Source organism: Pan paniscus, chromosome 14, assembly GCF_029289425.2.
Source record: "Pan paniscus chromosome 14, NHGRI_mPanPan1-v2.0_pri, whole genome shotgun sequence".
Lineage (NCBI taxonomy): Eukaryota > Metazoa > Chordata > Mammalia > Primates > Hominidae > Pan > Pan paniscus.
In genome coordinates, this window is record NC_073263.2 from 20,882,993 (window position 1) to 20,939,639 (window position 56,647).

At 43.6% G+C, this 56,647-nt stretch overlaps 1 long non-coding RNA gene and 1 pseudogene across 1 annotated transcript; one reads left to right on the top strand and one right to left on the bottom strand.

The window, feature by feature from the left end:
- Nucleotides 1-1,287: 1,287 nt before the first annotated feature.
- On the bottom strand, nucleotides 1,288-17,421 carry LOC103784072 (putative coiled-coil domain-containing protein 144B). The gene is made up of 6 exons (XR_010109661.1): nucleotides 17,338-17,421; nucleotides 16,854-16,894; nucleotides 12,825-12,977; nucleotides 11,981-12,112; nucleotides 7,038-7,229; nucleotides 1,288-6,925 (listed from the first exon to the last, which is right to left on the bottom strand). It is a non-coding gene; the product is annotated as a putative coiled-coil domain-containing protein 144B (long non-coding RNA).
- A 17,486-nt stretch (nucleotides 17,422-34,907) lies between these two features.
- LOC100978688 (G protein-coupled receptor kinase 6-like) lies at nucleotides 34,908-41,346 on the top strand (annotated as a pseudogene).
- The last annotated feature ends 15,301 nt before the right edge of the window (nucleotides 41,347-56,647 follow it).

Sequence of the window (56,647 nt, forward strand, 5' to 3'; positions counted from 1 at the left end):
TGAGGGGTGCCTCTGCCCGGCCGCCCCTACTGGGAAGTGAGGAGCCCCTCTGCCCAGCCAGCCACCCCATCCAGGAGGGAGGTGGGGGGGTCAGCCCCCACGCCCGGCCAGCCGCCCCGTCCGGGAGGGAGGTGGGGGGGTCAGCCCCCCGCCCGGCCAGCCGCCCCATCCGGGAGGTGAGGGGCGCCTCTGCCCGGCCGCCCCTACTGGGAAGTGAGGAGCCCCTCTGCCCGGCCAGCCGCCCCGTCCGGGAGGGAGGTGGGGGGGTCAGCCCCCCGCCCAGCCAGCCGCCCCGTCCGGGAGGGAGGTGGGGGTGTCAGCCCCCCGCCCGGCCAGCCGCCCCGTCCGGGAGGGAGGTGGGGGGGGTCAGCCCCCCGCCCGGCCAGCCGCCCCGTCCGGGAGGGAGGTGGGGGGGTCAGCCCCCCGCCCGGCCAGTCGCCCCGTCCGGGAGGGAGGTGGGGGGGGTCAGCCCCCCCGCCCGGCCAGCCGCCCCGTCCGGGAGGTGAGGGGCGCCTCTGCCCGGCCGCCCCTACTGGGAAGTGAGGAGCCCCTCTGCCCAGCCAGCCGCCCCGTCCGGGAGGGAGGTGAGGGGGTCAGCCCCCCGCCCGGCCAGCTGCCCCGTCCGGGAGGGAGGTGGGGGGGTCAGCCCCCTGCCCGGCCAGCCGCCCCGTCCGGGAGGTGAGGGGCGCCTCTGCCCGGCTGCCCCTACTGGGAAGTGAGGAGCCCCTCTGCCCGGCCACCACCCCGTCTGGGAGGTGTACCCAACAGCTCACTGAGAACGGGCCAGGATGACAATGGCGGCTTTGTGGAATAGAAAGGCGGGAAAGGTGGGGAAAAGATTGAGAAATTGGATGGTTGCCGTGTCTGTGTAGAAAGAAGTAGACATGGGAGACTTTTCATTTTGTTCTGTACTAAGAAAAATTCTTCTGCCTTGGGATCCTGTTGATCTGTGACCTTACCCCCAACCCTGTGCTCTCTGAAACATGTGCTGTGTCCACTCAGGGTTAAATGGATTAAGGGCGGTGCAAGATGTGCTTTGTTAAACAGATGCTTGAAGGCAGCATGCTCGTTAAGAGTCATCACCACTCCCTAATCTCAAGTACCCAGGGACACAAACACTGCGGAAGGCCGCAGGGTCCTCTGCCTGGGAAAACCAGAGACCTTTGTTCACTTGTTTATCTGCTGACCTTCCCTCCACTATTGTCCCATGACCCTGCCAAATCCCCCTCTGTGAGAAACACCCAAGAATTATCAATAAAAAAATAAATTAAAAAAAAAAAGAAATTGAAATTGATTCAATGTTAATATATAATCGACAGATCTTATTAAGATTTTGCCAATTTTCCCCATAATATCCTTTATAGCCAAAGAAAATCCAAGATGGGAGATTTTTACAATTCATGATGTGTTGAGTCCAATTGTCCTCTTTCTTTATTCTCCTTTAATCTGGGACAGTTTTGTACCCTTTCTTTGATTTTCATAACATCCATGTTTTTGAAGAGTATGGGTCACTTATTTTACTGATTTTTCTCTCAGTTTGGGTTCATATGATGTTTCCTCATGATTAGATTCAGATTATGTCACTGAGGCAGGAATGTCACACAGGTAATGCTGACTTCTTCCGAATGCAGCATGTCTGTAGGCTGTCACTTGGTTTCATTGCTGGCCAGTGTTGACTTTGATTCTTTGGTTAAGGAGTATCGTCAGTCAGATTTGTCCATAGTAAAGTTACTGTTTACCTTTTGTATTTCACCAATATCCTGTGTGGCAATACTTTGTGGCTGTATAAATCTCCAGTTACTCCTCAAAATTTCACCCACTAGATTTAGCATTGCATTGATTTTTTCCTTTTATTTATTTATTTATGTATGTATTTTTGGAGATCATGGTCTTGCTCTATTGCCTTGGCTGGAGTGCACTTGCACAATCTTGTCTCACTGCAGCCTCAATCTTCCAGGCTCAAGCAATCCTCCCACCTCAGCCTCCCAAGTAGCTAGGACTATAGGCATGCACCATCATGCCTGGCTAATTTTTGTATTTTTTGTAGAGATGGGGTTTTGCCATGTAGCCCAGGCTTGTATCTCTAACTCCTGGGCTCAAGGGATCAGCTCCCTTCAGTCTCCCAAAGTGCCAGAATTATAGGCATGAGCCACTGGGCCTGGCTGCTTGATGACTCTTACTTGAATTAATTATGATGATGGTGGCCACATGATGATTTTCTTATTCTTTCATGCCTTCTACATGGATTAAAAAATGAAACAAAACAAAAGCAATAAACAGGGGAGAAGGGAAAATATTCTTTTGGTGCTCAAATACTCCCAGACTCAGCCAGTGGTCACCATTTCAAGCTGATTTCATGTCTTTTGGACATCAATTCATTGCCATCGTTTAAATATTTCTTTATTTTATGGCACACGATGTTCCAAGCTTATCATCTATTTCTTGGCCCCAGATCTGAAATCAGCTATTTTCCTAGAAGACTAGATTTCTTCTGGGGGAGAATGGTATTTAGAAACCAAATTCTGGCCACTAGTTGAGGTAGGTGTGGATATTTGCATTGGGATTGTCATTGCTCACAGACCTACTCCATGAACAAAGCAAGAAATATATGGATATACATAAATACGCAGGCATACATGCTTACATTAATCCACATTTCAGTGTCAAAATATATTAAAAACCATGAGTTTTTGCTGATACTTTCTATTTCAATTCAATCCCACATGGTTCATTCTAATTTTTTTTAAGTACAGTTGACCCTTGGACAATCTGGGGAGTAGGGACATCATAGAAATTCACATATAACTTTTGACTCCCCAAAACTTAACTACTAATAGCTTACTGTGGATGAGAAGCCTTACCCATAATATAAACAGTCAATGAACACATATTTTGTATGTTTTATGTATTATATACCATATTTGTACAAAAGTAAGCTAGAGAAAAGGAAATGTTAAGAAAATTATAAGGAAGATAAAGTATATTTACAGTACTGTACTGAATTTATCAATACCATAAGTTTACTTCATGTGTTTCTGAGATGAATCATCTTTCTAAAAATGCAGACAAAGCTACAGACCTCAAACTGTGGTACATATCAAGCAAATCAGATTTTTCTTATATTGTTATGTTATTTCTCTGCTTCTTGGAAGCACTTTATGTATCACTAGTGGTACTTTCTTTGGGTTCTATGATTTACACTATTAAATTAAACATGATGAAAAAAACAAGAAGTCCTAGCTAGAGCATTGAGACAAGAGAAAGAAACAAAGGGGATCTATTTGGAAAGGAAAAAGTAAAATTACCCTTGTTTGAAGATGATATAATCTTATATTTGGGAAACCTAAAGACTCTCCCTAAGAACTGATAAACAAATTCAGTAAAGTTGCAGGATAAAAAATAAACATACAAAATCAGTAGCCCTTGTATATACCAACATTGAACAATCTGAAAAAGAAATCAGAAACTAATGTCATTTACAATAGCTCAAACAAAATAAGATATGTAGGAATACACTTCACCTAAGAAGTGAAAGACCTCTATAGTAAGAACTATAAAACATTGATTCAAGAAATGGAAGAGGAGACAAAATTGAAAAAAATATTCCATTTTCATGGATTGGAAGAATCCATATCGTTAAAATGTCCATCCTATGCAAAGCAATCTACAGAGTCAATGAAGTCCCTATCAACATACCAGTGATATTCTTCACAGAAATAGAAACAATAATCCTAAAACTTTCTGATAGAATCAGAAAACACCCAGAATAGCCAAAGCCATTCTGAGCAGAACAAAACTGAAGGAATTATATAACCTGACTTAAAATTATACTACAGAGCTATGGTAACCAAAGCAGCATGGTAACTGGCATAAAAAAAGACACATGGACCAGTGCAACAGAATAGAGAGGACAGAAATAAATGCATATCTCTATAGGGAACTCACTTCAACAAAAATACCAAGAACATGCATTGGTGAAAAGACAGTGTCTTCAATTAATGGTGCTGTGAAAATTGGATATCCATATTTAGAAGAATGAAACTAGACCCCTGTCTCTCATCACACACAAAAAATCGAATGCATTAAAGACCTAAATCTAAGATGTCAAACTATGAATCTACTGAAAGAGAACATTTGGGAAACTTCAGAACATTGGTCTGGGCAAAGATTTATTGAGTAATACCCCTGAAGCACAAACCAGAGCAAAAATAGACAAATAGAATCATGTCAAACTCCAAAGCTTCTACACAGCAAAGGAGACAATCAACAAAGTGAGGAGATAACCCACAGAATGGGAGAAAATATTTGCAAACTATCCATCTGACAAGAGATTAATAACCAGAATATATAAGGAGATCAAACCACTCAATAGGAAAAAAAAATCTAATAATCTGATTTTGAAATGGGCAAAATATCTCAATAGACATTTCTCAAAAGAAGAAATGGCAAACAGGCACACAGTGGCACACAAATGGCAAATAGGTATATAGAAAGGTGCTCCACATCATTGATCATCAAGGAAATGCAAATCAAAACTACAATGAGATAACATCTCACCCCACTAGAAAGCGCTTTGATACAAAAGACAAGCAACAACAAATGCTGGCAAGGATATAGAGAAAAGGGAACCCTCATACACTGTTGTTGGGAATGTAAATAAGTACAACCACTATGGAGAACAGCATGGAGCTTCCTCAAAAAACTAAAAAAGAACTGCCGTATGATCCAGCAATCCCCCTTTAACAGTCTTTGCTCCTGTACCCCATCAGGAGAGGCAGATGCTATAGCCAAGTATCACGAAGAGGTGGGTGAGCAGTTTGAGAAAAGCAGCATATTTCTCTATATCCTGTCAGTTCCAGCTGCTATTATGCACAATTATATGATGGATCTAGTGTGGAAAGATGTTAAAGAGAGCGTTTGGGTATTTATCCAAAGGAATGGAAATCAGTATGTCCAAGAGAGATTGGTACTTCCAAGTTTACTGCAGCACTATTCACAATAACCAATATTTGGAAGCAAGCTATGTGACCATCAACAGGCAAACAGATAAAGAAGATGTGAGATATACACACACACATATATATACACACACACACCCCCACAATGGAGCACTATTCAACCATAGAAAAGAATGAGATACTGTCATTTGCAACAACATTGAAGGAACTAGAGGTCATTATGTCAAGGGAAATAAGCCAGGCACAGAAAGACTTCTCATTCATTTGTGGGAGCTAAAAATTAAAACAATGAAACTCATGAACATAGAGAATTGAATGAAGGTTACCAGAGGTTGGGAAGGGTAATGGGGGTTGGGGATAAGTGAGGATGGTTAATGGGTAAAAAATATATCGTTAGATAAAATGAATAAGATCTACTACTTGATAGCAGAACAGTGTGACTACAGTCAACAATATTTTATTGTACATTTAAAAATAAAACAGTGTAATCGGAATGTTTGTAACTCAAAGAAATGATAAATGTTTGAGGTGATGAATACCCATTTACCCTGATATAATTATTATGCATTGATTGTATGTCTCTGTCAAAATATCTCATGTATTTTATAAATATATACCTACTATGCCTCATACAAATAATTTTAAAAAGAAAACTACATGAGTACCACGAGAGGTCACTTTCACTATGAAACATGATTTGCTGGCAAGACGAACTGCATCTGTGGAGATGATGAGCATCATTTGGCATTTTAAGTGGATACTGCAACACTTGAGTTCACTGCAATAGCAACAGGAGGTGGCTATGAGATCATTACAATAGTGCAGTATGTACTAGATCTAATTGTATGCAGTTATGATTTATTTATTTTTTATTTTTAAAAGATATATACTTCATTTTTTAGAGCCTTTATAGATTCCGAGAACAGAAATCTCGAAGGCTGTGGTGTCCTTCTCCAGAAGAATGTGCATGGCAGCCTTTAACAGTCCTTGCTCCTATATCCTGTCAGGAGAGGCAGAAGCTACAGCCAAGTGTCATGAAAGGTGGCTCAGCAGTTTGAGAAAAGCAGGATATTTTCATATATTCTGTCAGTTCCAGCTGCTAATCACAATTATATGATGGATCCAGTGTGCAAAGACATTAAAGAGAGCATTGGGAATTTGGGGAGGATGGAGCCAGAAATGGAGCTGATTTCAATAACAACAGGAAAAACAGCTTGTGAAGATTTGACTACTGGCAAATATTGATACAGGAACATTTCAGAGCCAGTTGGTTTCATCCAGGCTCTCACAACCGCAGCCAAAGGAAGGGAAAATGTCATATTTGTTGAAATAGTCTCTAAGAGAGCCCTCCAGAGAAACATGAGAGAAGTCATAGGTAAAGAAACTTAATTTTCTCTTCTCTACAACCAAATAAAGAGTACGAGACTCTTTTTGACCTGGTACAAACTCTATTTGAATCTGGACACAACCTTAACTGGCCATGCTTTTATGAAGGTTTGAAAATAACTCCAACAGTTTACCTAAGGTATCAATTTGATCACAAGAGTCTTCTGCTGCAGAACAAAATAGCTTACTCCAGTCATCCTCTCACTAGTATTGCAAGTGACAACATAGATTTCAGTTGCTTCAGAACTCGGGATACAGCACCCCATGTTTTTGAGCACAAAACAATGGAACTACTTAGGTTCCTTGTTCCTGTTTTGTGGAGCCTGGTTTGGCTTGTGTGATGGACAGTTTAAAACCCAGATCACCTCTGAGTACATATCAGGTAAGAGTTGCTTTTTTAGCTCCCCGTGTGGTAAGCCAAAAATTTTTAGATATAAAGATGCAGTTGGAATCAGGAGAAAGAGGGAAATCAGGAGAAATAGGGAAATCACGGCTGCGTGTGGTTTTCGTTTTCGGGGCTCATGAAGCGGCCTGGGCCCTGTGACTCCTCCAGGGATTCCACATCCCAGGTGCTGCGGGACCTGCGGGGGTGAGAAAGCTGGGCCGGTGACAGGAGGGCGCAACCCACCCCATCCCCCAGGGAAAGGGCTTCTCCCAGTTCCCCACCCTCCCAGCCCCCGCCCGGCCCATTACCTCTTCTTCTTGTCTCTCTTGTCCAAGCCAGGGTCCCTGAGCATGAGGATGAGCTCCACTCTGGGGACTATGCCCCTCCAGGCAGCTCTGTGGAGATCGCCAAGATCTTCCAGGCAGATGTGGTACCCAGGCTCCAGGAAGGCGCTGTCATTGTGCTCGGCTCCACAGCCCACGCCGTCCTCGCTGCTCCTCCTTATTCAATTATTAAAACTAGTGAATAAATTCAGCAAAGTTACAGCACAAAATGTCAACACATGGTAATCTGTTGTATTTCTAGACACTAGCAACAAACATCAGAATGTAATGATGAAAACGATTCCAGGCTGGAGGTGGTGGCTCATGCCTGTAATCCCAGCACTTTGAGAGGCTGAGGTTGGAGACTTGCTTGAACCCAGGAGTTTGAGGCCAGTCTGGGCAACTCAAGGAAACCTGTCTCTACAAATAATTTAAAAATTAGCTGAGTGTGGTGGGTCATGTCTGTAGTCCTAGTTACTCGGGAGACAGAAGAGGGAGGATTGCTGGAACCTGGGAGGTTGAGGCTGCAGTAAGCCGTGTTCCACCACTGCACTCCAACCTGGGCAACAGAGTGAATCCCTGCGTCAAAAAAAAAAAAAAAAAAAAGACAGAAAAGAAAAAAAATCCATTTTTAAAAATCAACAGGCCAGACGTGGTGGCACACACCCATCATCTCAATGCTCTGGGAGGCCAAGAGGGGAGTATCACTTGAGGCCAGGAGTTCAAGCCAGCCTGGGCAAGATAGCAAGACTCCACCTCTACAAAAAAATTAAAAAATTAGGCAGGTGTCGTGGTGCATACCTGTAGTCCCAGCTACTTGGTAGGCTGAGGCAGGAGGATCACTTGAGCCCAGGAGATAGAGGCTGCAGTGAGCCATAATCGTGCCACTGTACTCCAGCCTGGGAGACAGAGTGAGTCTCCCTGCCAAAAAAAAAAAGATCATAGAAGTATGGGTTTATTTCTGGACTCAACATTCAGTTCCATTGATCTATACATGTGTCCTTATGCCAGCATCATGCTGTTTTTATTGCTGTTGCTTTGTAGTAAGATTTGAAATTTGGAAATGTGAGCCTCTGAGTTGGTCATTTTTTTGACATTATTTTGGCTATTCTGGATCCCTTGAAATTTCATGTAAATGTTAGGATCAGCTTGTGGATTTCTGCCAAAAGGACTTTGGGATTTTAACAGGAATTGCAATAAATTTGTAGATTACTTTGTGTAGTACTGCCATCTTAAAAATTAGTGTCTTCTAGTTTATGAACATGAAGTGTCTTTCCATTTATTTATGCTTTCTTGAATTTATTTCAGCAATGTTTTGACATTTTCCATGTTCAAGTCTGGTACCTTGGTTAAATTTATTCCTAAGAATATTAGTACTGCTGATTGGTTTTTGAGAGAGCCTCACACTGTTGCCCAGGCTGGAATGCAGTGGCACGATCCTAGCTCTGCAGCCTCAATCTCCTGGGCTCAAAAGATCCACCCACCTCAGCCTCCAGAGTAACTGGAACTACACATGCGTGCCACCACAACCAGCTAATTGTTAAAAATATTTTTGTAGGGACAGTGTCTGGCTATGTTGCCCAGCTTTCATTATACAATGTTTAAAAATTCTAAAATTTTTGCCATGAATTACTGTGATAGTTAAGTCTAGGTGTCAACATGACTGGATTAAGGGATACACAGAGAGCTGCTAAAGCACTGTGTCTAGGTATGTCTGTGAGGGTGTTTTCAGAAGAGGTGTCATACTGGTGTGACATATCATGACATATTGTAATACTGATATGACACCCGTAAGACTGATATGATGCCCACAATACTGACATGACAGCCATAGACTCATATAACACCTGCAATACACATGTGACACCCCAATACAAATGTGATACCGCAATACAGATGTGACACCAACAAGACTACTGTGACACCCATAAGACTGATGTGACACCCACAATACTGATGTGACGATGTGATGCCCACAATACAGATGACACCTGCAAGAGGGCTATGATGCCCATAAGACTCATGTGACGCCCGCAATACAGATATGACACCCATAAGACTCATATGACACCCACAAGATTCATATGACACTCCTAAGACTCATATGACACCCATAATACTGATATGATGCCCGTAAGACTGATGTGATGCCTGCAATACTGATGACACCTGTAAGACTGATATGACACCCCCAATACTGATATGACACCCGCAATACTGATATGACACCCGCAATACAGATATGACACCCCCAATACAGATATGACACCGACAATACAGATATGACACCCACAATACTGATGTGACACCCGCAATACAGATGTGACACCCGCAATACAGATGTGACACCCGCAATACAGATGTGACACCCGCAATACTGATATGACACCGCAATACACATGACACCCGCAATACAGATATGACACCCGCAATACAGATATGACACCCGCAATACTGATATGACACCCGCAATACAGATATGACACCCGCAATACAGATATGACACCCGCAATACTGCTATGACACCTGCAATACAGATATGACCCCCGCAATACAGATATGACACCCGCAATGCTGCTATGACACCCGCAATGCTGCTATGACACCCGCAATACTGATATGACACCCGCAATACAGATATGACACCCGCAATACAGATATGACACCCGCAATACTGATATGACACCCGCAATACTGATATGACACCCGCAATACAGATATGACATCTACAATACTGATATGACACCCGCAATACTGATATGACACCCGCAATACTGATATGACACCCGCAATACTGATATGACACCCGCAATACACATGACACCCGCGATACAGATATGACACCCGCAATACAGATATGACACCCGCAATACTGACATGACACCCGCAATACAGATATGACATCTACAATACTGATATGACACCCGCAATACTGATATGACACCCACAATACAGATATGACATGCACAATACTGATATGACACCCGCAATACAGATATGACACCCGCAATACAGATATGACACCCGCAATACTGATATGACACCCGCAATACTGCTATGACACTTGCAAGACTGCTGTGACACCCCTAAGACTCATATGACACCCGTAATACTGACACCCCCAAGACTGACATGACACTTGCAATACTAGTATGTCAGCCAATACAGCATCCAGACTCTCACCAGGGTGCTTGGTACACAGCTTCCAATGACCTTGATTTGGGTCGGGCTTGGCTTCTGTAATGAAATTTGATGTTGTCTCTGCTTTACGGACATGGTATTGATGTGGTTGTTTATAATTTACTTTCCAGTCATTTCAGTTTAGGGAGGGTCAGAATCCTGTAGCCTCCAGCTGCATGACTCCTAAAGCACAATTTCTAATCTTGTGGCTAATGTTAGTCCTAGAAAGGCAATCTAGTTCCCAGGCAAGAAAGAGGTCTGCTTTGGGAAAGGGCTGTTACCGTCTTTGTTTAAACTATAAGTTAAGTTTCTCCCAACATTAGTTCAGCCTACACCCAGGAATGAACAACGAGGTTACAAGCAAGGCGGAGTCAGGTTAGATCTCTTTCACTGTCTCAGTCATAATTTTGCAAAGGCAGTTTCAATCCCTCCCTTTGAGTTTTATAACACCTTAATCTTAAGGTGCAGGCTATGAAGATGGGAAAAGGCCGTCAATCACTCTGGCTTCTTCCTGCTGACAGTGGACATAGTGGGAATGGGAGTGAACCCCAAGGTGAGAGAGTGGAACCGCTTTGCAACTGTCTGAGCGTACTCATGCAGCCCTGGCTTTTCAGTAGGCCTACACAGAAAATGTGAATATCTAGCCCTGAAAGGTAAACACGAGCTTTATGCCAAAATCCTACATGCCGTGGTCTTTTCTTTCGCTGAATTCAACATATTTTGATATTGATCGCTTTTTAAAAACACATTTTGCACAAGCTCAGAATAAAGTATTTCAAACCTCAGTTAGTGCTTTCAGGAATATATGCACATAAAGCCCTAAATGCTAAAAGAAAGATATGGCACAAAAATAATTTATTATTTGCCGTGATCTTTCACTGAATTCAACACGTATTAACTAAGGGCAATTTTCAAAGACACATCCTGTCAAACCTCAGAAAACACAATTCTGAGCATAGTAGGCCTATACAGAAAATGTATCTAGTCTTAAAAAGTAAATGCAAGCTTTGTGCCAAAAACCCAGATGGTGTCCTGTTTTCTTTCACTGAATTCAAGATGTTGACATTGATCACTTTTCAAAAACGCATTTTGTACAGGCTCGGGGAAAATTTTTTCGAAGCCACGTTAGCGCTTCCAAGAAGATATGCATATGCAGCCCTAAAGGCTATAAGCAATACATGGCACACAAAGAATGTACGACATGCGGCTTTCTTCCACTGAATCACACATGTATTAACTAAGAGCAGTTTTTAAAGACACACCTTGTCAAATCTCCAAAGACACAATTCGGAGCACAGTAGGCCCACACAGAAAACACTGTGCTGGGAATTAAACGTAAGGCAGGGTTCTTGGTGCAATGATTTGTCTACTAAGTCAAAAGTTAATAATACTAGAAACTAGTACTGAGGTCAAATTAACAATGACCAACCAGTGCAAGGCTACCAATCTTGCTTTCTGAATGTAATGCTAGAAATTCATAAACAAAATTGGCGTTTGCTTTTTTTCCCTTATTTTCTAAGATGAGCGGCAGAGCTTAAAGATAGATATTAAATAAATTCCCCATACAAATAAGGGCTGGTCATTGCACATATTCAAACATTTGTTCACTTATTCAGCAAATACCTATTGAAGGTTTATTACATGCCAAACTCTATTTCTTCCAGTGATACGGAAGGAAAAATCAACATCCTTGCCCTTACGGTGCTCACATTCTAGTTGTAGGTATATCCCCATGGGATGTGACTGACCTGCTGATGTTATTCTTCCAGGTGAGACTGAAAACCCCTGCGTCCTTGAGCTCATGGACGATGTGCTCTATGAGGCGGTAGAGGAGCTCCGCCTGGTACTCGACACTCCACAAAGCAACTCTCCCTTTGGGGCTGCAGTTGGTGAACAAAAAGAAACTCTCAAGGATCCAAGATGATGCTGATAGTAAGAAGTCATTTTTTGTGCTTCAGCTGTAAGTTGGGAACTGAAACCCATCCAAATCCAGGTTTTAAGGGGTTCAGAAACCCGCCACCCCTCCCCTGCTTTCTGACTAGGGTTTTTAAGCAATTGAGAAATACGAAAAAGACAAAGCAAATGGGAAACAGAATAAACCATTAAAACTGATAAAGCTGATGTTGGAGAATATGGCTTATATCTGAACACTGAATCCCAAACATCCATACCTGCCCTCTCCTCTATACACACCCTTGGGTATAGGGGTACCAACAGTTTCCTCCCTCCCCACCCACCTTCAGTGGCCTGTTCACATGTACTTTATGGCACATAGGGACAGCTGGGAGCACATGCTCTCTGGGGGCTGGTTAAGTCCCAGGAAGGAGCTGGGCAACACATGACAGCTTTTCCTTCCACACACACCCTAATTTTGAGTGAGGAGACAGAAGCCAGGAGTGTAATAGTTATTAAGCCCCTCCCACATGGAAACAAACATAGAAAAGGAGGAAAAGCATTCCCCTTACTAGCAATTTCATTTGTCTGTGTTTTCCACAATTTTAGAGACTTATTAAATTTGGAGAAACCAAATTTAACGTCACTGAACCCAAAGAACCCGGAGAGTCAGTGGTTATAAGAATTCCAGTGATTCACCAAGGAGACACTTCCAAGGTTTCCATCGTGAGTCCACACCAAGGATAGTTCAGCCACCTGTGGAGAAGACTACCACCTGTGTCAGACGCTGTGGGGCTCCCAGGACGTGTCTCCCGATGGATCATGCCAACTCTGTGTGCTAGTGCCAGTGCCCTTGAGGAAAAGAAGAGAAACATCCAACTGAAAAAAAATAGGCACACTCTTTGTTGGGGGGTATAAGTTTAAGGGGTACAAGTGCAATTTTGTTACATGGTTATATTGTGTAGTGGTGAAGTCTAGTCTTTTAGTACATCCATCAATCGAATAATGTACATTGTACCCATTAAGAAATTTCTCAGTACCCACCCCCTGCCACTCTCCCAGCCTCCCAAGTCTTCAGTGTTTATCATTCCACACTCGAAGTTCATGTGTACACATTATTTAGCTATCACTTGTAAGTGAGAACAAGCAGGATTTGACTTTCTGTTTCTGAGAAGTTTCAATTAAAATACAGACATATTCTTTTAAATTTATTTTCTTTAGTAAAACAAAAACAATGCAATTTATTTCCAAGAATTTTTTTCTTTTTGACTTACAGGGTATATGTGTTAGGACTTAGAGAAATTGTGAGTAAATGTGCTAGATGACCTTCTGTTTCGAGTTGACTTTCTATTGGTTTTATCTTCATTGTAGTTGTCAGATTAAATAATTTCCTATATTTTTCTATGTCATTGCAATATGCATGATAACTGAGATAACAATCTATTTTAGTTTAGAGAACACCAGCAATCTAAATCTAAACCTAGGAAATGTGGTAACAAAGGACAGTAAAAGTATGGCAAAATATTAATCGCAGAGACCATGAATTCTCTGGGATTTGGGAGCCACTTATAGATGTCCTTCATCCCTCTCTTTTTGCAAATGTTGGGCCATTTCACCATTTCCTTTTTTCTTTTTTTTCTTTCTTTTCTTTTTTTTTTTTTGAGATATTCTTGCTCTGTTGGCCAGGCTAGAGTGCAGTGGTACAACCTCAGCTCACTGTAATCTCCGCGTCCTGGGTTCAAGCAATCTTCCCACCTCAGCCTCCCAAGAAGCTGGGACTACAGGCATGTGCCATCATGCCCAGCTAATTTTTTGTATTTTTGTTAGAGACAGGATTTCACCATGTTGGCCAGGCTGGTCTGAAACTCCTGGCCTCAAGTGATCTGCCTACCTTGGCCTCCCAAAGTGCTGGGATTACAGGCATGAACCACCAAACTTGGCCTACCATTTACTGTTATCAGAAATTAAAACAAGTCAATTCTTCTCTCTCACTTGCTGTCACTCTGAATTATTTGCTTACAGAATAAACATAACTTTGTGTCCAAAATTACATTTATGAATTATTTGGAGTCTAATTATTCACTCTGTTTCTACTTTCCTACCTCTCACTATCAAGAGTCATTAGTTCTTGATGATCTTAGCACTTCAGGCATTCACTTTTATCTAATTTACAAACAAAGCTGAGAAAACAAGTGATAGGTATCACTGAATCAGTAACAAAGTTAGTGAGGCAATATAAAAAATAGCATCTTCTACAAAGGAGCTTGTATTTTCTTCCATATAATGGTTATAATTTAATGAACTACTCTAGAGCTTCAAAGTTGTCCCCAGATTATTCTCTATGTAAAGCACAATATATATTTGAAATAAATCACATATAATCCAAGAGAAGAGAAAACAAAACTGATTAGCTACTTAATTGTAAAATATTAAATGTCTTTCTATAATGAGCAGATTTTACATGAAACAAGAATCTTCTAAATATTTTAACATGACTTTTAGCAAAAAAATGTTTTTCTTGGAAGTAAAATGATTCCTTTTGCTAAAACAAACAAAATTATAACTATGTAGTAAACTGAAAAATAAAGTCAGAAAAAACTTAAAATGTTAAATAAACCTGTTGGTCTCTTTTATCCCATAAATGTCAACATGCTTTTTATAATGTTTACACTAAAAAAATTAAAATTTTTTTCTAAAACATTTCCTAATTTCTCCTTTTAAGGTTCAAACTGAATTTAGTTCTTTGAAAAAAAAACAAAAAAATTAAATATATTAAAAAGTTGAATTTTTTTGCATGCTAAGAAAGTCTAAAATGACAGGAAAAGATAAATGTGAATGAGAAAACTTGACCACCATCCAGCAAGTATACTATGAGAAAACAGTAACTAAAATATTTAAGATAAATGTTGAATTTTTTAAATTCTAAGAAATTTGGTTTGTATAACTCAAGGCATTACAAAACCTTGAATATTTACAGGTCTAAGACAAGCAATGAAAACGAGTGAAGCAAGGACAATATGAAAGAAAATGGAGTGATTGTAATGTCATTAAGCCAGCAAGCCCATTCCTTGCTGAGGAAAGCCTGTATTATCATAGCCTAGTGCCACAGACTACTGCCATGCAGGAAGGTACAAAAGAACTAAAAAATCTGTATTTTTCTATGAAATTCCAAGACTTTTAAGTGTTAGTAACCAATTTTTCAATATCACATCATACAGGTCAAATCAAACAAATGATTAGCTATTTTCTTCTACTGGAACAAGAACCGTAAGTTCTCTCAGGGTCCGAGAAGTCTGGGACTGATGGGCTCAACTAACATGCGAAGGCTAACAGGAAAAACTGCTGCACCTGGAAACACAGAGAACAAATTTTGAAAAGAAAAAGAAAACATCTTTAAAGATAAAGAGAAAAAAAAATCCTCTTTGTACTTGATAATTTAAAAATTGAAGCAGAAAAAGGAAAATGCGCTGGCAATTCATTTTCTTCTGCCAGAGTCGAAAGGGTTTGTAATTTAGAATTATAATGATTGAACTGCCCTGCATCAGAAAGCAGCACCTGTTGACTCTTCTAATTGGGATTATGCTTATATTCTTTGTATTTTCTCTTTTGAAACAGTATCTCAAAAGGTATAGTAAAACTAGCAAAATAGTTTATCCAAGGTTTACCAAATGATCAGCTGCTTAATTATGAGTTCAATAAAATCTGATAATTTTAATGTTTTTAGTAATTTTGAAATGAGTGGTTAAAAAAGAATTCTGATTTTTTTTTTTAGGATTCTAGATTTAATTTTCATGACAATGAAGCAATCCTTTTTTAGTGAGAAGGGAGTGGGTGAAGAGAAAAAAATCATTAGGATTTTTCTAAAATAACTTGTCTAAGTTTCCAAGAAACACAAAAATAAGTATCTCTGAAATATAATTTGCTATTATATAAAAAACTAAACAATTATATATCCAGCTCTTCTACGTATATACATAATGTAAATTCCATTCACACTCTAACCTATGATCACATTCATTTGTCTTGAGTCCTATTGGTTTAGAAATTCTGGGGAATAAGAGGTTAATTTTTCTGATTATATCCCAACATTAGAACTACTGATTGTCCCTCCCGTAATTCAGCATCTTTTCAAACTGTGGGCCAACAAATCAATATCTTATTATTAAAATAATAAGACTTGAATCTCTACTTGTTTTCTAGGATCGCCCTAATAAAGTACACAAACTGGGAGGCTTTAAACAACAGAAATGGACTTTCTCACAGTTCTGTAGGCTGGAAGTTTGAGATCACCGCAGCAGCTGGGCCGTGCTCCCTCCAAAGGGGCTAAGGGAGGATCCGGCCTTGCTGCTTCCAGCTTCTGGCAGCTGGTGGCAGCATCACTCCAGTCCCCGCCTCCATCTTCAGGTGGCTGTCCTCCTCCTGTATCAGCCAAATTTTCTTCTTACAAGGACGGCTTCCCTAATCTAGTATGACCCATCTTAATCATATCTGCAAACTCCCTATTTTCAAATAAGGTCACATTTACAGGTACCAAGGGTTAGGATTTCATCACCTTTTTGGGGAGACACAGCTCAACCCGTAACAATCCGCCCTCTGGTTCCCAAAGTTGATTTCCTTCACCTGTGCAAAATACATTTTCGCCCCATGTCAACATTTCCAAAAGTCTTAACACTTTCCACATCAACTCTTCTCACCATCTACATCATTTAAGTTACAGAGGAGACCTACTGTGATTCATCCTGTGGCAAAATTTCTCTCCATCTGTGATCCTGTGAAACCAGACAAGTTAATTGGCTTTTAAAAGACAGTGGGGGCCAGGGGCAGGCATAGGACAGACAGTCCATTCCAAAAGAGAGAAAGGGGAAGGAAAAAAGGGATCATGGGTCCCAAGCAAGTCTGAAAGCCTGCAGGGAAAATCCCATTAGACTGCTTTCACTATTTTCCATCTAAAATTTTTAAATGAGCTATGCAAGAGTAAAAACAAGTTATCCGACAGAGAAACTAGAGTTAGAAGTGCAGGATGAATTTACCAAGAGAGTAGGTTAAAAGGGAAACTTCTCCTTCAGGCCTATGGTGGGCATTTCTTGTTTACTCAAGAACCTACCATCTCTCACAAAATAATGTCCACTGGAATTCGATTATGTCATGATTTTGCCTGCCCCCGCGCCCCCAGTCACAGCCGGAGGGAAGCGCAACCCTAGCCTTTCCTTACTCTAGAGACAGGAAGCGCTATGCTGCGACGGCGGCAGAGAAAGCGCGGGAGCGACGCCCTTGCTCTCTGGACGTCGACGTGCCCACGTCGAGGCCGCGCCCAGACCCGGAGGCGGGGCCGTCACGTGGGGCGGCGTGGGCCGCTGCCTTGGAAACGCAGAGCGCGCGCTCCAGGTAAAGGCTGCTGCGCCCAGGACAGGGTTCTCACGGTGGAGGAAAGGACTTCTGCGGGATACCACGCTGTGCGCCAAAAAGCCAGAGCAGCGGCTCTGCGGCGCAGGCGGCGGGTCGGGGTAGCCTTGAAGCCGGGATCCGGCCCGAAGGGTGAGCACCAGCTCGTCTCCGGTGGGCGCCGCCTTCAATGTCAAGTTCCAGGGCAGTCGCTTGGACCCGTTTGGCGAGCGCGGAGTGAGCGGCGCAGGAGGAGCTCCCCTAGGTCCCGGAAGTAAGCCGGCCCCTGCTCCGCGCGGCCAGCGACACTCAGAGCGAGATTGTTTGGGCCTGGGAGGAGGCAGGCAGCGAACCCAACTTGTACAGTGGGGTCTTGTGTGCGCTCTCAGTGACAGGCAAGGTTACCTCTGCTTTGAGGGGCCGGGTTTAGTGGTCTTCTCCCCAGAGTGTTGGATCTAGGAACTGCCTGCGTTAGCCCCTTGCTCCACATGAATCTGAATAGTTCGTCCTGGCAGTGGCGGTGAATTTGGCCTGCCAGGACCCGCCCTCTGCCTACACTCAGCGGCACCCCGGCTAAAGCCCTTTAGCTCCATCGCTACAGGCCTGTCTTAAGAGGCCTCTTTATACCTGTGCCTTCACAGGCGGCATCACATGGTCTTTTTCCAAGGACAAGGCTGCCTGCAGTCAAGTAATAGTAATTTAATTGATACCTGAAATTCCATCACCTATTAATTTATTTCAAAGCTTTGGGCTTTCTTGTTTTAAGACACAAAACTCTGTTGAGACGAGTCTGACTTCATATAGTGCCATGGAATTGGCCACTTTGATTTCTTACCCCAGGAAGTCACTAGATTGCATTGTTTGCTTCTTATTTATATGTACCATGCCTGGTGTCGTACCTGGCATTCAGTAGGCACTCAGTAATTGTTCAGTGAGCGAATGAAAGGTGAGAGGAAGGCAAAGTTGGAAAGTACTTACCTGATGCCTGTTCTACTTGGAGTTTATACATTTTGTCCATTTTAGTTAAGGATTACTTTTATTTTTGCCTTTTAAAATTTCATTATACTGTATTGCCTTATAAAGAGGAGTCTAGGGTATTGTTGCACTGAGCTAAAGGGTGTATAATTCTTGTTTTATCTCCGTTATCAGCTTTGTCGATTTTAAAATTATTTTGTGTGAAATTTGCTACACCACCTTCCTTAAGGGTATGTAGTGTTGGTATTAACATAGTTGGTGTGAGAACTACTTGTAGGCGCTGAGCAGAAAGACGTGAGGGGAAGCCTGATTTTGGGTAGATGAGATATAACTAATTTTAGCTTTATTTTTCTCTTTTGTATCATGATATTCGGCACTAATAGCAGATTTTCAAATTTTAGAGTTGGTTTTTGCCTTGAAAAAAAAAGGTTTATTCAGTTTTTTAGCATTACGGTCACTGGTAATCCGAGAGTTAGAATTCCAGAGAACAATATGGGCAGGTTGTACTGGGAAGTGGAAGTAGTCTGTGCTCGAATCAAATTAAATCTGTATAAAGATGATATTTGTGTTTGGTTCTGATTCTGCTTTGTCCCCCACTGACTTTATTTTTTTTTTAATTTGTAATATATTTTGAAGAGAGATTGCTAGCTTAACTTCATCCATCCCGTCTTGTAGAAACAGTAGGGCTTGTCAGGCCTGAAGGTTTACCTGTTGGTATTTCTGAAAATCTATGTGTTAAGCACCTACAAAGTTGATTAACAAAGCCTAGCATCTGCTCCGGTCACTTGTTTCTTTCATTGAGTTCCCCCATGTGTTAGACATTCTATTGGATAGCTGGTTAAAGAAATGAAGGGCAGGGCTCTTGGGTCTGGAAGCTCACCTTTTCAGGAGAGAAGACTTTCAAACAGATAAATTGTAATAGAGAAGTATGGAAAAGTGTGGGCTTTACAGATGTACAGAGCGGGTTCGAGTTCTGTCTTTCCCAATATTAATTTGTGACCTCAAACAAGTTTTTTCTAACCTCTTAAAGCATGTGTCCTGATCTGTGAAAGAATGATACTCTGTTCTGTAGGATTGTGTGATTTAAATGAGAACCTATGTAAAGTAGCAGGTACACTTCATGGTATGCGGTAGGTGCCTATTAAATGCTTTCTTTCCCTGCCTTCCTGAGTGTGCTAACAAGTGTGATTGAATAGGTAACAAGAGAATGGTCATTCCCATTAGATCAGTGATTTTTGTTTTTATCAAGATATTGAAATGTCTTTGGAACGTATAAAATTTGCTCCCAGTTTCAGCCTATGATTTTAATATGTTCATTAAATTTTTCTAAAATATTTATTGCTTGATAGTCAACTCATCCTCTCTGATAGTTGTAGAATAATTGGTACTATGTACTGAGATCTCACTTTGTCAGATGCTGCTGTTAGTACTTTACATATACTTAGTACCTGTATCCATGCTGTAAGGTATGTATCGTCATTCCCATTGTACATGATGAAAAAAATATGAGGCCTAGGAGGAGAAATAACATGACCAGGGTTATAAGCTAATAATAATTATGGCTAACATCTGTAAATGCTCTGTGCCAAACACTGCTGTATATATATATATATTATTTCATTTAATCCTTGTGGCCACTCTTAGGTTCTGTAGAAGTGACAGAGCTGGATTTTGAACCCATACCATTCAGTTTTTGTTTTTCGGAAAAATAATTAAAAATTGAAAAAAAATTGGCCGGGCGCAGTGGCTCAAGCCTGTAATCCCAGCACTTTGGGAGGCTGAGGCAGGCGGATCACCTGAGGTCAGGAGTTCGAGACCAGCCTGACCAACATGGTGAAACCCCATCTCTACTAAAAATACAAAAATTAGCCAGGCGTGGTGGTGTGCGCCTATAATCCCAGCTACTCAGGAGGCTGAGGCAGGAGAATCGCTTGAACTCGGGAGGCGGAGGTTGCAGTGAGCTGAGATCACGCCACTGCACTCCAGCCTGGGTGACAGCGTGAGACTCCGTCTCAAAAAAAAAAAATTAAAAATGATGTTCTGAAATCATTTTTGGTGTAATTTATGTGGGGTGATATGAGGAGTATGATAGTGGTGTTCGTGATCACAGGTATAACATGATACACCAGTGAAAGTCAAGATTTGCTTTGTGACAAAAGTAATTTTAGTAAATATTTAAAAAGCACAATTTTGAATTTTGGTTGTAAATTGGACGTATTCCTTGGTTCTAAGGGTCTTTTTGGAGTTCCTGAGCTCAGTGCCCCAGAAGGCACATACTTCATATGAAATATGAAGGATTTCATACTGCACAAGAAAAAGCCTTGAGAAAGACAGAATTGCTTGTGGACCGTGCGTGTTCCACCCCACCTGGGTCCCAGACTGTGCTGATCCTTGATGAGCTCTCGGATTCCTTGTGCAGAGTGGCCAACTTGGTAAGATGCTTTGCCTCAGACTTGAAGCTACCTCTCTTTCAACCTGTTAAAATTTAAGTGAAATTTATCCTTTGTTGTTTACTGTTAATATTAGATTATAAAGTTAAAAATGTCTGAAACTATTTGAGAGCCATTGGGTATAATTTTTTGTGATGAAATACATCATTAGGAATGGGGAAAATGTTATAGGAAAAGGTGACATTTAGAACTTGTACTTTAATATGTATATTTAATAAAATATACCTGTAATATATAATGAATGAATGATTACTAATATGGCAAATATTTGCTATATTTGGGTAATATATATTTACATATATATTCATTTGACAGAGATTCTTTATTTATGAAAGCTTCTCCCAAAATTCTAAGAACACTTTATGTGTGCATTTACAACAAAATTCCTTTTTCTTTCTTTTTTTTTTTTTTTTAATAGAGACAGGGTCTCCCTGTGTTACCTGGGCTGGTCTTGAACTCCTAGCCCCAAGTGAACCTCCTGCCTCGGCCTCCCAAAGTGCTGGGATTATAAGTGTGAGCCACTTCTTTTTCATAAGAGGTGTGAAAACCAGTTTTAATAAACCTTTTCAGGAATGCTTTTTTTTTTTAATTAAAAACCAAGTTTTCACATCAAAATGATTGTAAAGACTTTTTTTTTTAACATTTTAAATTTGAAATAGAAGTGTATACCTAGATCTCTTCACCAACTAGGAAATCCATTGCTGAGATAGCAAAATTTTCTTTTTCTTTTTTTATTTTTAATTTTTGTGGGTACATGTATATATTCATGAGGTACATGAGATGTTTTGATAGAGGCATACAATGTATAATAATTACATCAGGGAAAATGGGGTGTCCATCCCCTCAAGCATCCTTTGTGTTACAAACAATCCAATTATACTCTTTTAGTTATTTTAAAATCTACAATTAAATTATTATCGACTGTAGTCACCCTGTTGTGCTATCGAATAGTAGGCCTTACTCAATCTTCGTGTTTTTTTGTACCCATTAACCATCCCCACCTCCCCCATACCACCCTGCTACCCTACCCATTTTCTGGTAACCATCCTTCTACTCTTTATTGCCATGATTCAATTCTGTGTATTTTTAGGTCCCACAAATGAGTGAGAACATGCGATGTTTGTCTTTCTGTGCCTGACTTATTTCACTTAATGACCATCCATGTTGTTGCAAATGACACAATCTCATTCTTTTTTTTTTTTTTTTTTTTTTTTTTGAGATGGAGTTTTATTCTTGTTGCCCAGGCTAGAGTACAATGGTGCAGTCGCAGCTCAACTTCCACCTCCTGAGTTCCAAGCAGTTCCCCTGTCTCAGCCTCCCGAGTAGGTGGGACTACAGACATGCGCCACCATGCCCAACTAATTTTTTTTGCATTTTTAATAGAGACAGGGTTTCACCATGTTTTCCAGGATGGTCTCGATCTCCTGACCTCATGATCCACCCGCCTCTGCCTCCCAAAGTGCTGGGATTACAGGTGTGAGCCACCACGCCTGGCCATAATCTCATTCTTTTTTATAGCTGAATAGCACTCTATTGTAAGTACCACATTTTCTTTGTCCATTCATCTGTTCATGGACACTTGGGTTGCTTCCTAATCTTGGATGTTGTGAAGAGAGCTGCAACAACCATGGAAGTGCAGATATCTCTTCGATTTGCTCATTTCCAGGAAGCAGGATTTTCTATCAGCCTGAAGGAGCCGACTCTTGGTTACTCATGTCAAGGAAAACAGCACACACAATTTAAATAGTGATCATTTATGATCTTGTCTACATAGTATTGAACTACATAGGTTTTTCCCTCACATTCAGTCAATGTTGAGCACCTACTGTGTGCCAGACACTGTCTAGGCACCAGGGATACACGCAGGAATGAAACCGACACAATCTCTTACTTCATGGAGTTTATATTCTGGCATTAACTTGTTTTTGAAAATTTAGGCTGTAGGCCCTTTCTACAGCTTAGTTAGCTGAAGAAGCTTTCCCTGGATGAGCTGAGGTAACCTTCTCAGCATATCTCCCTTTTCACAAGAGGGAAGAAAGGCACTGGGTGATGAAGGGATGTGCCCGCTGTCAGCTGGCCAGCGTGTGGTGCAGCTGGGCTGCCAGCCCAGGCAGGGTATCTGTCGAGTTCCCCCTTCTTCCTGCTGTTCTAACCATTTCAGGGCTGGCTGGCTGCTCAGGTCTCATGGACCCTTACCTGGAAAGGTTGCAAAGTTTGTTAGCCTTTCCATCTTTAAAAAAAAATGTACTTGTTTTTAAAATTATTATTCTGTAAAATTGACTTCTTTTGGAGGATGGTACAGTTCTATGAATTTTAACTCGTATAAAATTTGTGCAACCCCCCACCACAATCAGGATACAAAGCTATTCCATCAACCCCCAAAAATCTCCTTTATAGTCACACCCAACACTCCCCGCTAACCTCTGGCGACCACTAATCTGTTCTCTCTCCCTATAGTTTTGCCTTTTCTAGAATGTCACATAGGTGGAATCCTGTATACCTTTGACTGACTTCTTTCACCCAGCATAACTCATCCCCATCTTTATTTTTTTTCCTTTTTTGGAAAATTTCCTTCCACCCATACACCTGACTTGAGCATTAACACCTTTCAGATGATTATATGTTCACCACAAGCTTCCCGCTCTTAAGGAAGCCAATAAAGTATCTTACTGTAAAGGGTTTTTCCCTGGAGTGAAGTTGCAGGCTCTGGGTAGTTCTGTTGTACTGGGTTTTTGTTCTGTGCCTCCCGTATGTGCATAGGAAATGTGTCTTTGAATGATGGGGGAGCTGTGGAAACGCACTGCCAAAACGAGGTTTCATACCCTGTTCACCTGATTGTGTCACAGAAATCAGAAAAGGAAAATCTGTGTCAGTGAATTTCACTATTCAAGTACAGTCAACCCTCCAGATTCGGGCATCTGTAGAGTCAACCAACCTTGGATCAAAAATATCTGGAAAAAAAAATTGCATCGGTACTGAACACGTACAGACTTTTTTCCTTGTCGCTGTTCCATGAAACAATACAGTGTAACAGCTATCTACATATTATTTACATTCATTAGGTATTACAAGTAATCTAGAGATGATTCAGTGTAAGGGTTGTGCTGTGTGTCAGTTATATGATTTGATGTATGGGGTGTGCTGTGCGTCGGTTATATGCAAGTACTACACCATTTTATATCAGAGACTTGAGCATCTGTGGATTTGGGTATCTGTAGGAAGATCTAACCATTGCCCACTGATACTGAGGGGTGACTGTTGGCATGGCTGTCACAAATCCCAGAATTCACTGTGTATTTGTTGTCTTAGTCTTCATCTTAATCAGTATTCTAGGATTTTTTTCTACATTTTTGCTTGTGGTCTTCACTAAAATATTTTAACTTTTCTGCCCTATATCTTATCTTATTTTGACATTTTTAATATTATGTATAATATCTCATTTTGAAAACTTAAAAAAAAAAAACTATGTGATTTATATATGTAGTTCTCCGGGTAAAAAAGAACCTTTCTCCTTTTTGAATTTTTGAGATGTTACCTACCAGTAATGTTAGTACTATTATAAGGCAATCGTTTTATAAACTTTTTCACTAAATAGTCATTTTGTTTTCTTTGTTTTCAACACAGTTTTTATGTAACGGAACTGTTTTCCTCATCACTATTAGAAATTAGTTGTTAATGTGCATGCTAGTGTTTTGAATTTTAATATTGATTATAAATTCACAACATGTAGATTAGTAATTTGTAAAAAAAAATGTAAATTTATGTAACTCATTTTTCAGATACTTTGGTACTAATGTTATTTTATCGTTACCAATTCTTACAACAAATATACCAAACTATGGATTTAAATGTTTTGGCATTAAAAACTATTTGATAATAAAATCAGGAAATTTTACCTTGTGATTTTATTTCATGTTATAGTCACACATCTTCTTGGCAAATAAAATATGTAGTGTTTTGTAGTTTCTCTGCTTTTTGTTACAATTGACATGAAAATGAAAATTTAGTTTTACATCATTTTATCTTTTTAAAAAAATTGTTGCTCATTTTAATTTCTAATGACTTAAGTAGCAGCAGCAGTAGTAGTTGTACACAGTATTACATGGAGACTGAACTCATATTTTATTAAAAGGACTAAAGAGACTGTGCCTTTGTTTTCTGCACAAAGACTAGAATGTAGTTAAAGACTAAAGTGTAGTTAAATGAGTTTTGAAACTATACTATGTGTCAGTTAAAGAAAACAAGCCTCTAAGAGTTGTTTTCTGGAGCTAGGTTAACCTGTGAGAACCATACTGCAAAGAATTTTAGCCAGAAAGTTGTAGAATATTTGAAACCAGTGTCTGCTCTTTTGATTTAATAAAGGGTTAGGAAGAATTTGCTTGGTGTTTATATTTGAAGGAGAAAAACTTTTCTGAAACAAAGTTAATAAAATTATTTTTTTTGGAAAGAAACAAACTTGGTTTCAAGGAATAACAGAATTAAATAAATGTTCAGAAAGCAGCTGCTTTGCTTTACTCGCTTAGGAAAAAGTCAGTAATGGAAATGCATAGGCCAAGCCAATGGCACATCTTAAAACCCAGTTTTCATTTTCACCCCCAGATCCTGGAAGAAAGCTTCCCATCAAATTCCCTTTTGGTTTTGTCTTTCCCCTTTATTAGGCTGATTTTGTGAAAATCGCTTACCCTGAGCCAGCATTCAGGGAAGCCGCAGAAGAAGCTTGTAGAAGTATTGGCACCATGGTAGAGAAGTATGTGCTGTTCCCCTCCCCACCTCCGCGCCAAGTCCTGGGTGATCCGGTTTCATGGACTTGTGCCGTAGGCAGTTTTGTCCATAGTGCTTGTCCCCCGCCCAGCAGGGTGGGCGGTGTGTGTGACCAGGGGTGGCCGGAGGGAGGGCTCAGGACAGGCCATTGGCTCACCTCGCAGGCAGGCACTGGGCCTCAGGGCTGGTTGTCTGTTCTCTCAGTCATTTACTTCTCTGTAAATGGGGTCGAAAAGTTAACCCTGCCTCAGGGTCCTTGTGAGGGTTAAATGAGATCAATGTAAAGGTGTCACTTGATAATCTGAAATGACAGACACCCAGGATTCTTGTCATCACCATTATCACTGACCTTAAATAAGGGCTTTTTAGTGTCCTAGTGGCAAGTTGGACTTAACTAGATTATCGCTTGATTAAATTGCTGTTGCATCAATGGCTGTGGGCCACAGGGCGAGAAGCCAAAATGCTCTATAAACAGTGTCTTTGTGGTCCCTGTTGAGTTGGAATTAGGGGAGTCTAGGGAGGCTGTGAAAGTCTGTGGGAGGGCTGGAGCATGCTCTGGCTGAGGCTGTGATGGAGTGAATTATTTTAAAGTGATTTTGGGGTAGATGTGAGTGTTTTTAAGCCACTTATAAGAGCTCCATAGTGCTTGTTAAAAGAACTGAATGGTGGACAGCGCTATGTTCCAACACACTTAGTTAGCTGCATGGCACCATGCCAGGCAGTGTATAGAGCTAGGGAGAGCCCTGGGCTCACCAGCGTGGATTTACAACAGGGAAAAGGGGGTAACACGATAAGACGATTTTCTATACCAGAAATTGCTGGAGGAGGAGAGTGATGGCTTCTCTGGTTAGACGAGGCTTCCTTCGAAGACCCAACACTTCAGGATGTGCAGCTGCTGCTTTTCCCCAGGTCGCCAACATTTGTTCACTTTGGCACAATCGTGTGTGACTTTCCCCATAGCCGCTGAAAACCAACTTGCGTAATGGGACAGAACGGGGCCCTGCAGAGTGCAGACACTGGGCATGCTGACAGGGCTGAAAGTGGGGACTCCCTGGGAGAAAGCTTTGCCTCTCGGGGAAAGGCCCCTGGAAAGGAGTCAGCAGTGGACTGCCTGCTCGAGGCTCTCTGCACGCTGTGTCCTGCCGAATTAGACGTGGGCTGGTCTCATGGACAAGCACTCTTCATTTTGTGGGAGGACAAATACAGACTGAAGTATGGGCTTTATCTCAGGGTCTTCCAACATAAAACATACTACTGGGAGATTTCCTTAAACCTCTGCAGTGGGGGCAGTGCGGGCAGCCTCTGAGCTACTGTTCCTTTGCCATGGAGTGGCTCTGTGGGTGAGCAGGTTGGGAGGAGGTAGGCCTCCACACTCACTCTCTCCCTGACTTCTGGGATCCATGTGTGGGAGTCTGGCCCTTCTTGGTGAGTGTTTTTTTGATGGGTAATGACTACCTCCGTTTCACTAGTATTTGGGAAGGCCCATGTGAATGGTAACAGAAACCCTTCGATTGATGTAAATCTTCAGTGTTTTTATCGTGAACCAACTGAGGAACAGGAGTATCCTTGAGTCTCTGAGTAGGAACTGGTGGGTGGTTCTTACAAGAAAGAGATGAATCTGAACTATAAGGAAGCTTATAATAGAGTTATTTTCTATTACTTTTTCCTCATCTAGTTTTCTTTTGACATTTTAGACCATTAGGACATCTTGACCAAGCTCTAGGGGAAAGGGGGAGAGAGGAAAAAGAAAAGAGTAAAGCCTCTTGGTACAGACTATGTTTGAAGTTTCATTCCTCAAACATGTGAACTTGTGCACGCAATACAGCAAGGGAGACACGGGAATGATAAAGAAGGATAAGATGTGAAAGATATAGTCTAACTGCTAATATTGTTTTGTGTATGTACCTTTTAATAAGAGTAAAGCTTCCCAGCTAAATTGGGTTGGGGCTCTTGATGGTGGAATTTCCGATATCAGCTAGTACAAAAGAAAGCGGAGCCAGGGGTGGGTGGGCTGGGAATGGCATTCAGCCAGGCTGGGGACTTGCTGGAAAGGCAAATTTTCAGGCTGTATTCCAGGACTACTCGGGATTGGTCCCAGTGCTGTTTTAACCAACGCTCCAGGTGATTCTGAGCACTCGCTAGTTGGAGAACCACTGGGTTAGGGAGCTAAGGTCTCTCAACGCTGCTTGAGAAGGGCTGCCACAACCGCCAATGAAGGAGATGGGTTGAGTGATTGCCCAGGGGCACTGGGCTGGTACCAGGAAGGGTGTGGATTTGAGGCCAAGCCTTCCAATTCTAAGTCCAGGGACTTTTATACTCTGCCAAATAATACTAGAAACAAACAAAATCTCCTGTCTCCCCCAACCTTTTAAATTTAACATGTGAATTCACTTAACTCCATAAAAACAATAAACTACACTTGGGTCTTTAATATAGAAAACAGAACAAACTGTTTAACACTCTGAGAAGATTCAGCTTCCTCACTTGGGCTAATATTGTTAATTTAGTTTTGTTGGGGGAATTAGCCACCTCTTGCTTTGATGGGTTCTATTCTTTCTACCCTGCCCTGCCCAGCATGAGGAATAATCTCTAGTCCCGCAGTGGTGTAGAGCTCTGTCTATTCTGGGATGAGACTGGACTTTCTTGTCTTTTGTTCAGGCAGGAGCAATGGCATTGAAAAGTTGAAAGAAAAATAAAGTCAGCAGGAGATAGACTTTTGAGATTCTAGCTTTTGAAGCCAAACAGATTGATCTCAGGAATTCAGTCTTTTTCTGATTCTTTGTATTGTTAACATCATCTTTGCCTGCATGTGAGTGACTTCTGGCCACCGAGGGGCTGCACTTCAGCCTGTGGCCATGTGGGAAGCATTTTCTTGCTTTTGGCTGAAGCTTTGGGTAGGATGGGAGTTAGGGAAGGTGGGGAATGGGTGGCACAACCCTCTGCCTGTAGCATTTAACCCACACAGTGGGGCTTGGTGACATCCTAGCGATTTGATGTATTCCACCCCTAGAATCCAACCTTTCCTGTCATTACGGCCAGACATTATACACTCAGGGCATAAATATGCTGCACATAGAAGCTATAGGGAAGCAATTGATACTGGGGAGATCCATTCTGTAATAATTGTGACTTGACCAGTTAGAAATATTACCCAGGGGCAAGCATTCTTAGAAATGTTTGACCATTAAGGTTCTTAAACCATTAAGAACCACCACTTTTTCTTAAATTTCTTTCCCACCAGTATATATTTTAACACCTTTTAAATTCCCATAGAAAGTGCTAATTCCCTTACTATAAATTGTAAGAGAGGTATACGTAGTGGGTGGGAATAGCTGAAATTTGCCAAATTTATCAAATTTGCTGACCCATTTGAAAGGTGTGGCTTAAAGATGTACTTTTCACTCATGACCAGCTCAGTTGAGTTGGGGAGGTTCTGCCTTTCACCATGGACTCCAAGTTCTTCATTTGGGCTGGGCATGGTGGCTCATGCCTGTAATCCAGCACTTTGGGAGGCCAAGACAGGCAGATCACTCGAGCCCAGGAGTTCAAGGCCAGCTTAGGCAACATGGTGAAACCTCCTCTTTATAAAAAATACAAACATTAGCCGGGAGTGGTGGCATGCGACTGTAGTGTCAGCTACTTTGGAGGCTGAGGTGGGAGGATAGCTTGAGCCTGGGAGGTCAAGGTTGCAGTGAGCTGTGATCATGCTACAGCATTCCAGCCTGGGTGACAAAGTGATACTTCGTCTCAAAAAATAAATAAATAAGTTAAAGTCCTTTTTTGATACTCTGCATCCTGACAGCTAATGGTAACAGACATAGAGTGTGGATGATAATTCTGTAGGACACTTTAAGGGCATGATCTGGAAGTGGCTGACATCAATTTTGCCCACATTTTATTATGCAGAACTCCTTACATAGCCTCACTTAGATTAGAAAAAGTTAAAAAAAAAAAAAAAGTTTTCCTGGTGCCCAGAGGGAAAATGAAATGTTTTGGTGAACACGTAGAATGGTTTCTGCCATAGGTTTTATGACTCATGAATGGTTAGGAAACATTGCCGTGGGCATTCATGTGTGAAAGGGTATGTTTTGCAGAGTATCATGATTTAGTTTGTCAGGCCAGCTGGGTCACAGAGGAGTTGTTAGAATGGAGTCAGAGTGGTAGCATATTTCTCTAAAACAATCTTGAAAGATTCTGATTTCTCTAGGAGATCTCTCCAGCAAGATTTGTGGGGCTTAGCATTCTGTGTTCTCCCAACATCTTTCATCACTAAAACTCTGGAGGAGAAAAAAATATCAGGAAGATTCCAAGTACTTGCCGCTCTCTGGGTGAGAATAACTACCTTGAGGAACATGAAGAAGACATCTTTCGCAGTATTTTTTCTACAGTTTTGGAGGGCAGGGCGTGGGTCTAGAGTTACCTCAAACTTGAAAGTGAGAATTGAACCATGCTTCTGACAGCACCGCCTAAAGGAAGTGAGGTGTTGTAACTTGGTTACTTGGCATTTGGTATTTGTCTCTGTTTGTTCCATAAAAACTTTTGGAAGTGTTGGTAGATGTAGCTAGTATTTGGTCTACTGCTATAAAGGATGTCGAGACCTCCAGTCAGATTTGTGGTTTTCCATTACCTGGGTACCACAGGAAGTCCTCACCTGAGGGGACTACTTACAGGATGACTTTTGTCCTTCACAAGATGCATCCTCACATCCCCTCATTGCCTTCAGCCCACTAGTTAAGGTCCATTATCTGCAAAACCCCAGAGAAGGAAATGAAGTCCCATTGCAAAGGCAGTTGATGAAAGCTCTTCACCAAGTATTTGATGACTGGTTTACTCATCAGGAGTTGAAGGGCCTAATTCTTACCAGGAGAAGTCAGAGAAACACATAGGGGGCGGATCTTGAGAGTTTTGGGTCAGGAGGTGTGGGTATTATACATAAGATTGACTAGGGAAGGTCTACTGACTCTATCCTATAATTCACTGTCCTCAAAAGGACAATTGTGCCTATCCTAATAATGCTGGTCAGAGGTTTCTTGAAGCTTGGATAAGATGACAGCCTTATCATCTTTCCCTGGGGGAAAGATGCCATATTTGCCATGGCATGGTATTGAGGAAGGAGTCAGACAGTCCAGGGAGGGTTTATTATGCAAGACCAGAGACCCTGATCTTGTTCCCTGTGAGGCCAAGAGGACATGCCCTTTATACAAAAACAAGAAACTCACTGGTGAGGGGCCACCAGCATTGTTGGGAATCTCACTAGTGATTGTCTTCCGTGGTCTATGGTTCACAGTAGGAAATGCTGCCACAGAACTGACCTCTCTAATATTACTGAAGATGAAGATATTTTGGAGTAGCAGAGGCCAAGTCGCAGCATTTGCCATCAAAGTGAATATGACTACCACAAAGTGAATATGACTACCATATGGCAGCAAGGCCAACGTGCCAGCCAGGGTCCTGTACACATAGGGCATTTCTAGAAGAAAGATGGGTGAGTACCCACTGTGAATATTTCTTGACTTTTGTAACCAGAAAAAATATTAAGAGAAGGTAAGCTGAAATCTGATGTCTGCTGCCAAAAAGAAAAATGATAATCCCTCACCTAGCTCCCAGATTTGAGTCAGTTCTCGGGCCCTTGGCCTAGTGATTGAAGGGGAGGCCGGGCCCACTTGAAAAAAAAACCCTGCAGTGCCACAAACCTTCCCCCAAAGGGACCTGTGTAACTTTACACTAAGAAAATGGAAATATACAGATTTTTCAGGGTATACAGGGTCTAACCTTACAATGACATCAGCAGAACCTGAAATGCCATGATGACAGCTAGTTAGAATGGGCTATTATGGAGGCGGGTGATAAATGGAGTTCTTGTCAAGGCAGGCTCAGCAGTGATGATGAGGGTGTTAGGGCTCACCCTGTCTTTGCTTCCTCAGTTCCAGTGTGCTCAATTGGAAAGGATAGACTGAGCAGCTGGTAGACCCCTCATGTTTTGTTTCCTAACCTGTGAAATAAGAACCAGGAAGGAAGAAACAAATGGAAACCCAGAAAGTGCCCATTCCCACCAAAGAAAGCAAATCAAAGCAAAACCCTATTCCAGTGGAATGGCTGAGATCGATGCCACTCCCAAGAACTTAGCAAATGCAGGGGTGGTCATCCTCATCATATCCCCATTCAATCCATCTACATGGTCTCTGCAAAAAACAGATGGATTTTCATGAATAACAGCAGACTACCGGAACGTTATCTAAGTTGCAGTCCCAATTGTATGTAGCTACCTAATTGGATGTGGTATCTTTACTGGAACAGAGCAGCACAGCCTTTGGTTCCTAAGTTGTGGCTATCCATCTGGCAAACAAGTCATCTTCAAACCTCCTCAGGAAGGATGGTCAAGATCAGTTCTGTCTCATTAAGAAAGGATTTGAGTACACATTCACTGTCTTTCCCCAAGGCTATATGTATTCTCTTTCTCTCTGTCACCTTGACATATCATGCTGGTATACTATGTTGTTGACATTATGCTAATTGGACTTGGTGAACAGAAAGTGGCCGGTACTCTGGATGTCATAGTAAAACACATGAAGGTGAAACGTAAATCATTTACAGTATAAAAGTCCTGCCATATTGATGAAGATTTTAGGAGTCCCATGGTTTGCAGCATCCTAAGGTAAACAATTACCCCTATGAAAAGGTATATTGTTTGGTGGGTGACTTTGGATTTTAGGAGGCAGCCAATATTGCACTTGAGATTATTTCTTTGACTCATTTCTTGGGTCATTAGAAGTCTACCAGTTTTGAGTGGAACCCAAAGCATAAGAAAACTGAAGAAATTCTAGGCTTCAGGACAACATACTCTGCTGTTGAGGCCATATAATTCAATAGATCCAACAGTGCTCGGGGTATCCATGGTAGGAAAGGATGCTATAGGAAATCTTGGACAAACCCTAATAGATTTGCAGTACAGAATGGGTAGGGTTCTGGAGAAAGGCATGTCTACTCCATTCAAGAGACTATTTATTGTTTAATTACTCACTACTCAAAAAAAACAGCTTCTGATGTGATAAGGGGTCAAGAGAGATCAAGCACCTGAAAGTGGGACATCAAGTGATTATATGATAGGAGTTTCCTATTACGAGCTGGACATTGTCAGATCCAACAAGGTGGTAAGGTATGATGGAAATGGTATATTCAGGACCAGATCTGAGCAAGTCCAGAGGGTATAGGGTGGCCCAGGGCTCCATGTCACCTACCTCTGCTGTCCTGACATGTCTCTCAGCTCACATCTATAAATATGGGGGCAGGAGTGAGGGAACTCTATGATTCACTGATGAAGGAGGAACAACACAGCTCATTCCTGGTTCATGGATAGATTGGTTCAGATACTCTGCTGCCTGAGAATGGGCAGCTGTCAACACTACCACTCAACTCAGTGGTGGCCCTAAAGGACAGTGATGAGGGGAAACCCTCCTAGAGGGTAGAGCTGTGAGCAGTATTCTTGTTTGTCCACTTTGTATGCCAGAAGTGGTATGAGATAAGGATATATATGGACTTCCATGTAGTGGCAAATAACTTGGCTGGTCTTGGTCTGGGGTTTAGAAGGGGCAAGTTTAGATGATCAGAGACAAAGTGGTCTGGGAAGAAGCATGTAGATGAACTGTTGAAAGTGGCCACAAAATGTGCAGATCTTTGTGTCTCACATCATTGCCACTAGAGAAGATTTGGCACAGACAGGACGCTCACTAAGCAGGTAGACGGAGGAACCGGCTAACTGGCTGGTAGATGTCAGTCAGTCATCTCTGTCCCCAGCCACCCCAATGCTTGTACAATAGATCCTTGAGTGGAGAGTGGCCATAGTGGCAGGGAAGGCCATTATTCAAGGCCTCATCCGTCATCCAGCATGCACTCCTTTTCACCAAGACAGTTGGTAAATTTATTATTTATTTATTACCAAATAAATAAATGTATTAGATCTAAAAAATCTATTAGATAGATAAATGTATTAGATACAGGATTTTAGAGCTGACAATGTGGGGTATAATATATAAAAGCTTAGAAAGGCGTAGGGAGACATCTGTCTTTTTCCTTTGCATTGACAGCATGTGCTTGCATCAGCTCTGTGTGTGTGTGTGTGTGTGTGTGTGTGTGTGTGTGTGGACTGTAGAAAGAAATCACTACATCCAGACTGTGCTATAGTATTTTTTCTCTTATTGGTAGGGGCTAAATCAGTCTCCCCTCCCCGTGCAAGAAAGAGATGTTGAAATCTTCACTCTCAGTACCTCAGAACTGACTTCATTAGGAAACAGGATTGTTGCAAATGTATACTTAAATTAAGATGAGGTCATACTGGAGTAGGGTGGGCCCTGGTCTGACATGACTGATGTCCTTACAGAAAGACAGCCACGGGCTGGGCACGGTGGCTCACGCCTGTAATCCCAACACTTTGGGAGGCCAAGGTGAGTGAATCATGAGGTCAGGAGTTTGAGACCAGCCTGGCCAAGATGGTGAAACCCAGTCTCTACTAAAAATACAAAAAAATTAGTTGGGCGCGGTGGCAGGCACTTGTAATCCCAGCTACTCGGGAGGCTGAGGCAAGAGAATCACCTGAACCTGGGAGGCAGAGGTTGCAGCGAGCTGAGATTGCACCACTGCACTCTAGCCAGGGCAACAGAGCAAGACTCTGTCTTAAAAAAACCAAAAAACAAACAAAAACAAGAAAAGAAGAATGAAAGACAGCCCTGTGAAAACAGAGACACACACAGGGAGAATGCCATGTGACAACAGAGGCAGAGACTGAGGTTATGCAGCTGCAAGCCAAGAAATGCCAAAGATTACCCACAAACCACCAGAAGCTAGCAGAGGCATGGAATCCCCTACAGGTTTCAGAGGGAACATGGTCATGCCAACACCTTGATTTTGGACTTCCAGCCTCCAGAACTGTGAGAAATTAAATTTCTGTTGTTTTAAGCCACCCAATTTGAAGTACTTTCATTATGGCAACCCTAAGAAGCTAATACATTTATATAAAATATTTCACACTATTCTTTCTCTCCAACATTATTGAAGTATAGTTGACAATTAAAAATTGTATATATTTAAGGTATACAATTCAGTGATTCAATATATGTGTATGTTGTAAACTGTCCACAACAATCAAGCAAATTAATGCGTTCATCACCTCACATCATTATCATTTTTTGATTTGGTGAGAACACTTAACAGCTAACTTCTTGGCAAATTTCAAGTCTGCAATATTATAAACTGTAGTCACATTGTTGTACGTAGTTCTCCAGACCTTATTTACCTTACATAACAGACCTCGCTCATACCCTTTGACCAACATCTTCCCATATCCCTCCCCACTCAGCCTCTGGTAACGACTATTCTACTCTCTGTTTCTATGAGTTTGACATTTTTGGATTTCAGGTTTATGTTGTCACAAGTAACAGAATTTCCTTCTTTTTAAAGGCTGAATAATATTTCATTGCATATGTATATGCAACATTTTCTTTATCCATTCATCTGTCAATGGACATTTAGGTGATTTCTGTATCTTGGCTATGGTGAATAATGCTGCAAGGAACAGATATCTCTTTAAGATACTGATTTCATTTCCTTTGGATATAGACCTCACAATGGGATTGCTGATCACATGGTGGTTCTATTTTTCCTTTTTTTTTTGAGAAACTTCCATATTGTTTTCCATGATGCCTCTACCAATTTACATTCCCATCGACCATGGACAAGGGTTTTCTTTGCTCCACATCTTCACCAATATTTGTTATCTCTTGTCTTTCTGATAATAGCCATCCTAACAGGTGTGAAGTGACATCTCATAGTGGTTTTGATTATCACTTCCCTGATGATTAGTGATGTTGAACATCTTTTCATGTACCTGTTAGTTATTTGTATGTCTTGTTGGGAAAAATGTCTGCTCAACTCCTCTGTCTACTTTTTAATCCAGTTTTATTTTTTTCTTTTGAGTTGTACTAGTTACTCATATATTGTGGATATTAATGTGTATGGCTTGCAAATATTTTCTCCCATTCTGTAGGTTGCTTTTTGTTGCTGTTGATTGTTTTGCTGTGCAGAAACTTTTTAGTTTGATGTCTCACTTGTTCCTTTGTGCTTTTGGTTTCATATCCAAACCGTCATTGCCAAGACTAGTTTTATGAAGCTTTTCCCCTATATTTTCTTCTGGGAGTTTTTACAGTTTCAGGGCTATGTTTCAGTCTCTTTGAGTTCATCTTTATGTATGGTGTAAGATAAAGATACAGTTTCATTTTCTTGCCTGGGGATATCCAGTTTTCTCAACACCACTTATTGAAGAGACTTTTCCCCATTATATATTCTTGGCACTTTTGTTGAAGATTTGTTGACCACATGTGTGAGTTATTTCTGGGCTTTCTGTTCTTTTCCATTGTTCTATGTGTCTGTTTTTACGCCAGTACATGTTATTTTGGTTACTATAACTTTGTAATATATTTTGAAATCAGAGCGGGTAATGCCTCCAGCTTTGTTCTTCTTGCTCAAGATTGCTTTGGCTACTTGGGTCTTTTGTAGTTCCATATGATTTTTTTTTTTTTTTTTTTTTTTGACAGAGTCTTGCTCTGTGGCCCAGGCTGGAGTGCAGTCCAGCAATCTCGGCTCACAGCAACCTCTGCCTCCCAGGTTCAAGTGATTCTCCTCCCTCAGCCCCCCAAGTAGTTGGGATTACAGGCATCTGCCACCGTGCCCAGCTAACTTTTCTATTTTTAGCAGAGGTGGGGTTTTACCATGTTTGCCAGGCTGGTCTCAAACTCCTGACCTCAAGTGAGCCACCCACTTTGGCCTCCCAAAATGCTGGAATTAGAGGTGAGAGCCACTGTACCTGGCTGCATATGAACTTTAGAGTAGTTTTTTCTATTTCTGTAAAGGACATCATTGGGATTTTGATAGGGATTGCTTTGCATCTGTAAATCAGTTTGGGTAGTTTAGACATTTCAACAATATTAATTATTTCAGTCAACATGGGTATCTTTCCACTTATCTGTATCTTCTTTAACTTCCTTCATCGTTGTTACAATTTTCAGTGTACAAGTGTTTCATCTCTTTGGTTAAATTTATTTTTAAGTATTCTCATCTTTTTTGTGAATGGGATTATTTTCTTGATTTCCTTGTCAGCTAACTGTTTATGTATAGAAATGCACCTGATTTGCATATATTGATTTTATATCCTGCAACTTTACTGAATGTATTTATTAGCTGTAACAGTTTTTGGTTGAGTCTTTAGGGGTTTCTATGTATACAACCATATCATCCATTTCAAATAGGGATAATTTTACTTCTTCCTTTCCAACTTGGATGTCTTTCTTTTTCTTGTCTCATTGTTCTGGCTATGATTTCTAGCACTATGTTGAATAGAAGTGGTGAGCGTGGACATCCTTGCCTTAGAGGGCAAGCTCTTAGATCTTAGATCTTAGAGGGAAAGCTTTCAGTTTTTCCCCATTGAGTTTGACGTTAGCTGCTATCACACTATTTTTTAATGTTCACCTCTGGTTCCCGTTTGTCACAGAATCTTCCCAAATGACCCATACAGCAGGCCCCTTTTTCTGAATGTCCATAAAATTCATCTTCTGTAACCTTCATTTGACACATCTTTTACGTCATCCTGTATTGTTCCTAAGTCAAATGTGAAGTCTGAAAGGTGTGAACCACATCTCGCCATCTGGGAGTAGACAGCATGAGCAGAGGAGAAAGACAGGGTCAGAAGCCAAAAGGCTGATGAGTTAATGGGTGCAGCACACCAACATGGCACATGTATACATATGCCATACAAACCTGCACGTTGTGCACATGTACCCTAAAACTTAAAGTATAATAATAATAAAAGAAAAGAAAAATACGGAAAAAAAAAAAAAAAGAAGCCAAAAGGCTGCACTTCAGTCCCACCCAACTGGGAGACATCAGGCAAGGTCCTGAACTTCCATGACCTTCATTTTCTCCACAAAATGGGGTAAATCCACAACTCTAAACCTAGCCATTATAAAAATAAAAAGCAACATAACAGTAAAAACAACTCAATTAAAAATGGACAAAGAACTTAAATAGACATCTCTCCAAAGATGATATACAAATGGCCGATAAGCACATGAAAAGATGCTCAACATCGCCAATCATTAGGGAAATGCAAATGAAAACTACAATGAGACACCTTTTCACACCCATTAGAATGACTATTATGGAAAAAAAAAAGAACCAGAAAGAAAACCCAGAAAATAACAAGTGTGGACAAGGACGTGGAGAAATTGGAACACTTTCACATTGCGGGTGGGTATGTAAAATAGTAAAATGATGAAGCTACTGTAGAAAAAAAGTTACAGCAATTCCTCAAAAAAATTAAACAGAATTACTGTATGATCCAGCAGTCCCACTTCTGGAAATTATCTCCTGAAATTGAAAGCAGGATCTCAGGCAGATCCTTATACACTCATGTTCATAGTAGCAGTATTCACAATGGGCAAAAGATGGAAGCATCCCAAGTGTTCATCAACCGATGATGAATAAACAAAATGTGGCCTAGCCATAGAATGGAATATTACTGAGCCTTTAAAGGGAAGGAAATTCCAACACATACTACCACACGGATGGCCCTTGAGAACATTATGCTTAGTGAAATAAGCCCGTCACAGAAGGACAAACGCAGGCGATGGCTGGGGAGGCGGGGCGGGAGAGGTGGGGGAGTGGGTGGCAGCCGCCGCGCTGCGAGCCGAGCAGAGCCGCGCCGATCGCCATCCGGCCTCGGCACTGGCGCGCGATCCCGGCCGGCAGCGCGGCCCATGGAGCTCGGGAACATCGTAGCGGACACGGTGCTCCTCAAGGCCCGGGAAGGTGGCGGTGGAAATCGCAAAGGCAAAAGCAAGAAATGGCGGCAGATGCTCCAGTTCCCCCACATCAGCCAGTGCGAAGAGCTGCGGCTCAGTCTGGAACGTGACTATCACAGCCTGTGCGAGCGGCAGCCCATCGGGCGCCTGCTGTTCTGAGAGTTCTGTGCCACCAGGCCGGAGCTGAGCCGTTGCATCGCCTTCCAGGATGGGATGGCCGAGTATGAAGCGACCCCGGATGAGAAGCGGAAGGCATGTGGGCGGCGGCTAATGCAGAATTTCCTGAGCCACAGCTTCCTGACCCCATCCCTGAGGTCCTCCCCGGCAGCTGGCGACGAACTGCACCCAGCGGCTGGAGCAGGGGCCCTGCAAAGAACTCTCCCAGGAACTCACCCGGGTGACCCACGGGTACCTGAGCATGGCCCCTTTTGCCGACTACCTCAACAGCATCTACTTCAACCGTTTCCTGCAGTGGAAGTGGCTGGAAAGGCAGCCAGTGACCAAAAATACCTTCAGGCAGTACCGAGTCCTGGGCAAAGGTGGCTTTGGGGAGGTGTGCGCCTGCCAGGTGCGGGCCACAGGCAAGATGTACGCCTTCAAGAAGCTAGAGAAAAAGCGGATCAAGAAGCAGAAAGGGGAGGCCATGGCGCTGAACGAGAAGCAGATCCTGGAGAAAGTGAACAGTAGATTTATAGTGAGCTTGGCCTACACCTGTGAGACCAAGGAGGCGCTGTGCCTGGTGCTGACGCTGATGAACGGGGGCGACCTCAATTTCCACATCTGCCACATGGGCCGGGCTGGCTTCCCCGAAGCGCAGGCCGTCTTCTACGTCCCGAGATCTGCTTGCGGTCTGGAGGACCTGCACCGGGAGCGCAGAGTGTACAGGGACCTGAAGCCAGGAACATCTCGCTGGATGGCCACGGCCACATCCTCGTCTCCGACCTGGGACTGGCTGTGCACGTGCCCGAGGGCCAGACCATCAAAGGCCGTGTGGGCACCATGAGCTACATGGCTCCAGAGGTGGTGAAGAATGAACCGTACACTTTCAGCTCTGACTGTTGGGCGCTAGGCTGCCTCCCGTAGGAGATGATTGCAGGCCAGTTGCCCTTCCAGCAGAGGAAGAAGAAGATCAAGCGGGAGGAGGTGGAGCGGCTGGTGAAGGAGGACCCCGAGGAGTATTCCGAGCGCTTTTCCCCGCAGGCCTGCTCACTCCGCTCACAGCTCCTCTGCAAGGACCCCGCTGAACGCCTGGGGTGTCGTGGGGGCAGTGCCCGCGAAGTGAAGGAGCACCCCCTCTTGAAGAAGCTGAACTTCAGGCGGGTGGGAGCCGGCATGCTGGAGCCGCCCTTCAAGCCTGACCCTCGGGCCATTTGCTGCAAGGATGTTCTGGACATTGAACAGTTCTCTAGGGTCAAGGGTGTGGAGCTGGAGCCTACCGACCAAGACTTCTACCAGAAGTTTGCCACAGGCAGCGTGCCCATCCCCTGGCAGAACGGGATGGTGGAGACTGAGTGCTTCCAGGAGCTGAATGTCTTTGGGCTGGATGGCTCAGTTCCCCCAGACCTGGACTGGAAGGGCCAGCCACCTGCAAGGGACTGCTGCAGAGACTCTTCAGTCGCCAAAGGATTGCTGTGGAAACTGCGGTGACAGCAAGGAAGAGCTCCCTACCCGCCTCTAGCCCCCAGCCAGAGGCCCCCACGGGCAGTTGGCGGTAGCAGCTACTCCGAGTGCCTTTTACAGTTTTGCACAGTGGACTTCCCCATTGTCCGCTCAAGTTGTGGCCTGGGGAACACAGACGGAACTGTCCCCAGTGTCCTCTGCCCCCTCAGCCCCTGGCCTGCCTGAGTTTGGCAGGGCCTGGGCCATCCCTGGGACAAAGGTGCGTCCCTTCAGCTCTTCTCCGTGGAGCTCGGGGCTTTCTGTATTTATGTGTTTGTACCAATGTATATAGTGACCAGGGCATTCTTAGTTCCTGCCACAGACCTGGCGCCCCCGCCTTGGCTCCTGGGGGCAGCCAGCCCTGGCTGGGAGAGCGGGAGCTGGCAGAGGAGCCACTGCCAAACTTAAGGCTCCTCCGACCCAGCTTGGATGGCTGAGGGTCACACCCCTGAGCCTTCAGCACGGTGCTGACCACCCCTAGCCTCTGAGTAAGACTTGTGCCTGCCCCTGCTGCCCTGGACTCAGGCTTCTGCCCTCTGGGGACTAAAGCTGTCCCTTCTCAGTACTTGTCAGAGCTGGATCTGGGGCCTGTATATCCCCTAGGCCTGTGCCAAAGTGGCCAGAGATTGGGCCGGCTGTGAGACCCATCAGCCCACTGCCCCGGCCGGCCCAGATAGGTCTGCCTCTACCTTCCAGCTCCCAGGGCCTGGTCCCTGATGCTTTCAGGGACGTTTCAGAAACGCCCAAGCCCAGCCCCTAGGAGGGGGTGGGGCATCCCTGGCCAACCCTCAAACATTCCCAACTCCTCTCATAACACTAGACACATGTGCCCAGCAAAAAAAAAAAAAAAAAGGACAAATGCTTCGTGATTTCACTTATATGAGGCACCTAAAGTAGTGAAATTCATAGAGACAGAAAGTAGAATGTTGGTTGTCGGGAGCTGGGGGCAGTGGGAATAGGGAGATATTGTTTAATGAGGGCAGAGTTTCAGTTGGGGAAGATAAAAATGTTCTGAAGATGGATGGTGTGGATGGTGGTGATGGCTGCGCCATACATAATGTGAAAGTACTTAATGTTCTTGAACTGTGTACTTAAAATGGTTAAATGGTAAATTTTATGTTATGTATATTTTGCTGCAAAAACCCACTTATACAATATAAGGTGACATTATTCCTGACATTTTCTTACCTCTCCCCCTCATACACCCACCCCTACTGCTGTGCATATTCCAGATTTCGATAAACACTTGCTAAACCATCCCCCTCATACACCCACCCCTTCTGCTGTGCATATTCCAGATTTTGATAAACACTTGCTAAACCAATGCCGTCCTCACAGAACATCCCTCCTCTCCTCTTCCTCCCCTGCCCATCTGTATAGACATGTGTAGTTGGCCAGCTTACCTGAATAGATCTTTGAAATCAAACCAGTCTAAATATTTTTAATGTGACAAAACATAAAAAGGGATGGAGAAAGCAAAGGAGAGACGGGTGTGCCTCGTGCATTCATGGATTTGTATTTATACTCCAATGATCTTGTTATTTTTAAAGTCTGCTAAAGCTGGTTCCACCTGCAGGTTTCTTTTGGTGCCCTAAATCTGTGTGTGCATTCTCCATATGCTTGGAGTCAGCGTATATGAGCTGTTTGTCCCCCAGCTGGCTTTTTGCAGTGGAAGAGGCGCAAACAGAATCCGCAGCACGTAGGACAGGGAGCCTGAAATCCCACGCCGCGCAGCACTCAGTGTGTGCAGGAGCTGAGGGAAGCAATAAGACCCAATAACCTCACCCATTCTCCTGATTGCTTTCTTCTCCTCACAAAGGAGCCACATCAGCAGCTCTGGTGACCCTCAGGGAAATCTCTGCTTGTTATGAGGTTGGTGGGCCATCCTTTCATCACTGTGAAATGCTGGCAGTTTGTGTCAACAAATCGAATTTCAGTCAATCAATAGGCACCCCGCCTCTCAGCTCGGCAGAGCTGCACAGCTGGCCTTCCTTCCCTCCCATCCGCTGCCCATGCCCTGGAGCCCTGGCAGCAAGAGCCACTGCTGCCCGTGGGGTGGGAGAATGCTCAGGCAGCCAGGTCAGACTGGATGTGGCAGACAGCAATTGACAAGGCTGGTTCCACCACCAGAGAGTCACAGCCCACTGGAAACACACCGTGTTGTACAGAGTGGAAGCGCCAGCTTTGTGCAGATGGACTTGGGTACAGGTCTGATTCTGCCACTTTGGGCTGTATGGCCTTGAACTTCAAGGCAAGTTCTTCACCTCTTTGAACTCTAGCTTCCTTAGTTATAAAGCAGGGATGCTACTGCTGCCTGCTACAGGATTGTTAGGAAAAGTGTTATAATGCATGCAGAGTGCTTTGTCCAGTCCCTGGCACACAGTAGAGAGAGAGAGAGAGTGTGTGTGTGTGTGTGTGTGTGTATGTCACTGTGATCTGCCAAGTCTTACAAGCCAAATAGGGCAATAAATGGCAACTACTGTGGATTTTACAATCATCATTAGCATCATCATCATTATTATTGTCATGTTGAGTGTTGCACAGAAAACAGCCTGGAACCAGCCTACGTGGTTCTATCAATGCAGGATGAGAACATTTAGCCTCCAGTTCATGAAGGTTCACTAAGCAGAGATGTACACTGGATGATCACCAGCATGTACAAAAAATAAATACTATAGTATCTTCATCAGAGGGCTGCCATCAGCCTCAGGAGGGCATTCCCAGGTAGAAGTACCTCAGGAGGTTTGTTCTGTTGCCTGGCCCAACATCCTATAGGGAAAGAGCCCAATAGTGGCTCCTTGAAATTTCTGCATTCCCTGGAAGCCAGAAAAAGCAAAGACCTCCTGGCAATTGAGTTCTCTTGCTTGTAGGGGAGATCACAGCTTCGTAGATAGACGGCTGTTTCCCTTTGGGTGATAGAGGTCCCTGCTGGGCAACAAAGAATTAAACACAAATCTATTTCTTGCCAGTAGTTGTCACACCTAATAGATTGGGATGAGATACCACTGCATTAGTGTGTGAATTTCCCCAGATGAAGGCAGCAGCAAAGCCCTTTAGAACAAGCCACAGAAGGACAGAAACAAACTAATCAGGGAATGCACAGCTTCACACAAGATCCAGGGGCTTCTGACATGGGAGGAACACAAAATTTTTGACTAACTAACCAAGGATGCAAACGTTCCCCCAGCAAGAAATGGTTAGAAGTATCTTGGAGTGCATTTTGTGGTCGCTGTTACTGCTGCTGCTGTTTTGTATAATTGGGAAGGAAAAGAGAATAATTAGAGGTGAAATTTTCAGACACAGAATGCCCTAGTATTTATTGACTTTCCGCTCTGAGGCAGGCACTGTGAGAAGCCCTTCCACATTTATTATTTCATTGCATTTGTCATAATAACCCTGCATGGCAGGAATATTTACCCTTTTTGTCCAATGTGGATGCTGAGGCCAGATAGAACTCAAAAAGCTCTGGGACCTGGCATAGACCAGGTGCTAGGTAACAAGAGATTGGCAGAGCCTTGCCCAAGGTCACAAATCAAGAGGAGAGATTCAAATGCAGATCCTAAAACTCCAGACCACCCCTCTTTGTTCTCTCCCTACCTGCTTGCTCAGTGCAGGAGACTGGGAGGGCCCTGAGCCAGGATGGGTTTAGACTCATGGAAGAAAATTCCATAGGGGAAAAATGTTTTTTCCATGAGAATCTGCTCTCAAATAGCAGCCACACTTCTCCATACAGCCCAGAGACAGATCCTTCTAACATTCAAGCTAGTCTTAGGTCTTTGGGGGAGAGATTCAAAGATTCTGAATTTAAAAAAAAAAAAATTAGACCCCCAGAACAGTAGAATACGATTCATGTCTGTTATGAATTACAGTTGGGTCTTTATCGTGCAGCAAGGGGTCCTCAATGGTGCCTACATCCTTTCTGAAATTGATCTTATTGGGATAACAATGGCCAAAAAGGAAAACAAAAGCAAATAGTCATGCGTGTTTGGAAGATCTAGGACCGAGACATGCAAGTGTGATGGGAAGGTTCACTGCTCTTGGAAATTTAATTGCTGGATGGAAACAGACATAGAAATCTGGATTCCAACCAGACTTGAGCTCCATGCTAGCATATCAGACTGCCTGCTGGAATCCCTGTGTGGATGTCTCAAAGGCAGATAAAACTCAACATGCCTAAAAGCAAATGAATTGTTTCATGCTGCACCAGGCTCACCACCACAAAAGGGGAAATCAGCTGCATTCTCGACTTTAGTTGGTGACATCATCATCCCCCTAAGCCTCTCAAATGAGACACTTGGGATTCTCCCTCGGTTTTCCCTCTTCCTTATTCCTCCTGCCAATGTGCTGTTCAGTTCTCCTCTTCCCACCATCACTGTCCCTTTGTATCTATCTTCTACCTATCTTTATACATCAACCCTTAACTGGACTCTCTGATTACAATCTCACTCTCCTCTACCCATCACTGGTTTCAGAGAGATTTTTCTGAAATCCAAATTTGACCTTGGCACTCCTTGCTTACCACCTTCAATCACCCACCAGCATTGATGTGAAGGTTTTTTTTATGTGATTAACATTTAAATCAGTAAACTTTGAGTAAAGCAAATGACCCTTCATAATGTGGGTGGGCCTCATTCAATCAGTAAAAGGCTTTAAGAGAAAAGACTGAGGTCCCCTGAAGAAGTGGGAATTCTGCCTCCAAATTGCCTTCAGACTTGAGCTGCAACATCAGCTCTTCTGTGGGTCTGCAGATTTTGAACTTGCCAGCCCCACAATCACATGATCCACTTTCTTAACTCTCTCTCTGTCTCTCTGTGTATCTGTGTGTGTGTGTATGTGTATACATAGCATATACATAACATATACATACATAAACATATGTATTTCCTGTTGGTCCTGCTTCTTTGACTAGCCTTGACTAACAGAACCATCAGACCCAGGCTACTCCATCCTGTGGCTCCACAATCCATAATATGTTACCTCTGGGTCAGAGCTGGCTGCTTGGGCACCAGACATGGTAGCTCCATTCCAGACAGCTGGAGAGAGGAAGGGACCTAAAAAGACATATTCCCTTATTTTAGGGACACTTCCTGGAAGTAGAACATGACCATCCCATTGGCCAGAACTTAGTCACATCTAGTTGCAAGGGAATTGGGAACATAGTCATGATTCCAGAACCATGCGCCCAGCTAAAAATCAGGAGGTTTTATATCATGGTAGAAAGGGGGAACAGACATGGCGCTACAGCAGGAGACAGTATCTGCTACAAATACCAAACGAAGGGCGCTGGCAATGAGCATTTTAGAGGTTAAGGGGAGATTTAATGCGGGCAGGGTCCGGCAGAGAGGGCTGCACAGGGCAAGGGGACCGGGGCTGACTTTGAAGGAAGGGCTACTCAGCCCAATTACGAGAACACGTGAGCACTGTTGCCCCAGAGTGAGCATCAACACCGTGATCACGGTTATCACGTGGGAGGTCTGCCCAGGATCCCGGCAGTGAGGCTGCCCTGGAGGCAGGCTTGCTCCGCCACAGGTGCGCAGGCAACAGCAGCGGAGCCGAGAATGGCGAGGCCAGCGGGCGACCAGGCCTCCGGCCAAGGGCACGCGACCCCCCGCGCTTCCCGAGTGCTCTCCTGAAGCCTGGTACGCGTGGGCACCGGCGCACGGCGGTGCCCCGGAAACGCAGCCATCGCCTCAGGGCAGCCACTCACCGATGCGGTAATGCCCCAACGGGGCGTGTCATTGGCCAGCTCTCTTTCAGGCTCCAACTATTTCTTAGATTTTTTTTTTTTTTAAGGAATTGCAAATAGGCCTAAACAAAATCCAGATGCGAGGGAAGGGATGCCTGAACACAGATGGGTGGGAGAACACGCCCCGAGGTGCTGCTTTGGCAGAGAAGCCCTGTCTGCGAGCCCCGAGGCGGAGATGGCTCCCCAAGCCTGATGCAGACAAGAGAGCCCGCCCCTCCCCTGTCCCGCACCTGCTGAACTTTGGGGTCAGCAGAGGAATGTCCCCCGCTGTTAATGTTTTGTTTTTACTGTTTTACAATTCACATTTCGTGCTGCAGGGTGTACCGTGAAGCTACAACAGGGACAGACAGGTTTGTAGGAAGCGGCATTTCCCAAAAGCAACCTCTGAACCTTTTATTCCCGGAGCACATCACAGGTCCAGCGTTCCATAGAACACACCCTAGAAAAACGCTCCTGTGGAGGATCCGTCCCGCCAGGATCCCCAGCTGGTCAGGAATGCTCGGAGGGCCTCCTCACTCGGGCTGTTCTCCCTCCCACACATTCATCTGAGGGGACAGGCTCTGGTTAGTTAGAAAATTGTGACATAGCAAGGTAGGAGCAACAGCCCCTTGTCACCTTAGGCTCCAACTGAGGGTGGGAGGTGGGAGGTGGGGTTGGGCGGTTTGAGGATGGGAAACCTGGCTCTGCCTCCCTTCCTCCCATTTGCACCACAGAGCTGGATCCCAGGTGGCCAGATCCCCTGCAACCGACAATGATTGAGGACCTTCTCAGCGCCAGCTCTTTAGGTGCTGGAGACATATTCTGCACTGAAGGTGCTCCCTGAAAGGACTAAGAAACAGAGAAAGAAGCAGATCATTGCAATACAGTGTGCTGGGTACAAGAGTCGAGGTGTAATGTCAGATATGAGAGTGACTCAAGGGAATGATCTTGTTTGGGGGAGGTGGGCAAGCAGGAGGAGCTGTGGCAGAAGGGGATCAGAGAGGATAAAGACAAAGGTATGTGTTCGAGATTGTCAAATGAAAGCCATGCACAGTCCAGGGGCTTCAGGAATATTCTCATCTCAGGGAATCGGATCTGGAATCTGGGAATCAGGCTCTTGTTCTCCTGGGATAAGAGCGAGCCTGGGAGTAAAATGAATCACCAGTGCTCCTGGAGAGGCGTGGGAATCCTGGGCTGGTGCAGGCCCTCCCTGCTATTAATACTGCAGCTCCCAGATTCTGCTTGAAACCGTAGAGAGAGCTTTGGTCAGAGGCCAGCAAGCCCCTCAGCCCCAAGCAGGAGTAGGCAAAATGCTTGGTAGTGGCCCAGGAGCCTGGGGTGTCAGTGGTGCGGTAGTGTCTTTGTAGTGGTGGCACAGGGCTGAAATGGTAAGAGGCTGGGAACAAGATGAAGCAGACAAGGTGAAAGGGGATGAAACAGGAGGAAAAGAGAGAGAAGGAGAGGGCAGTCTGCTGCAGTCCCAGTGCCCTGGGGATCAGTAACTTTGCATCCTGGCCCCAGCCCCACTTATTACTGCCTGTGTGACGTTGGGCCAGTCATCTGTGCTCTGGGCCAGCTCCCTTAGCTATAGAATGAGGTGCGGAGAGAAGCTGTGATCTCTACAGCCCCCTCTTCCTCAAGTGGCATGAACACTCTCTTTTTCTGGAAGGTCCCTTACCAACTGCTGGCAACCACTGCGAAGAGCAGTGGGCAGGTAGGTGCAGATGGCAGTGGTGCTGATGAGGGGTTGGGGGTGCTGGCACCTCAGGATAACTCAAAAGTGGTGCAGGCTGAAGCCCTTCCTCCCTCCTTCCTTCTACCTCCTGCCTGCTGAGCCCCCCAGGACCCAGCAGCTAATGTAATCGTCTCCTGGAATGCCCCATAATGGCCCTGCAGCAGTTTCTGCAGGCTCCGCCTCTCTGCAGGCAGCAGTCTGCAAGTTCAGAGGAAAATGAGCTCCCTGCTCTCGGGAAGGTGAAGTCGGGCTCCGTAGTCAGCCTAGGACAGCGGCAGGACTGCAGCTCCCTCTGGACAAGGGGCCTGTGCAGCAGACCCCACCAGGTACCTTTCCCCACAGAACCTACACAGAAGCACAAGGTCCTTTGCTCCTTCTTTGATAAGGTGTCCTCTCTCGTGGTTGATTTCAAACTGTGTTGAGCTAAGAACCCTTTCTTTAAATGAAAGGTGTTATGGAAGCCTAAACAACACATTATTCAATAACGATTTCTTGAAATAAGTGTGTGTCAAATGCAGTGTCGAGAACTGGGTACCTGGTGGTAACCCAAACAGACTTTATCTCTGCCTTCATAGAGCTTGCCTTAGTGGGCAAATACAGCCATAAATGAGTAAATATTTACTAACTCTTCATTATGGTCAGTGTCATGAAGGAAAAAAATGTGGGATGGCCTTTCGGTTGCATTATTAGGAATGATTTCCAGGTCAGGAAGTGATGCTTCTGCACCCAGCAGTACCTGTCAGTGTGAAATCTGGGGTGGAGACCAGGTCAGAGCTTTGGATGGCTGATGACACCCAGGAGGAAGAGGCAGCCTCTACACGCAGGTGGGACAGTGAGCCCCTGCCTTGTGGTCTGTGCTGAGCTTCCCCACAATGCAAGCCAAGGCATCAGCTCCCACCCACACCCCAAGGAACCTGCAGGAAACCAGGCTGCATTTCAACAACAAGCAGAAAGCACAGAGCTTTACACACAGTCTAAATACATCAACCATTTGAAGATGCTAAACTCCACACAAGAGCATCACCAAACTCCACAAAAGAAAAAACTTATAACTGAGGAAACCGAGCTAATAGTCAAATCAGAACAGAAACTTATAATCTGTATACTTTATATTTTGGAGAGATGTGGGTGGGTATCTATATGTCAAATGAGAGGAGATCATTACAATCAAGGGCTGGCAATTATGAAAAGAAACAGTGAAATTCCTGGGAGTGAAAAATATCAGTATTCAAAAATCTTTCTGGCTATAGTGAGGAGAATGAATTGCAAGGAGGTAAGACACACTTTAGCCGGGTAAGAGATGATCGTGGCTTTGGCTAGGGTGGAGGCAGAGGAAAGGGAGAAGAGTAGATGGATTCAGAATACAGTTTGAAGAGTCAGCAGGACTTGCTAACCTCTTCAGCATTTGAGTGTGAGGTTGAGGGAGAAGGAGCCCTCAGGGATGATGTCTGGAATGAACACAGAGCTGCCCCGGTTAAAGATGCTCAGGGATTATAATGCAGGGCCCCTGCAGAGACTGCGAAGGCCTCTTTACCCCTTTCCCTGCATCAAAATGAGGTAGCCCTGCCATCATACAATCCTCAAACTGCACCCTTCTTTCTCCTTATCCTATCCTTACCAGACACCCAGAGGGTTTGAAAGCAAGAGCCAAGCTGCATCCAGCACTGAAGGACCACTCTATTTATTCCTCCCTGATGTCTTCAGGGAGAGTCTGGCTGGTGAGGGAGGGAAATGTGACTGTTACAAGTTGGGTTCCCTTGAAAGCAGACCCTAAGGTGGAGTTTTTTGTGTAGAATGCCGATTAAGGGGTCAACACCTGTGTAAAGAGGAGGAAGCAGTATGCAGAAACAGAAATTGAGCCAAGGTCAAAGACAGCCTTGATCAGTCCCACAGGCGCAGGGCTTGGAAGCTCAAATGGCCCTTCAGAGTTGTTTTAAGTTGGTCTGAGATGGCCAGATCTTTTCGTGTCCACATCAATCAGTTGTTAGATTTGGGTGCCATGGGCAGGGGTGTGACATCAGTAAGGCTGCTTTCTGCAGCCCAGGCAACCTCTGTGTGCTAGCAGCACTCTGCACCACTGGGACTGCAAGTCCTTATTGAGGAGATCTATGTGGCACTTTACAGTGTTCACCATAGTGCCCAAGGCCAAGGTAGCCTCTCACGTGGCTTGAGGTACAGCCTTGTACATACCACGTTGTACCTTGTATGTACCTGGTCTGAGGTCATTCCTGAACATTATTGGGGAAAATCAGAAGTTCAGAAGCAAGGAGAGACCTAATTAAAACCAAGGAGACTATGTATTAAGGTAGAAGAGTAAGGAATGGCTTTATATTAATACATAGTCAGCATAAAGCTGAAAACACCTCACCTGTGGCAGACTGCATCATCTAGGAAGAATGTCTGGAAATTGATATTCTGCAGTTCAGATTTTACCAGTTCACAACGTAAATATCCTGTTGAGAAAAGCAAGTCTCACTCAGTTGATAAATATAACTCTCTCTGCTGCTTTCATTTCAGTTTCGAAATGACCAGGCTGGCAGTTGGCTGAGCCAGTCTCTTAGAACCCTTTGAAGCACTGGATGCAGGCTGATGAGCTGCCATAAACATCTTTGAGTCCCCACACTGCTCAGGAACTGCATATCATACCAAAGTCTACCTGTGTGATCCTTTAATTTGTGAATGTAAAAACTGAGGTGGGAGGCAAATACTGATGTTCTCAAAGACCCATCTCAGCTATTCCATTCAAACAGAGCCCAGAATCTTCAAAATTCTGCTTCTTCAGCTTACCTCCTGTCTCAGGCTGGTTCCCCAGAAGCATCCCAGAGATGCAGATTTGTGAGAAAGTGATGTGTTGGGCAGTGTCCCCTGCAGGGAAGTGAGGATGCAAGACAGTGGGAAGGAAGCCAAGCAAGGGTGCAATGTCAAGCAAGGTCCCATGCTTGCAGGGCACTGGCTCCTCCCACAGAGGAGATTTGGAGACTGAGAGCCCCTCCCTCCATTGGTCAAGGGCCATCTCAGAGGGATGCATGTTTCTAGGTATCCCCCACTCTCTCTGCACACAGGTAAAGGAGACTCCAGAAGCATGAGGGCAGCCCTCTCACAAAGAAGCATGGGTTCTGGATACCAAGAGTAAAAGCAAACGTGGAGCCAAGGGGCGTGAAAATGGGAAAGGGACCCGAGGAAATAGAGTAGTGCATCCACCATGAGTAAGTGCCACAGTCACTGGGTCAGCACCTGCTGTGTCCAACACCATGCTAAGTATCGTGGAGAGGAGAGAAGTTACTAGACTTCCCTGCTGTCATCCTTAATGGACTATTGTCTCTTCCCTAGACACCTCAAACTGGGATTTAAGGTACATAAGCTCTCAGAAATGGCTTCCTGGAATTATGGCCATGAACATCAGTGAACTGTTAGGGTCCGTAGTTACATCTGGAAAATGACTGCCATTTCAATACACAGGATTAGTTACAATAACAGCAACAGCCATAATAATAATGTGGCAGAGACTAGCTTGATGCTCATCACATCTCTACCTGGGCACATAGCAAAGTTTTCTATTCCAGCTCCCACCCTGGATCTCGGGTCCTAGTTCTCAACAACGAAATGCTTCCAAGCCAAGTTAAAGCAGCCACAACTTTCAAACGAAAACCTAAAGATCCTGTGTGGAAGACAGTGGCACCTTAAAATGCAAGGGCAGTATCCTTGAGTCCTCAGGTCACCAGAAAGCCACCCGATCAGGACCATCGACACTAGACTCTGTGTTAGTGAGAAACAAACTTGTGTTAAGCCATCATGATTTTAAAGTTGTTAGCAGTCAGCTTGCTCCAATAGAATGAACACTAATAAACATAGCGGTAACAACCTGCTGGGTAGTATCATTATTCTCACTTTGTTGGTGAGGAACTTGAGGCCCAAAATGGTCAGAAAGTTAGCAGATGGCAGAGCTGGTATTTCAAGTCTATTTTTTAATCCCTATCTTGCACTCCTTGGTCATGTAAACCTTGTGTGAATATGTTTGATGCTTTAATGGAGCAAAGAGGAGAATATTAAAATACCAGGTTTCTTGGGTGGGATATGGAGTGAGGAGGAAGAACACAAAACGGAAAGGCTCCACGCATCAGAAGCCAAGCTTTGGGCACTCCACAGTTTTGCTAAAGACTTCCCTGTCTGCTCACATCTGGTCTGTTCCCCAGTATCCTCACTGTATTAAAGTTGTTTCTTTGTCATGTTTTGCTCATTTTTCTGGTGTGATTCTATCAATTACTTGCTACCAAGGAGAAGAAATGAGATGATCAAAGGGGCATCCCCCAAATCCCCAAGGCTGTGCCCCTCAAGTTCAAGAAGAGAAAGCAGAGAACTCTTGTTTAACATGGACGTGTTAGTCGCTGTCCCCTCTGCCATTCCCCAACTTTGTTGTTCATAGAACTCTGATTTTGTTCATCTTATTCCAAGTTACCAAGTCCTTTAGGGAAGGCTAGGCTGCCCTCTTACCCAGGACTGAGAGTTCATGGTTGAGGCTGGAGAGGACGGAGTGATTTCCCCTGCTAAACAATTGGTTCAGGCATGTGACGCAATTGGGCCAATGGAGCTAAAAATGAAATCTGCTGATGGGGCTTCTGGGAAGGTTTTTCTTGGAAAAAAAAAGAAAAAGCCACAAGACAAAAATGTTTGCTTTTCTGCCTCTGGACTTGGGCTCTGTGTGTTGTTCCTGGAACCAAAGCATCTTGGGTCCATTAAGACAGCAGCCTATGAGGATAAACCAGAACACTGGGGATGGCAGAGTAGAAAAATCGAAATAACCTGGATCTTTAAGACACTAGTGAGCTGGTGAATTAATCAACCCTGGAACTGCCATCCCCCCGGACTTCTTCTTATGTGAGATAACAAACCATCTAATTGTTCCAATTATGATGAATTAGGGTTTCTATTACTTGCAGCCAAATGCATTCCAAATGACTCAACTGATATTTTGTTCCATGTTCTTTGAGAAGAGCAGAGAGTTTCTGACTACCACAACCCCTTTCTTAGTGGCTCAGTCAGCTTTCTAAGTAGATTCTTAGTTTATACTCTTTCCCACTTCTCTTACTCATGATTCCACTAATCTTAAATCCCACATGTTAGAGAGAGGCTCTGCTGAATTCCAGCATAACAAATTCTTGCTTTTACCCTCCTCCCCTCATTGGCCACCTGCCTGTTCTTATGGTTGTAAGCAGGAGAAAGATGTTGAAAACCATGAGTCCTGACAGTGCTTAGTCAAGTGATGGCAAATGTTTTCTTGGGTTTCCATATGTGAGTAATTGAAAAAAAAAAAGGGGGAAAAGGCTCATTTTTACTAACATTAATTAATTCACACAAGGTCACATTTTACATCATTTTAATTAACTTTCATTGAATTCATGTTCAAAATGAGAGGCAAAAAAATGTTCACTAATATAAGTCATGAGGACCCTAGGAATAATAGCATCGCATAGAAAATTGGAAATTTTTTCCTTCTCATCGGATGCATGGTGGGGTTTGTGAATTCCTAACTTTTCTCCCACATATGCCCCTCACGGATGATAGGAAGAAATAGACTTGAAGGCATTAACTCTTTCTGGAAGCCTTTCCCAATACTTCTCACCCCTGCCTGTCTTCCTCCTCAGCCACTGGTTAGGTCCCCCATCCCTGTTAACACCCTGAAAACTTCCATCTCACAGCCACTACATTATCTTAAAATTAACTATTTACTTCTTCATTTCCCCCACAATACTGTGAGCTCCCTGAGGGGAAGAACTTGTGCTATTTATCTATCTTCTAGCATGATACCTGGCATATATTAAGTGCTTAAGTTTATTGAATGAATGAAAGCCAAGAATACTTTTCCTTGGTTTCATTTTAATTTCACTACGGATAATTATGTTTATATTGCTATATTACATCGTGTAAAATGGAAATTACAGGGAAATTCCTTTAATAGTAGCACCAAAGGGCTGCATATGGCAGGGTAGGTGACAGAACACAGCTGGTGGCTGGGCCACTCTCTGAAATGTGGACTTAGGATTTGAGGGCTAGTCCTTGTGCCTCACACCTAGGATAACAGAGAAGTCCTAAAGTATGCCTGGTAGCACATCTGCACTGTTCTGGGTGGCTTCCAAAGATACTTTTGTTCCATGTTTTGGCTTTTACGACTGTCCTCAAATTAAGCAAAGGCATTTTTCTTAGCTGAGCTAACAATGATTCTCTAGATACTTGCTTATCTAACTTGTAAATCCCCTGCCACTCATTTGTTATTTGTCAGCAATCCCCTATCAGATGAAATTTCATCCCACTCGTGCTTGTTGAGCACATTGATGTGCCCAGTCGGGAATCAAGCCCAATCGCGGAACTGTAGGTGCTTTTTTGGTTGGCCCATTTATCTCTTTCCTCGTTGTCCACCAGCCACTTAATTCACTGTCCTTGTTCCAGCACACCATATGGAATGACCTTGCCCATCCCCATTTGCCACACCACCATGAAATAAACTGGAGGAAAAAGCAGTAATCTTCTCATCTTTCGAGAGGAAGCTTTCTATCTGGGAACATTTGAGGCTGATTTTCCCCATGCTTAGATTTACCTCGCTGTTGAAATTCGTAAGTATGTATACAGTGACCTGCTTCTAAGAAAATCCAGTATTCAGATTTCTAAATGTAGACCCAAACATTATTCATATCACAAAAAGTTCTCCAATTTCAAAGGAATTGTCTTCCTAGAACTCTTACAAATCAACAAGAATAAGATTGATATTCAAATAGAAAAATGCACAAAATATTTGGATAGGCATTTTCTTTACAAGGTTAGGGGATCTAACCTTTAAATGGCCAATAAACATAGAATATGCTTATTGCAAGTTAAAGACATAATCTAATACCAATAGACCCCCACCATAATAGTTAAAATGGAAAACAGGGCTGGGCGTGGTGGCTCACGCCTGTAATCCCAGCACTTTGGGAGGCCAAGGCAGGTGGATCACGAGGTCAGGAGATGGAGACCATCCTGGCTAACACGGTGAAAACCTGTCTCTACTCAAAACACAAAAAATTAGCCTGGTGTAGTGGCAGGCACCTGTAGTCCCAGCTACTCGGTAGGCTAAGGCAGGAGAATGGCGTGAACCCAGGAGGCAGAGCTTGTGGTGAGCTGAGATCGAGCCACTGCACTCCAGCCTGGGCGACAGAGTGAGACTCCGTCTCAAAAAAAAAAAAAAAAAATGGAAAACAGGAAATAGTACGTGTTGTCAAGGATGTGGAGCAACTGGAACTCCTACACACTGCTGTCGAGAGGCTGAATTGGTACAACTTCTGTACAACTGAGTATGCACATAACCTTGACTCAAAGACTCCACTCTTAGGCATATGCCCAACAGAAATGCACATATACGTTCACCAAAACACATGTACTAGGATATGCGTAGCAGCACTATTTGTTATAGAATAAAACTGGTGGTTCTATGAATGCTAATTAATAGTAGGATGGATATCAAGAAATGGTGATATATTGACACAATGGAATATTTTACAGCAATATGCACAAACTTACAACTACATAGAACACCATGGATGAAATTTACAAACACCAAGTTAAGCCAAAGAAGATAGACACAAAAGAGTATAAACTATATGAATCCTTTTACACAAAGTAAAACCTGGCAAAATTATTCTATATTCTTAGAAGCCACGTTGGTGGTTACCCTGAGGGGGTAAATGACTGGAGGAAATGTAGGGGTTTAGATAATGTTCTGTCTCTTGATCTAGACTGGTTACATAGGTGTGTTCAGTTGGTGCGCTTTTGGGCACGTGCATTATAGATCAACAAAAAGCGTTTTTTTAAAAATATGTAATTCAATTTACAAAATGCCCATGACATGTGGAACTTTCTAGAAACATATTTGCTGTCCAGAGTGAAATGCAGCACCTATGTTCAAGTGGATTGAGTATTGTCCCTCCCACTATTTTCACTAGTTTATTAATTCTGGAAGGACAGGGAGTTGAGTTAAGCATTAGGGAACAATTCGTATACGCATGACATTGGATCCTGCATTTTGGAGTGTTATTTCTAATTGCTCCATGTCCACACACTCAAATTGAGAACCAGAGGACAGGGAACATTTTACATTTTCCTGCATCTCCAAGCCACCCCTTTCTCAATGCCCAACTGACCAAAGGATTCTTCAAAGGAACACAGCGCTTGGCTGGAGAGAAGGATTCCTTAGTCCTCTAACTCAGTCATGGAAAAATCTCTAAGGCAGGTTCCCTGTCCCTTATAAAGAGAGCATTTATTACATCCTGGGAGCTCATGGGAAGCATCTCAGTTCACCCCCACACACTCTGTAACCTAGGCCCATTTTACTGAGGAGAAAACTGTGAGGCATTCCCCAAAGGGCCACATCCCTGGGAAGTGATGAGTCGGCACCAGGAGCCGGCCAGCCTCCACTGGCACACATACTGCCCAGCATTTCCTGGAGAAGGCCTCCCCTGCAATTTTAATGTTCATAAGTGGCTGCCTTTCTTCTGCAAGTAACCACCTGGGCTGCTGCTGTCCTTGGCCAGCAGTGTGTAGCTCTGATGCCCCCTCCTCCATCCTAGAGCCTGAGACAATCTATCAGGACTCACTTGGTGGTGGTGCTGGCTCTCCCTAGATCCTGGTGGAGCTCAAGACAGCCTCACGGGACTCTGAATCTGCCTGCTCTTTCTCTGCCAGGAAAGAAGGGAAGCCCCTGGAGCTTTGCTGGCTTTTCTGTGCCAGGTGGAGCCCAGAAGACGCCCTGATCAGCATCTGCGAGGATCTACTCAGGGCATGCAGCCCTTGCAGACACTCTCGGGGCTGCCCTGGTTAAAGACGATGGCTGGCCTCCTGAATTTCCCCCAGGCAGCTTGGTTGCAGGCTCCGCATCACAGCCCAGCTGGTCACAGCTCTCCATCTATTGATCACACCTGCTTAGCACTGCAGACATAATGCTGCTCAGTCATATTCTG